This window comes from Heterodontus francisci, chromosome 44, assembly GCF_036365525.1.
Source record: "Heterodontus francisci isolate sHetFra1 chromosome 44, sHetFra1.hap1, whole genome shotgun sequence".
In the NCBI taxonomy this organism is placed as follows: Eukaryota; Metazoa; Chordata; class Chondrichthyes; order Heterodontiformes; family Heterodontidae; genus Heterodontus; species Heterodontus francisci.
The window spans coordinates 13,261,530-13,333,618 of NC_090414.1; the positions used below are offsets into that span (position 1 = coordinate 13,261,530).

A 72,089-nucleotide genomic window follows, 5' to 3' on the forward strand; every position below is an offset into this window, starting at 1 on the left:
CCTCCCCTTCATTCAGGACACCCGACCCAGTAGCAGTGGCAGAATGGGCGGCTTCCCCACCACAAGCAGGGCCCCACTTACTCCTTCAGGAGGGGCCTCATGTACCGGGGCCATCCCCTCCCCTCCATCCTGAGGAATAGGGAGCACCTGCCCGGACTTTGCAGCCTTGGTGGTGGCGGTAGGGGAAACCTGGGGACCCGAAACAGGAGACAGTTCCCCTCCAACAGATGGGCCCTGCGCCTCAGGGCCCCTTGTTACCTCTGTGGAGGGGTGCCTTCTCCTCTTTTTCCCAGTTGTGTGCGGAGGCTCAGAGACCTCCATATCATCAGAGGCCTCCACCTCCACACTCTCCTTTTTTTTATTCACCCTGGGCCTGAGCCCAGCCCTGGGGCAAGTTGACTTCCCGAGATCGGGCCTTGGGCTGAGCTCAGGCTCGGGTAGTGTCACGATATCCAGGGGACGCGCCTCTCGATGTTTATTTCTCCTCCGCGCCTTCCTTCCACTTGGACGGTCACCCCCCTCCCTGCCGGAGGCCGTGAAAACCACAGCCTCCGGTACCGACTGAATGGTATCTGGTGGTGGTGTAGTGGGGGTGGGAGGAGGTGCAGCGTCGCCACCCTGGGCCGCTGAGTTGGAGTTGGCAGCCGGGAGGTTGGGGCAGTTCTTACGAACATGCCCCACCCCCTTACAGACATGGCACCGCACCCCGTCCAAGGTCCAGAAGACGCGGTAGGCCGTCCCCTGGAATTCGACATTGAAGTGGCCCTCTGTCACCTCCTCCCGCGCCAGCTGCATGAATAACTGGCGGCGGAAGGAGTAGACGTGTCGGAGGCTGTTCTCCCGAAGACCGAGCGGGACTGGGGTGAGCCCCGTCTTTACCTCCCCCAGATGGTGCAGGTGGGGAAGGAGGAGCTCACCAGGGATGAAGGGTGGGACATTGGATAAAATGAGCCTTTGCGCAGTGGCCTCCAGGGGGTCCACTGGCAGAAAGGTCCCGCCCACGGTGAGCCCCTTGCTCAGAGCCAGGGACACCGCCCGCTCGGTCTTCAGGAAAAACACTGCCTTCCCGTACATTTTAGAGGCTGCAACAATGGCCGAAGGGCCGACAACCTCGGCCATTGCTTTCACGCATGCCTCTATAGTCATGTTCGGGTGGACGTAGCTCTTGACCCCATGCTTCGTTGTTAATAAAGCAAACGGTGACGGGGCAACAGGTGCAGCTGCAGCAGCCGCAGCAGCATATGAACGGGAAGGCCCCGCCACCGGCGAAGAGGGGCTTGCCATGGGGTCTAAGAGCTATGTCCACCCCCAAGAAACAAAACAAATTTACACAATTTTTAAAAAAAGCAAACTTTAAACAAGGTGGAGTGGGAGTAGAGGAGGATGGCGTAGGATGGTAAAGGAAAAGGGGAGGATAGGTGATTGAGGCGACTGAGTGGAGGAAGGGAGAGAAAGGCTGAAAAGGATGTTTGTTCCAACTGCCAGTTGGAGCACCTTTATCACAATTAGTCCAAACTTGTTTGTTGTCTTCCAGTTGGGGGAGGCTTCTTCGCCCGGGACAGCTGGAGCCGCCCGGTACTCTCCTCTTCTGATTTTAACAAGACAGTCTTCACCCGGGCAACTCCAGCTGTCCCGAACAGGCAGTTGGGGTGGGGAGGGAGCTCCCTGTGTGCAACACCAATACAAACACAGGGGCCCCTACTGGATTTGGCTGCCCCACCCCTGAGTCTTCAGGCCTCTTCTCCCTCCCCCAAACAGTTTAAACTTAATAGTCTTTCAGGTGCCCTGACACCCACCTCTCCAGAAAAATTGCAGCCTTCCTTGATGGTTTCCCTCCACTCTGTATTCACCTTTCTCCAGTCTCTCTCTCCAGTTGCTGCAGTCTCCACTCTGTATTCACCTTTCTCCAGTTGCTGCAGTCTCCACTCTCCACTCTGCAATTGCTGCAACACAGGTGCAGCTGCTCCCCCTGATTGCTGGCAGGAAGTGCTCCAAATTGACCAGCCAATCCCAGTGCTGTACCTGTCCTGGGAGTGTTTGATGGGGCCGGAATAGAGTGAGCTTCACTCTGTATCTAACCCCGTTTTTTTTTTATGTACATATTTACAGTTTTAAAATAACTTTATTAAAACAGATAAATAAACAAAAAAACTCAAATTAAAATGCCATTCTCGGCGTCGACAATGCACTCCAGTCCCTGCGGTGCCCACCGGTCGCGGAAGGCCTCAAGCGTACCGGCGGACACCGCATGCTCCTTTTCCAGGGACACCCGGGCGCGAACGTAACCGCGGAAGAGGGGCAGGCAATCGGGGAGGACGGAACCCCCGACGGCCCGCAACCTGGACCTGTGAATTGCCACCTTGGCCAGGCCCAGGAGCAGACCGACGAGGAGATCCTCCTCCCGGCCCAAGCCCCTCCGCACCGGGTGCCCAAAGATCAGGAGCGTGGGACTGAAGTGCAGCCAGAATTTGAGGAGCAGCCCCTTCAGATACTCAAATAGGGGCTGCAACCTCGCACACTCCGTATAAACGTGGAACACGGACTCGTCCAGGCCGCAGAAAGTACAGCTGGCCTGGGAGTCCGTGAACCTACTTAAAAGCCTATTGCACGGGACTGCTCTGTGCAGCACCCTCCACCCCAGGTCCCCGATGTAAAGGGGGAAGACTCCCGCGTAGAGAGACCTCCATCGGGGTTTCCCCTCGCCGCCAGATGGCAACGCGGACCGCCAGGGCGTGTCCGGCCGGCTGACGAGGGCGAGGAAGTGGAAAGTGTGCAGGAGCAGCCCGTACAGGAAACCCCTCCGCGCCGATTGTAATGGCACGGAGGGCATTCCCGAGAGGCGGCTCGGGTTGTGCGGGACCGGCTCCCGAGGAGGGTTTCGGGGCCTGGGTCCGATGAGCAGTTCCGGCCGAGCGGGGGTCAGCTCGGCCGGGATCGCTCCGCACTCCCGAGCCCCCTCGCCACCCGCAGTGAGGGGCGTCCCGGGGGTTTCGGCTACTCCTCCGCCCGCGGGACCGTCCCCGGAGTCGGCCGCCCGGACAGCCGAGGCGCTCTCCTCCGCCGGCGGGGGAGCGCCCTGACTGGAGGCGACCATGTTCCAGACTCGGAAAAGATCCCGGTAAAAGACAGGCAACTCCCTCAGAGAGGCGCGGCTAACGCTGGGAGCTGCGTGTCGTCTTGAAGGCAGTGACACTGGCGGAAAAAATACGTCGCCAGCGCACACCATCTGGGAGGACGCTCGACGTACAGGTATCTCTGCAGGGTCCGAAGGCGGAGAGTCGCAGCCTGGGTGCGGACGCACACCAGCGACTGACCGCCCTCCTCGATCGGGAGACTCAGGACCGCGGCAGAGACCCAGTGTTTCCTCTTGCCCCAGAAGAAATCGACGAGTTTCTTCTGGATCTTGGTGGCAAATACAGGGGGCGGGGCCAAAGTGACCAACCGGTACCACAGCATGGAGGCCACCAGTTGGTTTATGACCAACGCTCGGCCCCTGTAGGAAAGCACTCGGAGCAGTCCTGTCCAGCGCCCCAGCCGAGCGGTGACTTTCGCCTCCAACTCCTGCCAGTTTGCCGGCCAGGCTTCCTCAGCGGGGCTAAGGTGGACTCCCAGATAGAGGAGGTGCGTGGTGCTCCACGCAAAAGGTGTCATCTCCTCCGGCAGGGAGTCCACCCGCCACTGACCAACCAGGAGTCCGGAACATTTCTCCCAATTGATCCTCGCGGAGGACGCGGCAGAAAAGGTCTGCTGGCAGTCGCGCATCCTCCGCAAGTCAACGGGATCTGTGATAGCGAGGAGCACGTCGTCGGCGTAAGCCGAGAGGACGACCCGCATGGCCGGCTCGCGCAGAGCCAATCCCGTCAACCTCCTGCGAAGCAGGCACAGGAAGGGCTCCACGCAGATGGTATACAATTGGCCGGACATGGGGCACCCCTGACGCACTCCTCTCCCAAATCGAAGGGGCGCCGTCAAGGACCCGTTAACTTTGACTAGACACTCTGCGGCGGCGTATAAAAGTCGGACCCGGGCCACGAAATGCGGCCCGAGTCCGAAAGCGCGCAGAGTCCCGAAAAGGTAATCGTGATCCACCCTGTCGAACGCCTTCTCCTGATCGAGGGAGAGAAAGGCGACCGACTGACCAGTCCTCTGGGAAAGATGGATCAGGTCCCGGACCAGGTGGATGTTGTCCTGGATGGACCGGCCCGGGACCGTGTAGGACTGGTCGGGGTGGATCATGTGGGCCAGCACGGAGCCCAGGCGGATAGACATAGCCCGGGCAAAGATCTTATAATCCGTGCTGAGGAGGGAGACCGGACGCCAGTTTTTAAGCAGGCGGAGATCGCCCCTCTTCGGCAGCAGGACGATGACCGCCCTGCGCCACGAGAGGGGCATCTCCCCGGTCGCCAGGCTTTCCCCCAGGACCCGCGCGTAATCGTCCCCCAGGACGTCCCAGAACGCCCTGAGGAACTCCACGGTCAACCCATCCAGCCCTGGGGATTTGCCCCTCGAGAGCTGGTGGAGGGCGCCAGTCAGCTCCGCCAACGTGAGCGGAGCCTCCAATCCTTCGGCGCCCTCCGGGCTGACCTGCGGCAGGTCCTCCCACAAATCTCTGCGCGCATCCTCGCTGGACGGATCCGGAGAGAACAACGCACTGTAATAAGTCCGGACCAGGAGGCCCATTCCCTCCGGATCCGTGATGGAGGATCCGTCGTCGGCCAGCAGCTCGACGAGCTGCTTACGGACCCCCCGCCATTTTTCCAGCGAGTAGAAGAAGGGAGAGGCGCGGTCCAAATCTTCCAGGATCTGGATCCGCGACCTCACGTACGCGCCTCGGGACCCTATGAGCTGCAGGTTCCTCAGCGCGCCCTTCTTCTCTTTGTACGCCTGCCACAGGGCCAGGTCCGCGACGGCATGACCGAGGCGGGATTCCAAGTCGAGCACCTCCCTCTCAAGGCGCCCGACCTCGGCCTCCCGCCTCTTGGTCGACCCCTTCGCGTACTCCTGACAGAAGACGCGGATGTGAGTCTTGCCCACATCCCACCATAGCCTCAAGGAGGGGAAGCCCCCCTGCTTCCTTCTCCAGTCGGCCCAGAATCGACAGAACGAGTCCCGAAATCGCACGTCCTCTAGCAGCCGGTTGTTAAAGTGCCAGTACGCGGACCCCGCCCGCGTGCGGAGCGGAGTGAACTCCGCCCACACCAGGCGGTGGTCCGAGCACGGCACCAGCCGCATGGAGGCCGCCGAAACGCGGGAGACGTACGCCTGCTAAATGTAGAGGCGGTCGATTCGCGACCCCCCTCCTCCAGACCTCCACGTGAAGGCGCTGGAGTCGGGATGGAGATTCCGCCAGACGTCCACCAAGTTAAGGGAGCTGATCAGTCCCCTCAACTTCTCCACCGACGCTTGGCCGCGCTGGGGACCGGAGCGATCCCCCACCTCGAGGGTGCAGTTAAAATCCCCCCCGAGGATGATGCACTCGCCGCTATCGATGGAGCTCAAGAGAGCGGACACTTCTTCAAAGAAGCGCGCTTGCAAAGCGCCGGGCCTGGGCGCGTACACGTTCACAAAGTGGAGCGGCACGCTACCCAGGCGAACGGCGAGGTGGAGCAAGCGGCCCGGCACTAGCTCCTTGACCCCCAAGATCTCCGGCTGAAAAGTCGGGGCCAACAAGATAGCCACCCCACTAGAAATAGGGGTGAGGTGACTCATGTAGACCCCACCCTGCCACTCCAGGAGCCAGGTGGCTTCGTCTCCCGGAACGGTGTGGGTTTCCTGCAGAAAGCTCACCGCGTATCTCCCTTCCCTAAGGACTGAGAGATTGTGAAATCTGCGGTGAGCCCCTCTGCTGCCGTTGATGTTGAGGCTGGCTATGGTTATCTTCATGTCAAAGGTACTTAAAACCCGTCACCAACACCTCACTGTGAGGAGGGAGTGGAAGTGCACCTGGCCCTCCACTCCCCCAGCAACCCATTGAGGAACACATTAAAACGGCGCCTCTCAACCAGTTTCACGTCCGCGCGCTTGCCCGCTATCTTAAGGGCGGCACGGACGGACTGGATGATCAGCGCCAGATTCGACCAACGGTCGAGGGCCAGCTGAACTTTATTGCGGCAACCTCAGCAAGCCGCGAGGAAATCCCGGAGTTCCGCCGTGGGGATGAGAGGAGATTCGGTGGGAGGCACGAGGGACTCCACCACCTCACTGGCGATGGAATCAAGATCATCCTCCGTGCCCCGCACCGAATCCCCATCCTCCTCCGGGTCGTCACCGCCAGCGGCCGACACATCTACCACACACTGTGGGGCGGACGTCCCGGCCGCGCCAGCTGGTCCCGCCTCCGTCACGATCCCACCCCCAGGATCGATGGCGGAGGAGTCCTCTCTGGGTTCTATTGTGAAACTGGAGCCTGTAGGCACCAGCGGTTCAGGACCCCCCTCCACCTCCATCCCCAGGCCAATGAGTGGTCCAGGGGAGACAGAGGTTCCGGACTCCGGGAAACCAGCCGGAGCCGAGACTGGAGGCGGCGAGAGGAGGCCATCTCCCACTCCGCCAGCACCCACAGGCCCAGCAGATGGGGCAGCATTCTCAGTTATAACTGGGTCGGGTGTCTCCTGGTTGGTGGTGGACTCCGGCTGGGAGGCCCGACCCTCTGGGGCCTCGCCCTCCCCTTCATTCAGGGCACCCGACCCAGTAGCAGTGGCGGAATGGGCGGTTTCCCCAGGCTCCCCCACCACAAGCAGGGCCCCACTTACTCCTTCAGGAGGGGCCTCATGTACCGGGGCCATCCCCTCCCCTCCATCCTGAGGAATAGGGAGCACCTGCCCGGACTTTGCAGCCTTGGTGGTGGCGGTAGGGGGCACCTGAGGACCAGAAACAGGAGGCAGCTCCCCTCCAACAGATGGGCCCTGCACCTCAGGGCCCTGTGTTATTTCTGTGGAGGGGTGCCTTCTCCTCTTTTTCGCACTTGGGCGCGGAGACTCAGAGACCTCCATGTCATCAGAGGCCTCCGCCTCCGCACCCTTTTTTCCTTTTTTAGTCACCCTGGGCCTGAGCCCAGCCCTGGGACAGGTGGATTCCATGGGAATGGGCTTTGGGCTGAGCTCAGGCTCGGGTTGAGTCAAAGTGTCCAGGGGACGCGCCTCACGATGTTTCTTTTTTCCCCGCGTCTTCCTTTCGCTCGGACGGACGCTCCCCTCCCCGCCAGAGGCTGTGAAAACCACAGCCTCCGGAACCGACTGAGCGGTGTCTGTTGGATCTGCGGGGGGAGTGGGAGGAGGTGCTGTGGAACCACTCTGGGCCGCCGAGGTGGAGCTGGCGGCCGGGAGGTTGGGGCAGTTCTTACGAACATGCCCCACCCCCTTGCAGACGTGGCACCGCGCTCCATCCGAGGTCCAGAAGACGCGGTAGGCCGTCCCCTGAAACTCTATACTGAAGTGGCCCTCCAAGACCTCCTCCCGCGCCAGCTGCATGAATAGCTGGCGGCGGAAGGAGTAGACATGTCGGAGGCTGTGCTCCCGAAGACCAAGCGGGACTGGGGTGATCCCTGACCTCACCTCCCCCAGATGGTGTAGATGGGGGAGGAGGAGCTCATCAGGAATGAAGGGTGGGACGTTCGACAAGGTTACCCGATGTGCAGTGGCCCCCAGAGGGTCCACTGGCAGGAAAATCCCACCCACTGTGAGCCCCGTACTTAGGGCGAGGGACACAGCCCGCTCGGTCTTCAGGAAGAACACAGCCTTCCCATACATCTTTGAGGCTGCAACAATGGCCGAGGGGCCGACAACCACGGCCATTGCCTTAACACAAGCCTCAATAGTCATATTAGGATGGGTGTAACTCTTCACCCCATGCTTTGATGTTAAGATTTTAAATGGTGACGGGGCCACAGGAGCAGCTGTCGCAGCTGCTGCAGCATAGGAGGGCCCCGCCACCGGAGAGGACTGAGAAGTCATGGGGTGGAAGAGTTACAGGCACTTTGCTGAGAGAAAAAAAAGAAAAGAGCAAATACAATAAATCAAAAATGTAACACTTAAAGGATGTAGCACAGGGGAAGAGGCTGAGGGAGAGGAAGGCCAAGAGGAATCAGTCTTTGTTGGTATTGCACAAGTCTTGTAGCTGGTCTTCCAGTTGGGAGGGTGGGGTGATGTCTTCACCTGGGTCAGCTGTAAGCTGCCCAGGCACACGCCTCCTTCGATGTTCAGATAATAAGTCTCTTCACCTGGGCAGCTCCAGCTGTCCCAGGCTTAGTAGTTGGGGTGGGGAGGGAGCTCCCTATCCAAAGATGTTAAACACAGGAGCTTCCTATTGAACAATACAGCCCCACCCAAGGTCTTTAGGTCTCTTCTTTCCCCACCCCCAACAATCAATGAAAAAGACTTTCAGTACCAAGCAAACTCACAAAAAGAGCTTCCAGTTCTCTGCCTTCCTTCCTTTGTTGAAATTTGGAAAAAACTTTTGTTTCAGTTTGAGTCTCTCCCTCTTGCAGCAGTCACACAGCCTGCAGCCTGCAGCCTCCAACCTCTGCACACAGCCACAGTCAGCTGCACCTCGTTGATGCACTCAGGCTCCCAAATCAGCGAGCAGCCAATCCCAGTGTTGTACCTGTCCTGGGAGTGTTTGATGGAGACAGTGTAGAGGGAGCTTTACTCTGTATCTAACCCCCGTTTTGTTTTTTTTTTTGCAGTCCAGGTGCAGCTGCTCCCCCTGATTGCTGGCAGGAAGTGCTCCAAATTGACCAGCCAATCCCTGTTTTTTTTTTTTTCTTTTTTTTTTCTAACCCCCGTTTTTTTTTTTTCTTTTTTTTTACCCCATTTTTTTTTTTTTTTCTTTTGATGGGACAGTGCAGAGGGAGCTTTACTCTGTATCTAACCCCGTGCTGTACCTGTCCTGGGAGTGTTTGATGGGGACAGTGTAGACAATTTGATGGAAATTGCATTAAGGTAAAGTTTGTCTGAATGCTGCTTCGATGGGTTGCTCTTTATTTATATTTATTTAGAGATTCAGCACTGAAACAGGCCCTTCGGCCCACCAAGTCTGTGCCGACCATCGACCACCCATTAAACTAATCCTACATTAATCCCATATTCCTACCCCATCCCCACCTTCCCTCAATTCCCCTACCTACACTAGGCGCAATTTACAATGGCCAATTTACCTACTAACCTGCAAGTCTTTGGCTGTGGGAGGAAACCGGAGCACCCGGGGGAAACCCACACGGTCACAGGGAGAACTTGCAAACTCCGCACGGGCAGTACCCAGAACTGAACCTGGGTCGCTGGAGCTGTGGGGCGGCGGTGCTAACCACTGCGCCACTCTGTGTGAAAGATTATTTGCATTGGGACAGGAGGAGGCCATTCAGCCCCTTGTGCTTGTTCTGCTATTCAATGAGATCATGGCAGATCTGTATCTTCACTCCCATCTACCCACCTTGGTTCTATAATCCTCAATGCCCTTTCCTCACAAAAATCAATCTCAGTTTTCACATTTTCAAGTGACCCCCAGCCTCAACAGCTTTGTTGGGGGAGCGAGTTCCAGATCTGCACTACCCTCTGTAAGATCAGAAGATCAAAAGAAATAGGAGCGGGAGTCGGCCATTCGGCCCCTCGAGCCTGTTCCGCCATTCAGTAAGATCATAGGTAATCTGATCATGACCTTAACTCCACTTTCCTGCCTGCCTCCCGCCCATAACCCTTGACTCCCTGGTCGATCATGAATCTGTCTAACTCAGCCTTGAATATATTCAATGACCCAGCCTCCACTGCTCTCTGGGGAAGAGAATTCCGAAGATTAACAACCCTCTGAGAGAAGAAATTCCTCCTCATCTCCGTCTTAAATGGGAGACTCCCTCATTCTGAAACTGTGCCCCCTCAATTCGAGATTCCCCCAAACATTACCTCTAATTATAAGAGTCCCTTTGATCGCGACTCCACCCCCACACTCGAGGAAATCATTTCTCTCTATCAGATCCTTCAATCACCTTAATGCGATCCCTCTTAATCTTCGAAACTTGAGGGAATACAAGCCCAGTCTGTGCGGCCTGGCGTCATAATTTAACCCTTTCAGCCCTGTTACCATTCTGGTGAATCTGCTCTGCACCCTCTCCAATATTATCCTCTCAGAGACACGGGGCCCAGACCTGAAGGCGGTCACGGGAAGAAGGTGTGAACTGAGTTTCCGTAGCGAGGCCAGATTTTAGACCTGGCTCTGAGATGTTGCTCTGAGTGATGCTCTCCTTTTGGGCCCCACAGAGGAGCTGCTGTCGGGTGGTGAAGACCGTTTGGATCCCAATTGTCTACGTGGATGAAGATCTCTCCCTGGTCACGAGCAACATTCCCCTCACTGAAGAATGTGGCTGATAGACGTCGGAAGGAGCAGTCGGATCCAAAGCGGAGAAAGTCTCTCCACTTTACGCTAACAAAAATCTATTTCAAATATCTGCATTCTGACCAACGGGACCACACGTGGACATTGAGAAAAAAAATAAATAAATCGCTTCCGGCATCTTCCAGATTTCCTGCCGGAAGTGTCCAAGTGAACCAGGAATGTGCATATTTCTGGGAAGGAGTGAAAGTTGGTGATGAGGAGGAGGGGTGGGATTGGAGAGTTTGCTTTATTCTAGCTGTGGCGGGGTTGGGTTGTGGTGGTGTCGATAACCATTTATGGAACATATTGAGAGACAAATGTTTCATTCTCTTGACTACAGTTCTTTTGCGAGTTAAAATCTGGAGCCACAATTAAACGCGTCTGCATTTGGGGAAGGATTCCGTAGCACGCAGCCTGAACGTGGAGTCAAGAATGCTTTCGGAGGTCTACGCGTTTCAGTCAGGGTGTTACTCCCACCGGTCTGTCCCCTCCCCCCACAAGGCTCAGTCTGCCCGTCCCCATCCCAGTCCGCTCGGGCTCACGCACCCCGCCTCCGCAAGTCACCACTCCCCCAGCTTGCTCCCCCTCCTCCAACTCACTCTCCCCTCCCCCCCTCAGATCACTCTCCCCTCCCCTCGCTCTCCCCTCTCCCTCTGCTCGCTCTCCCCTCTCCCACTACTCATTCTCCCTTCTCCCTTTTCCAGTGCTTTTGGGCCCCCTTCACCCCAACTCGCCGTCGCTCTCCCCACACCTCCCCGTCGCCGGCTCTCCCCCCACTCAGTTCTCACTCTCTCCCCTCGTCCCGCCGTTCCCCGTCATTCACTCTGTTATACAGTCACTCACCAAGCAATGGATCCTCCACAGCCACTTGCAGAACTTCCTCGCCCGACTCTCCAGTCAAACGTCATTGAAACCCGAGGTTCCGAATTGGTAGATTCTGGTAGCTCAGTCCTCAGTATCCCTGTAATTCAGCAGACACAAGGAATGCTGCGTGCTCCAGCCACTGCTGGCTGTCCACATCACTCCCTTATACACTTAACACCTACAATTCTGGCCCTTTATACAGAAAGTTAACGTGCACACACTGGAGACTCCCTCCAAATACAGGCTCCGCCTTTCTCCACACTGCGAGGTCGACCTTCCAGCATTTGCACCAACACCATGTACTGTTTCAGACTCCAACCGAGCCTATCTGCACAGCCAGGGCTCCCAGGCGTTGGGCCAGCAGGTTGTGAGGACAATGTGCATGCCCATAGCCAAAAATAAACTCCACCTTGTTGGCTGTTATCAGTATCTTGGTTTGGAGATTTTAAATGTAATCAATTGGTTGAAGCTTTGCTTCCCCCTCCCCCTCTCCATTTGGATGATGCGACCCCTGCTCATGGGAGTCCAATCCCACTCCAACATCACAGAGTGAGTCGGGGGGGGGAAGTCACGACACGGAGCAGTCGGAGGACTGCGGACTGGGAACTGGGGCTTTACAAATGGGCCGGTTACCGTTTCGAAGCAACAACTGGGGCACCGCCAATGCAGGAAAGGAGCAGGTGATCCATTCAAACTAAAAGAAGCCAAAATAGGCTGCAGAGTCCCGACGTGAGCACAGGGAACTTTGCCAACGAAATCCCAATGTTGTTATCCCCTGCGGTGCCCGCTGGTCAAAGAAGGTATGCGGACACCACACGTTCCCACTCCAGGGCCACCCAGGGCAGGAGCAGGCAAGAGGGACAGTTGGCAGTTCACATTTGTTGCCCTTTCGCATGGTGAGTGGTCTCTTTGCGATATTGTAAGTGGTGCCAGCATCTGGAAGGTCAAGCACCATGAGCGGGCGATACCAGGGTCAGAGACGCAACGTCTCCCTGACACCGTCCGTGCAACATTTGGGAATCTCACTCCTTATTAATCAATTTCCCCCTTTGAACATGACCAGTGTGGGCAAGTATTTAGGAATGCTGCAGTCTTGCGATTGACGGTGGAGTAGAAGAGTGCTGAGAGAGGAAGTGAACTTGCACTGTTGCAATGTGAGGTCTTTCGTTTTGGGTTCTGTATAACTTGCAAATAATAAAACAATTTTTTTTTTGGGTGTTCCTCCCATTCCCTGAAAGTGCTTTCATTCCCACAGCGTTAGGTAGCTCGGGCTGCGGGAAGAAATTGCAAAAGGTCATTCAAATTGAAGCAATTCTGAATTAGGAGTAGCGGAGGGTGTGAATGATTGGCAGGGAACAAACCAGTGCTGGATTTGCAACCAACCGAAATTGTGTCTTAATATAATATCTATTTTTCCAAAATGATCTGTCATGTTGCTTGTATAAAAAAAATTCTCCTTTTGGGTTCATCCCAAACCTCCCCCACTTGGACAGACCTACATTTGAACTGTGCTCAGACAGGGACTAAACTTCCCCGATGTTGTCTCGATGGTGTCATGTTGGGACGTGCCCATCGCCCTCTGACCTCGCCTTTTGCCCAGTTTTCCTGGGTCAGCGCCCATTACTGATCCATGCCGGGCTCCCGGTAGGAATTCCGCCAGCAAGCAGGATCCCAATGGCGAGCTGTTGCTGCAGTATCCAAACACACGCCAGGGACTGGAAGGATCCCTCTAATCAAAGGTCCTGAGGTCAAGGCTTTCTTCAGGTAAGCGATCGGAAGCAGGTTGGTAACATGACTGAGAATTCAGGCCACTGGAGACAGGGAACCAGTGCAGGGGACCCAGATCACAGGTCCTGAGCTCCTCTCTCCAGCTCTGCTCACACTGCGGACTCTCGCAGATAGCGTCCACTCTGGCCGCCAGGCTAGCAGTGTATTTCCCTGCGGTCGGTACGGTTAACCTGTGTTCCAGATGGGCCCAGAAACACATTCCTGTGTCTGACTCCCTCTGTTCATTCCCTCCCTCAGAAAACGCAGATTCCCTTTTCTTTTACACAGAATTGCACAGATTGCACCTCCTCATCCCAATTCCCTGGCTTTTTTTTTTGGATTTCCCTAATTTCTTTGTCTTCTCCTATTTTCCTTAACATTCTGCACTCAGACCCACTCTTGCTGATTATTCCAAACAACAGACCCTTCAGAAGGTGGGATTGAATTAAAATTAACAGGAAGTGTACAGCACAACGTTAAAGTGAAGCGTTCTGCTTCCTAATGTATCAACGCACTAACAAACCCCCATAACTCAAACTGAGATGTTTAAAATGAATTCTTTCTCCATATCCAATGGCTCCCTTGTTAACTGCTCGTCTATTTCAACTCTCTATTTTATTATTGTATGGACTTTATAAACCGAGGCATGTGGCACAAAAGTCAGGAATTAACGCTAAACATTTATAAGACACTAGTTCGGCCCCTGTTGTAGTATCGTGGCCTAGCCCTGGGCACCACACTTTAGGAAGGACGTGAAGACAATAGAGAGGGTGCAAAGATTTACTAGAATGGTTCCAGGGATGCTTTTGTAGCCACGGTATTTATATGGCTACTCCAGTTCAGTTTCTGGTCAATGGTAACCCCTAGGATGTTGATGGTGGGGGATTCAGGGATGGTAATGCCGTTGAATGTCAAGGGGAGATGGTTAGATTCTCTGTTGTTGGAGATGGTCATTGCCTGGCACTTGTGTTGCACGAATGCTACTTGCCACTTATCAGCCCAAGCCTGGATATTGTCCAAGTCTTGCTGCATTTCTACACGGACTGCTTCAGTATCTGAGGAGTCATGAATGGTGCTGAGCATTGTGCAATCATCAGCGAACATCCCCACTTCTGAACGTATGATTGAAGGAAGGTCATTGATGAAGCAGCTGAAGATGGTTGGTCCTAGGACACTACCCTGAGGAACTCTTGCAGTGATGTCCTGGGACTGAGATGATTGACCTCCAACAACCACAACCATCTTCCTTTGTGCTAGGTATGACTCCAGCCAGCGGGGGGTTTTCCCCCTGATTCCCATTGACCTCAGTTTTGCTAGGGCTCCTTGATGCCATACTCGGTCAAATGCTGCCTTGATGTCAAGGGCAGTCACTCTCCCCTCACCTCTTGAGTTCAACTCTTTTGTCCATGTTTGAACCAAGGCTGTAATGAGGTCAGGAGCTGAGTGGCCCTGACGGAACCCAAACTGAGCGTCACTGAGCAGGTAATTGCTGAGCAAGTGCCCCTTGATTGATATTTATGAAGCTCAAGATCCCATATGCTTTGCTAACTACTCTCTCAATGTGTCCTGCTACCTTCAACAATCTGTGTACATGGACCTCAAGGTCCCTCTAACCCTGCACGCTCTTTAGAACTGTGTCATTAAGTCTATACCGCTTCTCTCTATCCCTTCTGCTAAAATGCATCACCTCACAATTCTCTATATTAAATTCCATCTGCCACTCGTCTGCCCATTCTGCTAGCCAATCTATCTCATTGTATCATCCTCACTGTTTGCCATACCATTGGTCATCAGAAAGTTTTGAAATTTTACTCTGTATTCCAATACCCAAGTCATTTATATCAAACAAAGCAATGGTCCTGGCACTGACCCTTGGGAACACAACTGTCCTACATCCTCCAGTCTGAAAAATAACCATTTACCACGACTCGCTGTTTTCTGTCCTTAAGCCAATTTTTTTTATCCAAGCTGACACTGACTGTCCTATTGCATGAGCCTCAATTTTGTTAACAGAATTGTTCAGAATCACAGAGTTGTTGCAGTGCAGAAGGAGGCCATTCGGCCCATCATGTCTGCACCAGCCCTCTGTCAAACGCTTTCTTAAAATCCATTCGGACAACATCCATTGCTTTCCCTTCATCAACCCTCTCTGTTACTTCATTGAAAAATGTGATTAGATTAGTCAAGCACGATCTGCTTTTTACAAATCTGTGCTGACTCTCCTTAATTGACTCAAACCTCTCCAAGTGCCTGTTTATTTTCTTAAGGCAAATGGCATGTTGGCCTTTATTGCAAGAGGACTGGTGGTATATATGCACAAATTGTTGAAGGCAGCAGGGCAGGTTGAGAAAGTGGTTAATAAGGCATACGGGATCCTGGGCTTTATAAACGGAGGCATAGAGTACAAAAGCAAGGAAGTTATGGCAAATCATTATAAAACACTGGCTCAACCTCAACTGGAGTATTGTGTCCAGTTCTGGGCACCACATTTAATGAAGAATATGAAGGCATTAGAAAGGACGCAGAAAAGATTTACAGGGATGAGGGATTTTAGTTACGTGGATAGATTGGAGAAACTGGGGGTTTTCTTAGAAGAGAAGGTTGAGAGATTTGATAGAGGTGTTCAGAATTTTGAGGAGTGTGGACAAAGTAGATAGGGAGAAACTGTTCCCATTGGCAGAAGGGTTGAGAACCAGAGGACATAGATTTTAAGGTGAATGGCAAAAGAACCAAAGGCTACATGGTTCGGATCTGGAATGCACTGCCTGAGAATGCAGTGGAGGCAGACTCATTCTTGGCTTTCAAAAGGAAATTGGGTAATTATCTAAACAGAAAAAAATTTGCAGGGCTACAGGGAAAAGGGAGTTGGACTAGTTGAGTTGTCTTTGCAGAGAACTGGCACAGACACGATGGGCTGAATGGCCTCTTTCTGTGCTGTAACCATTTTATGATGATATGGTAGGACTGCAGAGCTTTGATCTGATCTGTTGATTGAGGAACTGCTTAGCTCTGTCTATAACATACATGAAGTCCTGTGTGGAACCTTTAATAAGCTAGCACTGCAATTTAAGGTACGCGTGGTGCTGCTCCTGGCATGCTCTCCTCCACTCTTTCTTGAGCCAGGGTTGGTCACCTGGTTTTGAGCTGCTACATCTGTTCCGAATCTACATTTCGTACAACACGATGTAGGGTGTCCTCAGTCTGAAGACAGGACTTTTTCTCCACAAGGACAGTGTGGTGGTCACTCCTATCAATACTGTTATGGACAGCTGTATCCACAATAAGTAGATTGGTTATGATGGTCAAGTAGGCTTCCGCCCCCCCCCCCCCCCTCCCTTGTTGGTTCTCTTACCATCTGCCACATGCCCAGTCTGGAAGATATGTCCTTCAGGACTTGGCCAGCTCAGTCAGTAGTGATGCTATCGAGCCACTCTTGGTGATGGACATTGAAGTCCACACCCAGAGTACATTCTGTGCCCTTGCTACCCTCAGTGCTTCTTCCAAGTGGTGTTCAACATGGAGGAGTACTAACTCATCAGATGAAGGAGGGCGATAGGTGGCAATTAGCAGGTTTCCTTGGTTACAACGAAGGAGAGAGAAAACAAGGGACTACAGGCCAGTTAGCCTGACATCAGTCGTCAAGAAAGTGCTAGAATCTATTATTAAGGAAGTCTTAACAATGCACTTACAAAATTATAGTATCAGGTAAAGTCAACATAGTTTTATGAAAGGAAAAGCATGCTTGACAAATTTATTAGAGTTTTTTGAGGATGAATCTAGGAGGGTAGATAAAGGGGAACCAGTAGATGTAGTATACCTGGATTTCCAAAAGGCGCTTGATAAGGTGCCACATAAAAGGTTAATTGGCAAGATAAGGGCTCATGGAGATGGGGGTAATATATTAGCATGGATAGAGGATTGGTTATCAGGCAGGAAGCAAAGAGTTGGGATAAATGGGGTATTTTCAAGTTGGCAGGCTGTGACGAGTCGGGTGCTGCAAGGATCAGTGCTGGGGCCTCAGCTGTTTACACTATATTAATGACTTGGATGAAGAGACTGAGTAATGTATCTAAGTTTGATGATGATCCAAAAGTAGGTGGAAATGCAAGCTGTGAAGGAAACACAGAGAGGCTTCTAAGAGATATAGGCAGGTTAAGTGAGTGTACAACAAAGTGGCAAATGTGGGGAAGTGTGAGGTTATTCACTTTGGTTGTAGGAATAGAATATCTTTTAAAAAGCCTGAAACTTGGAAATGTTTGTGTCCAGAGAGTCAGGTGCACTTGTACAAGGAACACAAAGTTAGCATGCAGGTATAGCAAGCAATTAGAAAGGCAAATGGAATGTTGGCCTTTATTGCCAGGAGATTGGAGTACAAGGATAAAGATGTCTTGCTACAACTGTACAGGGCTTTGGTGAGACCACACCTGGAATACTGTGTGCATATACTGTGCTCTCCATATTTTAGGAAGGATATACTTACATTGGAGGCAGGACAGAAAAAGTTCACTAGATAGGTCCCTGGGATGAGAGGGTTGTCTTAGATGAGATGCTGAGTAAATTGGGCCTGTATTCTCTGAAGTTCAGAAGAATGAGAGGTGATCTCACTGAAACTTACAAGATTCTGAAGGTGCTTGACAGGGTAGGCAGCAAGATTGTTTCCGCTGACTGGGGAATCTAAAACACGGGGACACAGTCGTAGGATAAGGGGACGATTATTTAGGACTGAGATGAGGAGACATTTCTTCACTCAAAGGGTTGTGAATCTTTGCAATTTTCTCCGATAGAGGGTTGTGGATGCTCCATCACTGAATATATTTAAGCCTGGGATAGATTTTTGGTGTCTCTGGGAATCAAGGGAGGTGGTGGGAAAGTGAAGTTGAAGCCCAAGATCAGCCACGATCCTACTGAATGGCAGAGCAGACTCAGTGGGTGTCGTCTACCCCTGTTCCTATTTCTTTGATTCTGCTGCTATGAGACTTTGTGGAGTCCGGAGTCAATTTGTACCCGAAGGAAGAGTCTGGGACATTGTCTGATACGGTGAGCATGACTACGTCAGGCTGTTGCTCGACTGGTCTGTGGGACAGCTCTCCCAATTTTGGCACAAGTCCCCAGATGTAACTGATGAGAACTTTGCAGGATCGACTGAGCTGGGTGTGCCTTTGTTGTGTCTGAATCAGACGCCTCGATCATTGCCAGCTGGTCCATCGGGTTTATTCTTGATTTTTGTAACTATTTGGGTATAACTGGGTGGCTTGCCTGGCCATTTCAGAGAGCGGTTAAGGGTCGACCACATTGCTGTGGCTCGTGGCTCTGCAATCACATAGAGACCAGACTGGGTATGGACGACAGATTTTCTTCCATAAAGGACATGAATGAACCACATAGTTCATGACAATCCAGTTGTCACATGAGCACAGTTACTGACAGTGGCTTTTCATTCCAAATTTATTGAATTAACGGAATTTAAATTCCCAAGCTACAATGGTGGGATTTGAACTCACGTCCAGATAATTAGGCTGGGTCTCTGGATTACAAGTCCAATAACATAACTACTATGCTAACATTCTAAACTTTTGTAAGCAAGATCTACTTTTGCCTATCTTACCTCACTATCAGTGATGTTTCTGACTGGCACAGTATTGAAGAGCAGTACCGTATTTGTTTAATGACCGTCTGTAACAGTCAATACTCACTAGGCGGTCACCAGCACCTCTGTCCCCACCAGGAATCTTACTGACCCTAGGTCACTCCGGCCTCTCTGGGCGATGCACTGACCCGAAGTGGCAAGTAACAAACGTACCACACAAATGCCAGGCAATGACCATCTCCAACAAGACAGAATCTAACCATCTCCCCTTGATATTACCATCACTGAATTCCCCACTATCAACATCCTGGGGGCTACCATTGACCAGAAACTGAACTGCAGTAGCCATATAAATACCGTGGCTACAAGAGCAAGACAGAGGCTAGGAATCCTGCAGCGAGTAACTCACCTCCTGACTCCCCAAAGCCTGTCCTCCATCTAGGCACAAGTCAGGAGTGTGATGGAATACACTTGCCTGGATGGGTGTAGCTCCAACATTCGAGAAGCTCGGCACCATCCAGGACAAAGCAGCCCACTTGACTGGCACCCCATCCACCACCTTCAACATTCACTCCCTCCACCACCGACGCACAGTGGCAGCAGTGTGTACCATCTACAAGATGCACTGCAGCAACGCACCAAGGCTCCTTCGACAGCACCTTCCAAACCCGCTACCTCTACCACCTAGAAGGACAAGGGATGCATGGGAACGTCACCACCTGCAAGTTCCCCTCCAAGTCACACATCATCCTGACTTGGAACTATATCGCCGTTGCTTCACTGTCGCTGGGTCAAAATTCCTGGAACTCCCTTCCTCACAGCACTGTGGGTATACCTACCCCACATGGACTGCAGCGGGTCAAGAAGGTAGCTCACCACCACCTTCTCAAGGGCAATTAGGGATGGGCAATAAATGCTGGCCTATCCAGCGACATTCACATCCTACGAACGAATAAAAAAAACTCGGTCCCCTCCAAGTAAGTTTCTGACCAGAGCTCACTCCATCCTCTCTGGGCAAGTCACTGCCCTGAAGCGCACATCATGCTGTTGCCGTGGGTGACCACCTCCCACCTTTAGTTCATCTCCGTCGGCTGCGAGGAGACACATGAAAAATATGAAGATCCACCCTACCTAGGTTGGTCCCCTCCCCTCACCCCACAGAACCTGCAAGGCCTGGGTGAGAGGCCCAGGCTGTTACAGGCCCTGAGTGAGAGGCCCAGGCTGTTACAGGCCCTGGGTGAGAGGCCCAGGCTGTTACAGGCCCTGGGTGAGAGGCCCAGGCTGTTACAGGCCCTGTTCTGAGATTAAACAGGCCCAACACCAGCTTTTAATTGAAAATTAATTTTATTCTTAGAACTTGCGCACAACAATTTCCGAAGAATGATTTTTCTATACAACAAGAGTACAGACGCCGGTCACTCCCAGAGCGAGAGGCCGCAGACGCCGGTCACTCCCAGAGCGAGAGGCCGCAGACGCCGGTCACTCCCAGAGCGAGAGGCCGCAGACGCCGGTCACTCCCAGAGCGAGAGGCCGCAGACGCCGGTCACTCCCAGAGCGAGAGGCCGCAGACGCCGGTCACTCCCAGAGCGAGAGGCCGCAGACGCCGGTCACTCCCAGAGCGAGAGGCCGCAGACGCCGGTCACTCCCAGAGCGAGGGGCTGCAGACACCGGTCACTCCCACAGGGAACAGGAGGAGGAAAAGCTGAGGAAACACACAATGAAAGCCGGAAAAGCGAATTACAAAAGGTTCAACCTCCAAACAGTGTGCGTTCAAAATCTTCAAGGGTATAATTGTCCAAGCTCCACACTGCCCTTGGGCCTGCCACTCCCACACTTTGTGTTGAAGGAGGTGGGGTTAACTACACTTGTGCGTCACAGGGAACTTATGAAAAGCAACTAAACTCATCTTCAAGCTGCGCATCGCTCAGTAAATCGAGTTGGCAACCTTCGCAAAGGCAGCACATTGAAATCAGCAGGCTCGAATGTTGTGTAGACTGAACGGCCCCTGATATCACTAAATAACTGACTCAGATTCATCCACCATGCTTCTCACCAAAACAATACAAAATCCTGACATCTACATCCAAGTACACCAAAAGTGGGAGACGCAACCAATTAATTTTGAATGTGCATATTTATATGGGGAAAAATTGACCCCATTTTAACCCTTTATCGAGCAGGGGAATGGGACTAACTGGACTGTTCACATGTAGAATGGAAACTCCTCCAAAGTGCCTCCCTCCCACTACTTGTGGGGCTGCATTCGAAGTGTGGACTCAGGAATATACAGTGAGAAAAACTGATGGGAAGTGAGCGCAGACTCCAGCTTATGTACCTATGACCCCCCCCCCCCCCCACCCCCCCCACCATTGCACAGTTATAGGGTTCGAGAGTTACTGGGGGCAGCCAAAACAACAGGTCATAAGATCACAGTCCTGAAGACAGCATCACCTGTTTCGAGTCTGAACAACACACCCCACCACCGTGCCTCAGTTCTGGCTAACTTTGTCCAAAATTCTGACTTGGAGGGAAAAGAAAACGACGGAATAATTTTTAGGAATAATGCAATTTCCTTCAATCTCTGTCAATGAGTTAAACCATCCCTGTGCTGGGTCTAGACAGCCCATACAGGCCTTTCAGAATAATTGACAAACGTTATTGCAGGCAAGAAATGTTACAAATCTTTCCGGAAACAAAAAAGCCAACACTTCCGTCTCGCTTTCTTGGGAGTGGCCTGAACAGGTGGAAAACCATCGAGAGCTCAGGGCAGTCGAGGGTATAGGTCCCATCTCCTGATCCAGGGCGTGTGTGAGGATACGACTGTTCACAGGAACTCGCGGTGGTCTGAAACTCGAAACTATGGGTCAATGTCTGACTGCAATGCTAGGAATTAAAACGCAACCCTCAGTTCAAATATTTAAAGAAACATGTTTAATACAAAGAAACATTATTGTAAATTAACACCCACCCACTGAGCACCCTCTGGACACAGACGCACACGGGCCAATATTACACATGCACACGTTCCCTCCGGTCGGAATCACTCAATGAGTTTCTTGGCTTTGAAGAAGCGGCGGAGATAGAAGACCTGCCAGGTGGCCAGGCCAACGAGGCAGCACATTGAAAAGATGCTGAAGTACAGGACTCGGGCGCTGGTAGACTCTGCAGAGAGAGAAGAGCAAGTCAAAAGAGTTTGTAGGAGGGGGTTTAATCTGCATGAACAAGCAACCCTCCGCCCTTCTTTAGCCTCGCTGCGTTAAGCACCATTTCCTTGCTCTTAGTTGACCTGATTTTCTCTTGCTAACATCCCAGGTGCAAGCATCGGCATTTGATGGAGATTCAGTCCATCCACCACTTCCTAACTGGGCAATCCCACTAGCTCAGAGAAGAACTCCGCTCTCGACCCCTTCCCCCAAAAGTCTATCGCACAAACAAAAGTTGCAGAGCGATTCCACCCATCCTACATCAACTCGCAGTTAGAGGAGGGGGGAGCCTTGCGCCCATGGAGCTCGTCTCTCCCTGGAAACTCATCATCTACCGGCCCCAGTGAAGGACTCAGTATTCCCCCCCCACCCCCCCCCGCCACGACCTGACTCAGTTTCCTCCAGGTATTGCTTTCCGAGCGTGCAGGCATGTCTCCTTATCCTGCAGTCATAGCTTAACTTGGAATGAAAACATGCAGAGGCTTCCCCTGCCTCAACACGGTCCCTTCTCATTCACCACCTTTCAGGCCCAAACCTTTCTAACATTTCTGCGTCACTGAACTTCACAAAAATACACTAGATTGTAAAGCACTTGAGGGTGGCGTCTTGAGATTGTGAAAGGCGCTAGATAACGGCAACTCTTTTAAAAAAAAAAATACTCAATTGTTTTGAGGCTGGTCAGTCTCTTGGCCCTAACTTTCAACTCACGCCCCTCATATTTAGATCTTCACATTCCTTCCTTGAACCGAAGGCCGAGCAGATGGTAGCTACATCGTTTGCAGGATGATTGGACAAGTATATGAAACATAGGAAGGTGCGATGGGGAGAGTTAAGCCCGTAACATCTAGTCTCAGAGGGAAGGGTGACACTGATTGAGAAACAACGCAGGAACCCCCGGGCACACTCCTACCATTGGTGTCCCTCATCTCCTCCTCTCGCTGCTTCATGTAGGCAAAGTCATTGACGATCGATTCTGACAGATCCTCCAATCGCCGCAGCTCTACCTCCAGAGGCTTCAGCTTCTCCGCCTTTGCGATCTGGGCACAGAGAGATAGACACAGTCTGTAGACTACATCAACAGAGACCCTCGTGGGAACCCTCTCACGCCCCTACACTCGGCCACAGCGACTGTGTACACTCACGCAGCTGCAGCTCACCATCACCTTCTCAAGGGCTATAAATGACAGTCAGGCCCACATCCTGAGAATGATTGAAAAAAAAAAGAGATCGCACGTACAAATCAAAAATAAAAACACACAAGGCCACAGTGACTGCATGCACATATGTACAGGGTCTCAATGAATCTCCTACACACCCCACTTTCTACACACAAGGTCATGTGAATGCATAAGCAGGCAGGGGCGGTGGCGAGCACGCATGCCCCCCATACAGGGTCGTGATCACTGCACGCCCCGACATGGAGCACGCGTGTGCACACACACACAAACAGGGCCACAGCAAGCACATGCGCACAGACTAGAGAGCCGCAAGTGAAACACGTACAGGCAGAACTCACGATTATGGAGGAGTTGAGGGTGGACAGCATCGATGGATTTAAGGGGAAGCTTGGTAAGCACATGAGATTGAAAGGAATAGACGGAGAGAGGGGTAAGACAGGAAAGAAATAATTAAAGTGGGAGGAGGCTTATTTGCAGTTTAAAGACCAGCATAGACCTGTTGGGCCAAATGGCCTGGGTCGGTGCTATAGATTCAGTGTTATTACCGCAGGGAAGGGAAATACAGAATGAGGGAACTCACATCTTCATAGTTCTTGGCTTCAACTCCATGTTTGGTGTTGAGAAAAATCAGCTGGTCAGGAACTCGGAAATGGCCTGAGAAAAAAAATAACAAGCTTAGAATTTATTTCCGGGTGCCGAGCCCAGAATCTCCCCATCCCCCGCCCACCACAGCACCCATCCCGAGCCCAGAGTCTCCCCATCCCCTGCCCCCCACAGCACCCACCCCGAGCCCAGAATCTCCCCATCCCCCGCCCCCCACAGCACCCATCCCGAGCCCAGAGTCTCCCCATCCCCCACCGCACCCATCCCGAGCCCAGAATCTACCCATCCCCTGCCCCCCAGAGCACCCATCCCGAACCCAAAGTCTCCCCATCCCCCGCCCCCCACAGCACCCACCCCGAGCCCAGAATCTCCCCATCCCCCACAGCACCCATCCCGAGCCCAGAATCTACCCATCCCCTGCCCCCCACAGCATCCATCCCGAGCCCAGAATCGCCCCCCCTGCTCCCTAACGCTGAGCCCAGAATCGCACACCTGCCACCCCAACACCGAGCTTGCGTGGGCCAATAGTATGGATACGATCAGAGACACCAGCAGTCGTGGTAAGAGAATGAAAGAGACAGCACGCGCATGGGCTAACAGAGTAGACCTGATCTATGTGTTTCAAAAAAAGGATTGACGCTAGAGGACAGCAGGTAGCTGAGTGTTTGGTGAGTGTTTTTTTTTTAAAACTAGGACTGGGGTGCTATAAAGTACCGTATTAAATTTATTGCTTAACTAGTTCAACTAAGTAATAAAATTTCAATTGGGGTAAGCATAACAGTAAGGGAATTTGGTACTACAGTATTGCTGAGAAAGAGAGACATGCTGTCCAAGTTTTTCATCTTGCACTCATCAGAACAGACGCGAGAATGCCAAATTTCAAAGGGAGCAACAATTTATACTGAATGAGAAAAGGGTGCTGATTGGTCAGTTGGTCAACTTGCCAACCAATCTGCACCCTTTTCTCATGTAGTATAAATGGCGGCTCCCTTTGAAATATAGCATTCTCGCGTCTGTCCTGATGAGTGCAAGACAAAAAGCTGTCTTTTTTCAGTAAGGGAATTAGTATTGAGTATAAGCACACAGCAGATGCAGGTCTAGAGGCATTAATTGAAATTAATAGCTTATACAAGGTATTAACTAGATCCTGAAGAGAGATTTATTCTTAGATCATGGATCGGCAACTGAGACCTGTTTCTTACAATTCCTGCGCCATGTGGGATCATCAGAACACTTTGTGTGTTATTTGTATAGGGGGTGTCTCCACCTGCTTGAGCTTGAGTTCAGGACTTTCGAGATTGAGGGGCAGCTGGAGTCACTGTGGAGCATCAGGGAGGCTGAGAGTTTCCTGGATCGCATGATCCAGGAGGTGGTCACCCTGCAGGCAGTGGGAGTTCAGGATAGTACATGGGTGGCCATCTGGAACAGCAGGAAAAGGCAGGAGGTGTAGGAGTCTCTGGGGTGTGTGCCACTCTCAAAACAGCATTCAGTTTTGGAGATTGCTGGGAGTGACGACATCTTGAAGGAATGCAGTCCAGACTATTGCACCAATGGGCAAGGGACTGCATAGAAGGGAACAGTAAAGTTAGACGTGCAGTTGTTACAGGAGATTCCACAGTTAGGGGGACAGACAGACAGACATTTCTGTAACTGTCATTGAGATTCCCACACGATGTGTTGCCTCTCTGATGCCAAAGGACATTATGGAGAAGGTGCAGAATATTCTGCAGGGGGAAGGGAGTGAGCCAGAAGTTGTGGTCCCAACAATAGAGAGAGAGAGCAGGTATTGAGATCCTACAGTCAGATTTTCAGGAGCTAGGGAGGAAGTTAAAAAGTAGGACCTTGAAGGTAGTAATCTCTGGATTACTTCCAGTGGCCGGCTCAAGCGAAAGTAGAAACAGGAAGATAGGGAGGATCAATGAATCAATTGAGGCATGGTGCAGGAAGGAGGGCTTCAGATTCTTGGGGCATTGGGACCAGTTGTGGGCAGAAGGTGCCTATTCAAAAGGGATGGCCTGCACCTCAATAGGACTGGGACCAACGTCCTCGTGGGGAAATTCACTAGTGTGGTCGGGGAGGGTTTAAACTAAATTGGCAGGAGAACAGACACCAGCATATAGAAGTAGAGAAGAGGAATAAAGTGCATGAAGAATGAGAGTGCTGGAGTACCAGCGAAAGAAGCAGTACCATATTAGATAGGAGCAGACTATGAAGGACTACAAGGAGTACAAGGCCAGGTTTAGAATGCATGTATGTAAATGCACTAAGTGTGGTGAATAAGGTTGGTGAGCTACAAGCGCAAACAGCCGTGTGGGAATATGATGCAATGGCAAAAGCCAAAACGTGGACTGGGTGCTTAATGTTCAAGGATATGAAGCGTTCAGAGAAGATAGGGAAGGAGAAAAGGGAGGCATTATAGTGTTGGAAAGAGAAGATGTCCTTGGGGAGGCAAAGGCAGAATCCATTTGGTTAGGGTTGAGAAGCAAAAAGGGTATGATCCACACTACTGGAGTATTCTATAGGTCTCCAAATATCAACTGGGATAACGTTACAGTAAAGAGGGGGAGGAATTTCTGAAATGTGTTCAGGAGAACTTCCTTGGCCAGTATGTCCTCAGGCCAACTAGGAAGGAGGATTTGATAGATCTGGTGCTGAGATATGAGGTGGGCCAAGTAGACCGAGTGCTGATGGGGGAGCACTTGGGTAAGAGTGATCATCGCATCAGAAGGCTTTGTCAGTAATGGAGATGTGTGAGGATCAATCTAAAGTAGAACTTCCAAATTGGAAGAGGGCCAACTTCAATGGCTTGAGAGGGAATCTAACCAGGGTACAATGGAAACAAAGTCTGATAAACTATAATGGAACAACGGATGATCTTTAAAGAGATGTTTCAAGGAACAGGCTAAGTATGTTCCAACGAGGGTGAAAAGTGAGGGAGCCAAAGCCAGGGCTCCTTGGAAGACGAGGGGGTTAGAGAATATGATGAAACAAAAAAAGAGGGTGTAAGATGCATGTCAGGCGAATTCCAGTGAAAACCAGGCCAAATACACGAAGTCGTGAGGGGAACTGAAGAGGAAAAGACTGGCAAAGAGAGAATATTCAAATAGAATGACAGTCAACATAAAAGAGAATCCAAAAGTCTGCTACTGGCATGTAAATAGTAAAGAGTAGCAAGAAACGGAGTGGGGCCATTAGGGACAAAGAGGGTGATATATGGCTAGAGGCACAGGGCAAGGCTAGGATAGTTAATGAGCACTTTGTATCAGTGTTTACTAAGGAAGAGGATGCTGACAAAATATCAGTAGAATTTAAGATGGTAGAGCTAATGGCCGGGAAGAAAAGCAAGAGGCAGGATAAGTTGCCCTGTCCAGATGGCTTCTTAAAGGAAGTGTGACTGGAGATAGCAGAAGGGCTTGCCATAATCTAAGGAAGATTGGAAGATACGGGGGAGGTGTCAGAGGATTGGAGAGTGGCAAATCTGGCACCCTTTTTCAAAGAAGGGTCTAACCACATTCAAAGTAATTACAGGCCAGTGAGTTTAACATCAGGGGATGGGTAAGCTTTTAGAAACAATAATCAGGGGGAAAAAAATCTACAAGTAGTTGGAGAGATGAATTAATTAAGGAAAGCCAGCATGGATTTGTAAAAGGCAGATCGTGCTCGACTAATCTAAGAATTGTTTTTGATGAAGTAACGGAGAAGGTTGATGAAGGGAAAGCAATGAATGTTGGCTACATGGATTTTACGAAATCATTTGACAAAGTATCACATTAAAAGCTGGTGAACAAAACTGCGTCTCATGGAATAGGAAGGTTCATGTCAGTTTGGATAAAGAAATTGACAAAGACAGAAAACAGCGAGGCATGGTAAATGGTTGTTTTTCAGACTGGAGGATGGTAGACAGTGGTGTTCCCCGAGGGTCAGTGCCAGGACCACTGCTTTTTTTATATTTATATATATATATATTATATATATATATATATATATATATATATAAAACTTGGGTATTGGAATACAGAGTAAAATTTCAAAATTTGTTAATGATACCAAACTTGGAACTGTGGCAGAAAGTGAGGATGATACCAATCAACTGCAACAGGACATAGATCGGGTAGCAGAATGGGCAGACAAGTGGCTGGTGGAAAATAGTGAAAGGGGAGGTCGTGTCTCACAAACTTGATTGAGTTTTTTGAGGAACTGACGAAGATGATTGATGAAGGAAGGGCAGTGGATGTAGTCTATATGGACTTCAGTAAAGCCTTTGACAAGGTCCCTCATGGCAGACTGGTACAAAAGGTGAAGTCACACGGGATCAGAGGTGAGCTGGCAAGATGGATACAGAACTGGCTCGGTCATAGAAGGCAGAGGGTATCAGTGGAAGGGTGCTTTTCTGAATGGAGGGATGTGACTAGTGGTGTTCCACAGGGATCAGTGCTGGGACCTTTGCTGTTTGTAGTATTGATAAATAATTTGGAGGAAAATGTAGCTGGTCTGATTAGTAAGTTTGCGGAGGTTGTTGGAGTTGCGGATAATGATGAGGATTGTCAGAGGATACAGCAGGATATAGATCGGTTGGAGACTTGGGCGGAGAAATGGCAGATGGAGTTTAATCCGGACAAATGTGAGGTAATGCATTTTGGAAGGTCCAATGCAGGTGGGAAGTATACAGTAAATGGCAGAACCCTTAGGAGTATTGACAGGCAGAGAGATCTGGGCATACAGGTCCACAGATTACTGAAAGTGGCAACACATGTGGATAAGGTAGTCAAGAAGGCATACGGCATGCTTGCCTTCATTGGTCAGGGCATAGAGTATAAAAATTGGCAAGTCATGTTGCAGCTGTACAGAACCTCAGTTAAGCCACACTTGGAATATTGCGTGCAATTCTGGTCACCACATGACCAGAAGGATGTGGAGGCTTTGGAGAGGGTACAGAAGAGGTTTACCAGGATGTTGCCTGGTCTGGAGCTATGAGGAGAGGTTGGATAAACTTGGATTGTTTTCACTGGAACGACAGAGGTGGAGGGGCGACCTGATAGAGGTTTACAAAGTTATGAGTGGCATGGACAGAGTGGATAGTTAGAAGCTTTTTCCCAGGGTGGAAGAGTCAGTTACTAGGGGACATAGGTTTAAGGTGAGAGGGGCAAAGTTTAGAGGGGATGTGCGAGGCAGGTTTTTTACACAGAGGGTGGTGAGTGCCTGGAACTTGCTGCCGGGGGAGGTGCTGGAAGCAGGTACGATAGCGACGTTTAAGAGGCATCTTGACAAATACATGAATAGGATGGGAATAGAGGGATACGGACCCCGGAAGTGCAGAAGGTTTTAGTTTAGACAGGCATCATGATCGGCGCAGGCTTGGAGGGCCGAATGGCCTGTTCCTGTGCTGTACTTTGATAGGGAGAGGTAATATAGTCTAAATGGCACAGTTCTGAAGAGTGTGCAGGAACCGAGGGGCATGGGGATTCATGTGCACAGATCCTTGACGGTAGCATTAGATATTGAGAGAGTAGTGAATAAACCATATGAGATCCTCGGCTTCATAAATACAGGTATCGAGCATAAAAGCAGCAAAACTGTGCTGAACATTTATAAGGCACTGGTTAGGCCACAACGAGAGCACTGAGTCCAGTTCTGGTCATCACACCTTCGGAAGGATGTGAGGGTCCTTGAGAGTGTGCAGAGGAGATTTACCAGAATGGTTCCTGGGATGAGGGATATTAGCTAGAAGGTTAGGTTGGAGAAGCTGGGGTTGTTCTCCTTGGAGAAAAGGAGATTGAGGGGAGATTTATTAGGGGTTTAGATAAGATAGACAAAGAAAAGCTGTTCCCATTAGCTGATAGTACAAGGTTTAGGGGATACAGATTGAAGGTTTTGGGAAAGAGATGCGGTGGGGGGATGGGGGTGATGTGAGGCACTTTTTTTTGTAAACGCAGTGAATGGTGATGACCTGGAACTCGCTGCCCACGAGGGTGTTGGAAGCGGAGATGATGAATGATTAAAGGGAAACTGGATGGGCAGTTAAGGTAAATAAACTTGCAAGGCTATGGGGATACAGTGGGGGAATGGGACTGATTGAGATCATGCTAGCTCTTGAGCAATCCAATGGGCCGAATGGCCTCCCTCGGTGAGGTAGTGACCATCACTCAGTAGACAAGTACAGTGCTTGCTTTTTAAGGCTGTGTGCAGGTCTTGCTATTCTGCTAAATACTTTTCAACCACCACCTACTACTCACCAGTGTCACTGGGTTAAAATCCTGCAATTCCCTTCCTAACAGCACTGTGTGGGTGAACCGACACCAGATGGACTGCAGTGGTTCAAGGCGCCTCACCACCACCTTCTCAAGGGCAATTAGGGATGGGAAACATACACTGGCCTTACCAGCGACACCCACATCCCACGAAAGAATAAAACAAAAGTTTTGCCCAAGCGATTGCAGGCAATTGCTGCCTCATCCTGCCAAGACCAGCCCCACCTAAAATTAACACCTAGTTTGACAGATCCCTTCTCCCTCTCTAACCCAATATCTAATTCAATTATATTATGCTCACTATTAACTGGATGCTCCCTTACTCTTCGATCGTTGATTAATTCAGGCTCATTGTAACCACTCTGCTTTTGCAACCAGCTTTCCTGATTCTCTGTGTTTATGTATCCGACTACTTTATCTCGGCTATCAGTCGGTCTAGAAACAGCTCGTGCCGAATTCTTGCACCCTCTTCTATTCCTCAGTTCTACCCGGCGAGTTTCTACTGCCTGCTCACCCTCACTGATACCCGCTCTTTGTAATGGGCTCCATCGCGAATATTACTGACCCTCCTTTTCCAATTTCCCTGTCCTTTCTGAAGACCCTAAGCTGGAAAATTGCTTTCCCCGGTCATGCCGCTTGTAGCCATGTCTCAGTGAAATCAGCACATCAGTATGTGCATATTTACCCCACCAAAGTTTTTCCTACTTTTTAAACTTATCACGTGTTTTTTTAAAAATCACTGCTGTGGTACATTTTTGGTTAAATTATTATTGCCTATATTTTTTCCTGAACCCAAATTATTTATATTTGCTTTTATTATTTATAATCTGGACTTTGCTCTCATTCCTTTCTCCGATTGTTAGGTTTTTCCATTGCTTATCTCTGCTCCCACCCAGCCCCCACACCCCCTTGACACTCTCCCCCGCCCCCTCCCCCACTGTACACACTCTGCCCTGCTCCCCTCGCCCACAACCGCCACCACTCCCGCGCTCTCTCACCTGCAGGCAGGCGGCTCTCGAAGCAGATCTCAAACATGTCGTAGTCGTCGGTGGTGAAGGCGAACTTGCCCTTGCTCGCCTCCTCCTTCGAGTACAGGATGTGGCCGGAGGAGTCCGTCACCTGGTGGGAGGGGAAACAGAGAGGTGACGCCCCGAGCCCAGGCTGACGCCCCCGTCCACCCTCAACTCACCAACCGCATTCCTGTCCCTTCCTGAAGTCCCAGGTACCGTCACCACCCACACACTGGCCCAGAACACCCGCCCGTGTCCTATTCTACCCAAGGGTTCGAGATCAACATTTCGGTCCAGCCTCAGCAATCGCCTGGGTAATTTCTAACTGGTGAGAAGCTAAGAACTCTGGAGGAGGAGACAGATTTAGAGGTCTAAGTAAAAGCCTAAATGAACGCTGGCCTTTATCTCGAGAGCTGGAATACAGAAGGGGTAGGAAGTTATCCAAAAGCTGTACGCAGGGCACTTGCTATAGCCTAACACACAGAGACAGCCTGTACAACCTACTCCTTGACCTCTGTCACTCCCTCTCTGTCAATGTGCAGCAGCAAGTTCCCCAAGAGCAGTAACTGGCACCTCACTGTCTCGCGTTCCGCTGCCTTGAATATGCAGAAGTTTCTGGTCGCGAAAGGTCACCTTCCCAGTGACAAACTACGATCCGACTACCTGGAACTTAACTGCGCCCAAGTGTTGAAGTGCTTTGTGCAATGAAAGCACTATGGCGAGCCGGCATCGACTGGACAGGCCGAATGGCCTCCGCCTGTGCTGTGTATGACTCTGTACACAGCTCTGGTCAGGCCCGACATGGAGAAACTGTGTTCAGTTCTGGGCATCGCACCTCATACCAGCTTAGACCGGGCGCAGTGCAGATTCACCAGAATGATTTTGGGGCTAAAAGGGTTAAATTGTGATGTCAGGTCACGTGGACTATGTTTATGGGGGATATCTGGCTCAGCCATTCGTTGCCAGATCTGGCTGGATCGCATAAAGGACGAGCAGGTCCTACTCTCCTCTGCCAAAGTCGACCAGATCATCCCAGAATGCAAAGATAACCCATGGCTTCTCTTCTGCACAACCAACTGCTTTCTGAAACCCTCCTCTGCTGCCTCCTCCACCCTCAGCTCCAGCCAACGTGAGGAGCTCACAGACAACCACAATTGAGACCATCCATTCAGCTGTATCTGTCGCTTCCCTCTATTCCCGTGACCCACCGGGATAAACTTCCTCGAAGGTTCACCCCACACCTCCCCCCAACTTTAGCTTTGAACACAGCTTCTCTATCTCCCCTCATGCCTCCTCTAAGCTCACCTTATCCATGAGACCCACCTCCTCCTCCCTCACTCCCATTCCCACTAAACTGACCATCCAACTTTCCTTCTTGGTCCCCATGTTAGTTGATACTAACAGTTCTCTCCCCTGAGGTACTGCCACCCCCCACCACCCCCCCCCCCGACAACACCAAATCTGCTGTCATCACCTCCACTCCTCAAAACTCCCATCCACCATCCTTGCTGCCTCATCGCCAACCTCCCTTTCCTCTCCAAAGTCCTCGAATGGGTCGTCACCCCCACGACTCTATGCTTGAAATCATCCCATCATGTTTCGGGCCCTACCACAGTACCAAAACAGCTCTTTATCAAAGTCACAAATGGCATTCCATGTGACTGTGTCAAAGGTAAACCATCACCCCTCATCCTCCTCGACCGCTCAGCCACTGACACAGCTAGACACAGCTAAACACACCATCCCCCCCACCCACCCCCTGCCTCTCCATCAACACGGTCTGTAACCAAAACATCTGGTTCCACATGTCTGAACAAAGAAGAACAGTACAGCACAGGAACAGGCCATTCGGCCCTCCAAGCCTGCGCCGATTTTGATGCCTGTCTAAACCAAATCCTTCTGCACTTCCGGGGACCGTATCCCTCTATTCCCATCCTATTCATGTATTTGTCAAGATGTCTCTTAAACGTCGCTATCATACCTGCTTCCACCACCTCCCCCGGCAGCAAGTTCCAGGCACTCACCACCCTGTGTAAAGAACCTGCCTCGCACATCCCCTCTAAACTTTGCCCCTCGCACCTTAAACCTATGTTCCCTGGTAACTGACTCTTCCACCCTGGGAAAAAGCTTCTGACTATCCACTCTGTCCATGCCACTCATAACTTTGTAAACCTCTATCATGTCGCCCCTCCACCTCCGTCTTTCCAGTGAAAACAATCTGAGTTTATCCAGCCTCTCCTCATAGCTAATGCCCTCCAGACCAGGCAACATCCTGGTAAACCTCTTCTGTACCCTCTCCAAAGCCTCCACATCCTTCTGGTAGTGTGGTGACCAGAATTGCACTCAATATTCCAAGTGTGGCCGAACTAAGGTTCTGTACAGCTGCAGCAATAATTCCCAATTTTTATACTCTATGCCCTGACCGATGAAGGCAAGCATGCCGTATGACTTTTTGACTACCTTATCCACCTGCGTTGCCACTTTCAGTGATCTGTGGACCTGTACGCCCAGATCTCTGCCTGTCAATACTCCTAAGGGTTCTGCCATTTACTGTATACTTCCCACCTGCATTAGACCTTCCAAAATGCATTACCTCACATTTGTCCGGATTAAACTCCATCTGCCATTTCTCCGCCCAAGTCTCCAACCGATCTATATCCTGCTGTATCCTCTGACAATCATCACTATCCGCAACTCCACCAACCTTTGTGTCGTCCGCAAACTTACTAATCAGTCCAGCTACATTTTCCTCCAAATTATTTATATATACTACAAACAGCAAAGGTCCCAGCACTGATCACCGCGGAACACCACTAGTCACAGCCCTCCATTCAGAAAAGCACCCTTCCACTGTTACCCTCTGTCTTCTATGACCGAGCCAGTTCTGGATCCGTCTTGCCAGCTCACCTCTGATCCCGTGTGACTTCACCTTTTGTACCAGTCTGCCATGAGGGACCTTGACTTTACTGAAGTCCATATAGACAACATCCACCGCCCTTCCTTCATCAATCATCTTTGTCACTTCCTCTACCACCAACCACCTCTATTCACCCCCTCGCTCTCGGTGTTCTCAGAATGCTTGTCTGATGTCTGGTATCGGAGGAATCACAATTTCCTTGAAATAAACATTGGGAAGACCAAAGCCATATCTTCAGTCCTCGCCCCTGCCATTTGTAAAATTCTCATCCTGGTTTCCAACTCCCTCCGTGGCCTCACCTCGTCCTTTCCTAGCCACTGACGCCATCCTTCTCCCTGGCAACTGTCCGAGGCTAGCCAGACTGTCTGCAAACTTGGTGTCCTATTTGAGATGGGTTTCCAACCCAATATGTCCATCAAGACTGTCTGATTCCATCTATTTTCATCCATGCCTTAATTACCTCCAGACTTTACTATTCCAGTGCACTCCAGGCTGCTCTCCCACATTCAATCCTCTGGAAACTTGAGTTCCTCCTAAACTAAGCTGCCCATATCCTAACTCTCACTAAGTCATGCATCCCTTCTGCGCTCACTGACCTACGTTGGCTTCTTGCCCAACAACAACCCAATTTAAAAATTCTTATCCTGGTTTCCAACTCCCTCCGTGGTCTCACCCCTCTCCCGATCTCTGTGGCCTCCTCCAGCCTCCACAACCCTTTGAGATCTCCGCCTTCCTCCAACTCCGGCCTCGAGCATCCCCCGAATCCCATCTCTCCACCATTGGCGGCCGTGCCTTCAGCTGCCTGGGGCCCTAAGCTCTGGAATTGCCTCCCTAAACCTCTCCGCCTCCCTCTCTCCTCCTTTAAGACACCCCTTGAAACCCACCTCTTTGACTGAGCATTTGGGCACCTGCCCTAATATCTCCTTACGTGGCTCGGTGTTAAATTTTCTCCTGTGAAGCCCCCTGTTAAAGTCGCTGCTGCACAGACTGGGCTCATATCCCCTGGCATTTGGAAGATGGAGGGTTGATGGAAGTGCAGGGACCCACCCGGCCTCCCACCCCCCCCCCCCCGGTTCTCTCCCCTCCCGGGCACCCACCTTGAGGTCGGTGCGGCCCCCCGGCTGCTCACTCAGTTCATACTCCCCAGTCACCAGCACATCCTTGTGGATCTCCTCCCGCAGACACTTCCTGGCGTTGGACGGCAGCTGGAAGGAGATGGAGCGGCTCCCGGGCACCAGGCTGAGGCCGGCCAAGAGTAACAGCAGCGGCGGCGCGGCGACAGGCAGCTGCATGGCGGGGCGGAGGGGGGGGGTTCGATGAGTACGCCTGGGCTGAGGCTCCGGCTGGGGGTCGGTGCGGCCTTGCTTTCAGGTTCCGGCTCCGTTTCCGCTTCCGGTCAAGGACGTGTCGCCGGCCGTCTGGATCCCCCAACAACTACTTCCGGGTGAGTGCCCACCTCCCCCAAAGCCTCGAGCAGGCGCAGTAACAGCCCGATGACGTGGCTTACTCGAGGAGGGATTGTGGGATGCAGGAGGACCGAGGATGCGGATCACAGGAGGTCCTCAAGGGCTTCACAGCCAATGATGTCTTGGTGTAGTGTAGTCACTGTTGTAATGCGGCAGCCAATCTGTACACAGCAAGATCCCACAAACAGCGCTGTGACAATGACCAGATAATCTGTTTTAGTGATGTTGGTTGAGGGATAAATATTGGCCCCAGGACATCAGGGAGAGCTCCCCCCCACCCCCCAAAGAAAATCTTCAAGTATTGGCCATGGGATCTTTTACTTCCATCTGAGAGGGCAGACTGGGCCTCAGTTTAGCATCTCATCCAAAAGATGGCACCTCTGACAGTACAGCACCCCAACAGTACCGTACTCGAGCATCAGCCCTAATTTTCATGCTCAAGTCCTGGAGTGGGACTTGACCGTGGTATGTTGTGACTTAGAGACCAAACTGGCAACAAACTGAGTCACATCTGACACTTGAGGAAAGAGGAAAAATATTGAGAGTGGGAGGAAGAAGGGCAATTGAGGGGGAGGGGGCAGAAGGATTGAGGGGGAGAAAAAGAGGAGGATTGAGGGTGAAATAAAGGAGGATATGGGAATGGAGGCAGATTGAGGATTGCAAGTATATTGTGGGATGGAGGAGGAATAAAAAACAGAGGATAGGAAAATAAAAAGTAGGAACAGGAGTAGACCATTCAGCTCCTTGAGCCTGTTCTCCCATTCAGTAAGGTCATAGCTGAGTTTCTACCTCAACTCCATTGTTCCACCCTATCCCTATATCCTTTAATTCCCTCAGTGCCCAAATATCTGTTGATCGCTGTCTTGAAGATACTCAATGCCTGAGCATCCACAGCCCTCTGGGGTAGAGAATTGCAAAGGTTCACATTTCTCCTCATCTCAATGAGGGGGCGGCACAGTGGCGCAGTGGTTAGCACCGCAGCCTCACAGCTCCAGCGTCCCGGGTTCAATTCTGGGTACTGCCTGTGTGGAGTTTGCAAGTTCTCCCTGTGTCTGCGTGGGTTTAAAATTTACTTCTTTTAAGGCGTTTGATCAGGTTCCCCACGGTAGGCTATTGCAGAAAATACGGAAGTATGGGGTTGAAGGTGATTTAGAGCTTTGGATCAGAAATTGGCTAGCTGAAAGAAGACAGAGGGTGGTGGTTGATGGCAAATGTTCATCCTGGAGTTTAGTTACTAGTGGTGTACCGCAAGGATCTGTTTTGGGGCCATTGCTGTTTGTCATTTTTATAAATGACCTGGAAGAGGGTGTAGAAGGGTGGGTTAGTAAATTTGCAGATGACACTAAGGTCGGTGGAGTTGTGGATAGTGCCGATGGATGTTGTAGGGTACAGAGGGACATAGATAGGCTGCAGAGCTGGGCTGAGAGATGGCAAATGGAGTTTAATGTGGAAAAGTGTGAGGTGATTCACTTTGGAAGGAGTAACAGGAATGCAGAGTACTGGGCTAATGGGAAGATTCTTGGTAGTGTAGATGAACAGAGAGATCTTGGTGTCCAGGTGCATAAATCCCTGAAAGTTGCTACCCAGGTTAATAGGGCTGTTAAGAAGGCATATGGTGTGTTAGCTTTTATTAGTAGGGGGATCGAGTTTTGGAGCCACGAGGTCATGCTGCAGCTGTACAAAACTCTGGTGAGACCGCACCTGGAGTATTGCGTGCAGTTCTGGTCACCGCATTATAGGAAGGATGTAGAAGCTATGGAAAGGGTGCAGAGGAGATTTACTAGGATGTTGCCTGGTATGGAGGGAAGGTCTTACGAGGAAAGGCTGAGGGACTTGAGGTTGTTTTCGTTGGTGAGAAGGAGGAGGAGAGGTAACTTAATAGAGACATATAAGATAATCAGAGGGTTAGATAGGGTGGATAGTGAGAGTCTTTTTCCACAGATGGTGATGGCAAACACGGGGGGACATAGCTTTAAGTTGAGGGGTGATAGATATAGGACAGATGTCAGAGGTAGTTTCTTTACTCAGAGAGTAGTAGGGGCGTGGAACGCCCTGCCTGCAACAGTAGTAGATTCGCCAACTTTAAGGGCATTTAAGTGGTCATTGGATAGACATATGGATGAAAATGGAATAGTGTAGGTCAGATGGTTTCACAGGTCGGCGCAACATCGAGGACCAAAGGGCCTGTACTGCGCTGTAATGTTCTAAAAAAAAATGGCCGACCCCTTATCCTGAGACTGTGTCCCCCAGTTCTAGACTTTCCATCAGGGGAAACAGCCTCTCGGCATTTACCCTGCCAATGAGATGACCTCTCATTCTTCTAAACTCCAGGGAATATAGACTGGTCTACTCAATGTTTCCTCATAGGACAACCCCTTCATCCCAAGAACCAGCGTTGCAAACCTTTGTTGCATTTTACCATTGCTCAGGTAAAGAGACCAAAACTGAACGCACGACTCCAGGTTTGGTTTCACAAAAGCCCTATATAATTGCAGGGCAACTTCCTTATTCTTATACTCCAACTTGCTTGTAATAAGGACCATCAAACCATTTGCCTTCCCAATAGCTTGCACCTGGAGAAGAATGAGGGCTGGAGTACAATTGAAGGATGGAGCAGGAATGAGGGATAGAGGATTGTCGGATGGTGCTAGAAATGAGGGACAGAGGAGGAATCATAAAATGATAAGGCACAGAAGGAGTCCATTTGGCCCATCATGCCTATGTTGGCTCCTTGGTAGAGCTATTTATCCAATTTCCCGGCTCTTTCTCCATCGCCCCTGCTTTTCTCTTCGAGTATTTATCCAATTCTCTTTTGAGTGTTACTATTGAATCTGCTTCCACCACCCTTTCAGGCAGCGCGTTGCAGATCATAACTGTGTAAAAAATTGTTTCCTCATGTCACCCTTGGTTCTTTTTCCAATCACCTTAAATCTGTGTCCTCTGATTTTCGACCCTTCTGCCACTGAAAACAGTTTCTCCTTATTTAATCTATCAAAACATTTCATGAATTTCAACACCCTGATTACATCCCCTGTTAACCTGCTCTGCTCTCAGGAGACAACCCCAGCTTCTCTTAACTGAATTCCCTCATCCCCGGTACCTTTCTATAACCCTCTTCTGCAGCCTCTCCAAAGCCTTGACATCCTTCCTAAAGTACAGTGCCCAGAATTGGACAAAATACTCCAGCTGAGGCCTAAGCAGTGATTTATAAAGGTTGAGCATAACTTCCTTGTTTTTGTACTCTGTGCCTCTATATATCCAAGTCCAGGTCATTAAATATATCAACAAGAGCAGTGGTCCTAACACCGACCCCTGGGGAACACCTTTGCAAATGGTGTCCTCCTGCTGACAAAGTGTGCTCAGCGTGGCCTCATTATAACAAACACCCTCTTCCGCCAGAAGGACAAATATAAAACCACATGGAGGCATCCCAGATCAAAGCACTGGCACTTCCTGTATTATGTCATTGTTGGAGTCAAATATCTAAGTGATGTCTGTATCACTCGATCCATGCGGGGAACCGATGCCTGCTGGACAGATCATCGATTTGTTCGATCGGTGAAGAACATCCGCCTAGCACCAAGGCATCGCAGGACCCAAAAGTCCAAGAGGAAGAAAATCAATGTCTCAGCCCAAAAGCAGCCCGACCGAAGAGAGGAATTCGAAGTGCAACTCACAACCAATCTGGAAAATCTTCACGCATCCAACTCAATTTCAGAACAGTGGGAACAAATCAAATCAGCTCTACTGGACTCCTGTGTCCAGGCCATTGGGTTCGAGCATCGTCATCACCAGGACTGGTTCGATGAAAACGATGCTGAAATATGTGACCTCCTGGAACAAATGCCTGGCAGAACAACCCAAGGTCGCAGGTCAAGAAGGCAGCATTCCAACAGCTCAGGGCTGACACCCAAAGACAAATGCTGAAGATAAAGGACAAGTGGTGGGAAGAGAAAGCGCGAGAGATCCAACAATATGCTGACCATCAGGCATGCAAAGCTTCTTTGAAGCCACCAGAGCCATCTATAGACCTCGCCAAAAATCCCCTTCGCTCACAGGATGGTGTCTCTCTTCAGGATGACAATGCCATCCGTCAATACTGGAAAGAACGTCCTCAACCAGGAATCCATAGTGGCAGCTGATACTCTTCAGGCTATCCCCCACTGTCCTGTGGTAGAATCCATGGATGGACCACCATTGACGGGAGAGCTGCAACAAGCAATCAAACGGATGAAAAACAACAAAGCCTGCAGCCCCGATGATATTCCAGTTGCGGTCTTCAAAGCTGGTGGGCCTTTGCCCCCTTCCAGACTCCATGCACTCATCCTCTGGATTTGGGAGGAAAAAGAACTCCCCCGAACTTCAGGAATGCGACAGTTGTGATATCATCAGGAAGGGAGATAAATCATGCTGTGGGAACTATCGAGGTATTTCCCTATTGTCCATAGCAGGGAAAATCCTGACACGCATTTTCCTGACTTCCTACTTCCTGTGGCTGAGGAAATCATCCCAACACACAGTGTGGCTTTAGACCTTCCAGAGGAACCTCCAACATGGTCTTTGTTGCCCAACAAATCCAGGAAAAATGTCCAGAACAACACTTGGAATTCTTCATTGCATTCATCAATCTGACCAAAGCATTTGACTCAGTAAATCACGAGGCTCTGCGGATTGTGCTCTAAAGATTTGGATGTCCAAGAAACTTCCTCACAATCCTGCAATTGCTCCATGATGATGTGACTGCAATCGTCTCGAGTGGGAGATCTGAAACAGACACCTTCAAAATCCAGACTGGAGTCAGGAAAAGCTGTGTGGTAGCCCCCATACTATTTACAATCTACCTGACAATGGCTATCACCTCATCAAAGATCAGCTGCCCTCTGGTATGAGTATTAAATACCGCCTAGATGGAAAACTCTTTAACCTCAGTCGCCTCCGTGCCAAAACTAAACTGACCACCAGAGACATACATGATCTACAGTTTGTAGATGACTGCAGTCTTGCTACCCACTCTACACCAGATTTGCAAGCCATTCTCAATCTCTTCAATTCTGCATACAAGAGACTAGGCCTGTCCTTGAATGTTGCCAGAACAAAACTCATATATAAACCCACACCTGGTCGGCCAACACCTCCCATGTGTGTTGAAGGAGAGCCTTTGGAATACGTTGAGCACTTCCCATACCTTGGCAGCTACCTCTCTCAAAAGGCCACCATTGACGACTAGATCCAACACTATATGAGCAGCGCCAGCTCACCCTTCTACAAACTACGGCAGCACGATTTTGACGACAAAGACCTCTGCAAGTCAACAAAAGTCCTAGTGTACAGAGCAATTGTCACCACACTCCTGCACTGCAGTGAGTCCTGGACTGTGTATCAGCGACACATAAGAGTGCTCGAGAAAATCCATCAGTAATCCCCCGCAACCTCCGAATTCAATGGGAGGGCCATCAAACAAACACTTAGTGTCCTTCTTGAAGCTAGTTCCACAAGCATTCGGGCAAAACTCCTGCAAAATCAACTTTGATGGACTGAACACTGTGTCCAGATGGCCATAAACCATCTCCCCCGACAGGTCCTGATTTTTCAGCTCTCAAATGGCCAGCATTCCAGGGGAGGACAAAGAAAAAGCTTCAAAGGCACTTGGAAGCTCTCTTTGAAGCGTGGCAGCATTGCCATTCATGACTGGGAGGAGCTTACTACCAGTTGTTCAAAATGGCGACAACTTGTCCAAACGCCTTAGTGATGAGGCAGAGCAGCGACAGAGAAGGAAAGAAAAGGAAGCAAATCCTGCACTCCGGATCCCGCTACCTCGCGGGACGTCCTGCTTCATGGCAGAAGCTCGCGACCTCGAGTAGATGTCATCCTCGAATCGAGGGACAGCCAATGGCGACGGGGAACACCTCCTTCCTTCCCGTATGGACTTTTTTGATGAGGGAACAAAGAGGGTTGGTGTGGGTGATGTGGTGTACATGATCTTCCAAAAGGCACTTGATAAAATGCAGTCAAAGTTGAAGCCCCGTGGAATAGAAGGGACAAAGGCAGCATGAATATGAATTTAAATGAGTGACAGGAAACAGAGTAGCGGTGAAGGTTTGTTTTTCGAACTGGAGGAAATATAATGGGGTTCCCCAGGATTGATACGAGGACCACTGCTTTTCTTGATCTGTATTAATGATCTAGAGTTGGGAATGCAGAGCACAGTTTCAAAACTTGCGGATGACACAAACTTGGAAGTATTATAAGATATTAATAGACATCAAGAGAACATAGAGAAGCTGGAGGGATGGGCAGACCCGTGGCAGATGAGATTTAATTCTGAGAAGTGTGAAGTGATACATTTTGTAGGAAGAATGAGGAGAGACAATATAAAATAAAGAATACAATGCTGGGGGGGGTGGGGGGGTGCAGGAGCAGAGGGACCTGTGGGTATATGTGCACAAATCGTTGAAGATGGCAGGGCAGGTTGAGAAAGCAGTTAATAAGGTATACGGGATCCTGGGCTTTATAATTAGAGGCATCGAGTACAAAAGCTAGGAAGTTACGGTGAACCTTTATAAAACACTAGCTTGGCCTCAACTGGAGCACTGTGTCCAATTCTGGGCACCACACTTTAGGAAGGATGTGAAAATGAGGGTATTTTGGAGAAGCTGCAGCCGTTCTCCTTAGAGAGGATAGGGTTGAGAGGGGATTTGATGGAGGTGTTAAAAAATCATGAGGGGTCTGGACAGAGTAGATTGGGAGAAACTGTTCCCATTGGCGGAAAGGTCAAGAACCAGAGGACACTGATTTAAGGTGAATGGTCACCTATCACCCCTGTGCTCGCTGGCCTACATCGGCTCCCAGTCAAGCAACGCCTCGATTTTAAAATTCTCCTCCTTGTTTTCAAATTCCTCCATGGCCCTCACCTGTCCTCAATCTCCTCCAGCCCCACAACCCTCCAGGATACCTACACTGCTCCAATTCTGGCCTCCTGAGCATCCCTGATTTTAATCGCTCCACCATTGGTGGCCATGCCTTCAGCTGGCTGGGCTCCAATTTCTGGAATCCCCTCCTTAAAGTGCTGGAATTCCCTCCCTCATGCTGTCGGCCTCTCTATCCTCCTTTAAGATGCTCCTTAAAACCTATGTCTTTTGGTCACCTGTCCTAATATCGCCTTATGTGGCTCAGTGTCAAATTTTGCTTGAAAATGCTCCTGTGAAGCCTCTTAACATGTTTTATTACGTTAAAGGTGCTATATCAATGCCAAGTTGTTGTTCATCAAATAACTTGATGAGCATAGTCAAACACAATTTGCCTTTAACAAATCTATTCCACCTTTCTTTTTCTCGTGCGCACATTTTCCAAATGTCAGTTAATATTTCCTGGATTATTCGCTCAAAGGTTGTACAAAAGGGGAGGAGTGAGGGGCAGAGGAGGAATGGAAGATGGCGTGCAGGATGGTGCGCGGGATTGCGGGACGGTGAGCAGGACCACCATGTGCGGGACGGTCCGTGGGATGATGTGCGGAACGGCGTGTGCGGGATGGTGAGTGAGACAGTTATTGACACGTCTCGCCCTTTGTCACTGCGACATCGCAGAGATCGTTAACATGAAATAAATGAGATATGACCCCCCCACCAGACTAACTTAACGAATTGCACGATAAACTTTCACATTTCAAGTCTTTTATTATAACAAGTAAACTAAATGCCCAGTTAACTAAATAATACTTTGTAAGTAATAAAAACAGAAAGTGCTGGAATTACTCAGCAGGTCAGGCAGCATCTGTGGAGAGAGAAACAGAATTAACGTTTCAGGTCTGTGATCTTTCATCGCGGGTTTGGAAGGTGCTGCCCGAGAAGCCTTGGTGCGTTGCTGCAGTGCATCTTGTAGATGGTACACACTGCTGCCACTGTGCTTCGGTGGTGGAGGGAGTGAATGTTTGTGGATGGAGTGCCAATCAAGTGGGCTGCTTTGTCCTGGATGGTTTCGCACTTCATGGGTGTTGTTGGAGCTGCACCAATTCCAGGCAAGTGGTACCTTTATTCAAGAAGGGTAGCAGGGATAAACCAGGTAATTACAGGCCGGTGAGTCTAACATCAGTGGTAGGGAAACTATTGGAAAAGATTCTGAGGGACAGGCTTTTGATAAGGTCGTGCATGGGAGATTGGTTAAGAAGGTAACAGCCTATGGATCCAGGGCAATTTGGCAAATTGGATCCAAAATTGGCTTAGTGGCAGGAGGCAGAGGGTGATGGTCGAAGGTTATTTTTGCGATTGGAAGCCTGTGACCAGTGGTGTACCACAGGGATCGGTGCTGGGACCCTTGCTGTTTGTAGTGTATATTAGTGATTTTGACTTGAATATAGGAGGTATGATCAGTAAGTTCGCAGATGACACGAAAATTGGTGGTGTTGTAAATAGTGAGGAGGAAAGCCTTAGATTACAGGATGATATAGATGGGCTGGTAAAATGGGCAGAGCAGTGGCAAATGGAATTTAATCCTGAGAAGTGTGAGGTGATGCATTTTGAGAGGACTAACAAGGCAAGGGAATATACAATGGATGGTAGGACCCTAGGAAGTAGAGAGTGTCAGAGGGACCTTGGTGTACTTGTCCATAGATCACTGAAGGCAGCAGTACAGGTAGATAAGGTGGTTAGGAAGGCATATGGGGTACTTGCCTTTATTAGACAAGGCATAGAATATAAGAGCAGGGAGGTTATGATGGAGCTGTATAAAATGCTAGTTAGGCCACAGCTGGAGTACTGTGTACAGTTCTGGTCACCACACTACAGGAAGGATGTGATTGCACTGGAGAGGGTGCAGAGGAGATTCACCAGGATGTTGTCTGGGCTGGAGCATTTCAGCTATGAAGAGAGACTGGATAGGCTAGAGTTGTTTTCCTTAGAGCAGAGAAGGCTGAGGGGGACATAATTGAGGTATACGAAATTATGAGGGGCATAGATAGGTTAGATAGGAAGAAACTTTTTCTCTTAGTGTAGGGGTCAAAAACCAGGGGGCATAGATTTAAGGTAAGGGGCAGGAGGTTTAGAGGGGATTTGAGGAAAAATATTTTCACCCAGAGGGTGGTTGGAATCTGGAACGCACTGCCTGAAGAGGTGGTAGAGGCAGGAACCCTCACAACATTTCAGAAGTATTTAGATGAGCACTTGAAACGCCATAGCATACAAGGCTACGGGCCAAGTGCTGGAAAATGAGATTAGAATAGATAGGTGCTTGATGGCTGACACAGACACAAAGAATAGTACAGCACAGGAACAGGCCATTCGGCCCTCCAAGCCTGCGCCGATCTTGATGCCTGCCTAAACTAAAACCTTCTGCACTTCCGGGGCCCATATCCCTCTATTTCCTTCCTATTCATATATTTATCAAGATGTCTCTTAAACGTCGCTATCGTATCTGCTTCCACCACCTCCCCTGGCAGCAAGTTCCAGGCACTCACCACCCTCTGTGTAAAAAACTTGCCTCGCACATCCCCTCTAAACTTTGCCCCTCGCACCTTAAACCTATGTCCCCAAGTAACTGACTCTTCCACCCTGGGAAAAAGCTTCTGACTATCCACTCTGTCCATGCCGCTCATAACTTTGTAAACCTCTATCATGTCGCCCTTCCACCTCCGTCATTCCAGTGAAAACAATCCGTGTTTTTCCAACCTCTCCTCATAGCTAATGCCCTCCAGACCAGGCAACATCCTGGTAAACCTCCTCTGTACCCTCTCCAAAGCCTCCACGTCCTTCTGGTAGTGTGGCGACCAGAATTGCACGCAATATTCTAAGTGTGGCCGAACTAAAGTTCTGTACAGCTGCAACATGACTTGCCAATTTTTATACTCTATGCCCCGACCGATGAAGGCAAGAATGCCGTATGCCTTCTTGACTACCTTATCCACCTGTGTTGCCACTTTCAGTGACCTGTGGACCTGTACGCCCAGATCTCTCTGCCTGTCAATACTCCTAAGGGTTCTGCCATTTACTGTATACCTCCCACCTGCATTAGACCTTTCAAAATACATTACCTCACATTTGTCTGGATTAAACTCCATCTGCCATTTCTCCGCCCAAGTCTCCAACCGATCTATATCCTGCTGTATCCTCTGACAATCCTCATCATTATCCGCAACTCCACCAACTTTTTGTGTCCTCCGCAAACTTACCAATCAGACCAGCTATATTTTCCTCCAAATCATTTATATATACTACAAAGAGCAAAGGTCCCAGCACTGATCCCTGCGGAACACCACTAGTCACATCCCTCCATTCAGAAAAACACCCATCCATTGATACCCTCTGCCTTCTATGACCGAGCCAGTTCTGTATCCATCTCGCCAGCTCCCCTCTGATCCCGTGTGACTTCACCTTTTGTACTCGTCTGCCATGCGGGACCTTGGGCCGAAGGGCCTGTTTCAGTGCTGTATAACTCTATGTCTCTATGAAGCGTTCTGATGGAGTAAATAATATTTACACTGGCAGGAGGATGAGTATCTGGGGGACACAGATTTAAGGTAATACCCAAAAATAAAAGGCGACATGAAGGGAATTCTGTTTACATGAGTAGCTGTGATCTGGAACGCGCTGCCTGAAAGGGCAGTGGAAGCAGATTCAATAATAACACTCAAAAAGGAAATAGGATAAAAACTTAAAAAGAAAACATTTGCAGGGCTATGCGGAAAGAGAAGGGGTGGGGGGGACTAAATGGGACTAAATGGATAACTCTTTCAGAGAGCTCCAACAGAAACGATGGGCCGACTGGCCTTCTTCTGTGCTGTATCAGTCTGACACTCTCCTCGTGCTCCCCTCTGCGACTGCGGCCCTGAAGTAATGGCGGGTGCAGAATCCTGACGTAACTGGTGCCATGTCCACCCACACAGTGACTACCCACTGTCCGGAATCTCATCAGTCCTTTGGATGGAGTGGGGGCAGTGTACACGCCCTGAGATACCACAGTCTCTGTCAGATGGATAGACTTCGGACCATCTCAGTCTTTGTCAGAAGATTACAGACACAGCACTAAGTTACTCCTGTATTGTTCTCCTCTGAGCAGAGAAGGTTAAGGGGAGATTTAACAGAGCAGTTGAAAATCATTGTGGGTTTTGCTAGAGTAAGGAAGGAGGTCGCACCCATTTCAGTCAATCATCAAAAGAAGATGAGGAATAATTATATAAATGAGCTGATCTGAAATGCCTGAAAGGGCACTGGAGGTAGCTTCTATAGTAATTTTCAAAAGGGAGTTGAATACATACTGGAAGGGGTGAAAATTGCAGAGCTGTGGGGAAAGTGCAGGGGGGGGGGTGCTGGCTCAGCCACGATGGGCTGAATGGCCTCCTGCCCCACTGTATAGTTCTACATTTGGATCAGGAGATAGAGTGACTGCAAACAGAAAGCTGCCAGGAGTATTGTTTCCCGACCTTGTCTCGGGCTAAACAGCTCCAATTGCCATGCTCTGGGATATTATTTTGTTTGGATTGCAGCCGTGGAAATCGCTCCCTGGCAGCTGTGGTCTATATTTAACATTGTGCATCTGTCATCTTTAGAGAATTCGCCGTGTACCTTCACTCCCTCACACTGCTCAGGGAGTAAACTCTGATCCATGCCCAGCTTCGGCAGCTGTGCCACTAGGTTCAACCCTTTGAATTTTCTGCACCTGTTTAATGAGTAACAAGCCAGCTCCAAGTCAGTCAGAACAAGCACGGACTGGGATAACACAGCAGCACAGCTCACTTGGAGCGGGCCTGATTAAAAGCCTGATCCAGGCTGAAAGCAGTTGTGGGTCAATCCCCGTCCATGTCCTAATAAATATGGGCATGTCCCATGCTAGATGCAGGGAGGATGTTCCCAATGGCTGGGGAGTCCAGAACCAGGGGTCACAGTCTCAGGGTACAGGGTATGCCATTTAGAACCGAGATGAGGAGAAATTTCTTCACTCAGAGGGTGGTGAACCTGTGGAATTCTCTACCGCAGAAGGCAGTGGAGACCAAGTCATTAAATATATTCAAGAAGGAGAGAGATATATTTCTTAATGCCAAAGGGATCAAGGGGTATGGGGAGAAAGCAGGAACAGGGTACTGAATTAGACGAGCAGCCGTGCTTTTTTTTGAACGGCAGAGCAGTCCCAAAGGGCCGAACGGCCTACTCCTGCTCCTATTTTCAATGTTTCTATGAATTTATGAAAAACAGCAAATTTATTAGTAGAGTGGGAGGGTGGTGGGACTAAGAACGTAAGGAACAGTAGCAGGACGGCCATTCGGCCCATTGAGCACACTCCGTCATTCAGTATGATCATAGCTGATCTTGTGTCTCAACTCCACTTTCCCGCCCGAATTCCAAAGATTCACAGCCCTCCAAGTGAAGAGATTTCTTCTCATCTCAGTCCTAAATGATCGACCCCTTATCCTGAGACTGTTTCCCCATGTTCTAGATTCTCCACCCGGGCAAACAACCTCTGTGTCTACCTTGTCAGATCCCTTCAGAATCTTGCATGTGTCAATGAGATCACCTCTCATTCTTCTAAACTCCAGAGAATATACACCCAATTTACTCAGCCTCTCATCATAGGACAACCCACTCATCCCAGGAACCAATCTAATGAACCTTCGCTATGCCAACTCCAATACAAGTACACCCTTCCTTAAATATGGAGACTGTAATTGTGCCCAGTATTCCAGGTGTGGTCTCACCAAAGCCCTGTACAATTGCACCAAGACTTCTTTATTCCTGTACTCCAGTCCCCCTGAAATAAAGGTCAACATGCCATTTGCCTCCCTAATTGCTTCCTGTACCCATATGCTAAATTTCTGTACATGTACACCCAAATCCTTCTGAACGTCAACATATAGAAGTTTCCTGCCTTTTAAAATATATTCTGCGTTTTTATTCTTATGACCAAAATGAATAATTTTACACTTCCCCACATTATACTCCCATCTCTCACCTTTTTGTCCACTACCTAACCTGCCCATATCTCTTAGCGGCCTCTTTGTGTCCTCCTCACAGTTTACATTCCCACCGAGCTTTATATCTTCAGCAAACTTGGACACATTACTGTTGGTCTCTTCTAAGTTATTGACATAGATTGTAAAAAGCTGAGGCTCCAGCAATGATCCCTTTGGCACTCCACTAGTTACAGCCTGCCACCTTGAAAATGCCCCATTTATCTGTACTGTCTGCTTCCCGTCCATTAACCAATCTTCCATTAATGCTAATATATTTACCCCCACCTCCATGAGCCTGTATCTTGCATATTAACCTTTTGTATGGCACAGTTTGGAAATCCAAGTTACTGCATCTACTGGCTCCCCTTTATCTACCCTACAAGTTACATCCTCAAATCTCTAATAAATTTGTCAAACACAATTTCCCCTTCATAAAACTATATTGACTTTGTCTGATCATGCTATGATTTTCTAGGTGCCTTGTTAAGGCTTTCTTAATAATAGATTAAAGCATTTTCCTGATACCTGATGTCACGATTGAGCTAGGATGAGATTGAGTTGAGTATGTTTTGGGATTGAGCTGGGAGGATGATGGGATTGAAATGGGAGGGTAGTAGGATTGAGCTGGGAGAGTGGTGGGATTGAGCTGGGAGGGTGGTGGGATGGAGCTGGAAGAGTGGGGTGGGATTGAGCTGGGAGGATGATGGTCTTGAGCTGGGAGAGTAGTGGGATTGAGCTGGGAGGGTAGTGGGATTGAGCTGGGAGGGTAGTGGGATTGTGCTGGGAGGGTGGGAATGAGCTGGGATGCTGGAGCGATTGAGCTCGGGATGTGCTGGGATTCACACTGATTGAAGCTGAGAAGCTGTTGGAAAACCTACCCTTGATGTTTGGTGGCATTACCATTGATACCTGTTCACTGGTGATGGTCAGAGGCTACTCTGTGGCAAGTGGCTGGTCCAGTTGAGATTCTGGTTAATGGTTGAGGATTCAGCAGTGGTAATGCTGTTGAATGTCAAGGGGAGCTGGTCATTGTCTGGCATTTGTGTGGCTCAAATCTTACTGACACTTATCAGACCAAACCTGGACTGTTTCATTATCTGAGGAGACGTGATCACTGTGCAGTCATCATCATTCCCAATTCTGATCTGATAATGGAGGGAACTTGGCTTAAAGATGGACAAGAATGGCAGCTCAACATCCCTGGATATAGAGTTTTCAGGCGTGATAGAGGAGGAGGTAAAAAAAAAGGAGGGGGTGTAGCATTATTAGTTAAGGAATCAATAACAGCTTTGAGGAGGGATGATATGCTAAATGAATCATTCCTGGGAGTGTACTATAGACCCCCAAATAATGAGAGGAAGATTGAAGAATAAATATGTAGGCAAATTTCTGATTGAAAAACTTTAGGGCAATAATAGTTGGGGATTTCAACTACCCCAATATCAACTGGGATACAAACAGTGTGAAGGGCACAGAGGGGACAAAATTCTTGAACTACTTTCAAGAGAACCTTTTTAGCCAGCATGTAACAAGCCCAATAAGAGGGGGCGCAATTCCAGATTTAGGCTTCGGTAATGAAGCTGGGCAAGTGGATGAAGTGTCGTAACTGTACTGGAATAGCTTGGCTGGGAGGGGGGGAGTTGCGGCTGATTCTGCAGCACAATTCTTCAGCACCACTGCTGGGATGTTGTCGGGGCACACAGCCTTTGCTGTATCCAGTTTGCTCAGCCACTTGTAGATTTCACATTGAGTGAATTAAATCGGCTGAAGACCGACATCTATGACAGTGGATTCCTCAGGAAGAGGCCACTATGAATCCTGCACTCGGCACTTCTGGCTGAAGTTCTGGGCTCCATATTACAATGGATAAGATGCCAAAAAAAAAAAAGATTTACAAGGATAATAACAGACTGAGAGTTTATAGCTACCAGGAGAGATTGAACCAGGATGGGGCTCTTATCTCTAGAAAAGACAAAACCTAGAGATGACCTGATAGAGGTCTTTATAATTATGAAGGGGCTCAACAGAGTAAGTATGGAAAAGATGTTTACACTTGTGGAGGAGACCAGAACTCGGGGCCATCAATATAAGATAGTCACTAATAAATCCAATTGGGAATTCAGGAGAAACCAGAGAGTGGTGAGAATGTGGAACCCACTAACACTGGAGGTAGTTGACGTGACTAGCCTAGTACTTAAGGGGAAGCTGGATAAACAGACGAGGGAAAAAGGAACGGAAGGATGTGTTGATAGCGGGAGATGAAGTGAGATTGGAGAAGGTTTGTGTGGAGCATAAACACTGGCATAGAACTGTCGAGCCGAATGGTCTGCTTCTATGCTGTAAATTCGATGTAATCCGATGTAACGTGCTGAGCCGCGTTGTAGTTGAGGACGTGGATGTTCGTGGAATCTGCTGCTGTTAGTTGCTTAATTGTCTACCACTGTTTATAGCTGGATGTGGCAGGGTGGCAGAACTTTGACCCAATGTGTTGGTTATGGGGTTGCTTAACTCAATCTATAGCATGCCGCTTCCAACTTTTAGCACGTCTGTAGTCCTGCGCTGTAGCTTCACCAAGTTGGGACCTCCATTTTCAGGGTACCCCTAGTGCTATTCCTGGCATGCCGCACACTTTTCATTGAACTAGGGTTGATCATCTAGCTTGAATGTGATGGAGAAGGAAGAGAAAAGCTGGACCATGAGGTTACAGATTGTGGTCAAATAATGGGGCAGTGATTCCTCACCCCCTTGCCCTTGGGCCGGGACCCCTTGCCCTGGGGACAAGCTCCTCGCCGTGGGGACCTACCCCTCGCCCTGGGGCAGCCATCTCTCACCCTGTGCCTGTTGCTGGCTTATAGTCACCAATCAACATGATACCAACATGTCACATTTTTAAAAGGATTTTATTTTTATGCAAAACAAAACACAGCAGATTTCTTTATTTGTCCAGTGCCAGGCACGTAAACATGCAAACCTTATAATATCATCTCGATCTATCAATTGCTTGTTAAACATCTCACAGCTGTGCACACATCCCATCAGCGTTTTCTCCATTATAAATTCCTGGGTCCCCATCTATAATGGGAACTACCTATGTAAACTTGTCACTCTGTAATTGCACAGTGGTGCCCAGCAGGGGCAGTGCAGCACCACCAGTGGCAGCAGACAAGCGTGACAAGTTTACCAAGGGAGCTTCCATTATAACTGTGGATTTAGGAAATTACAATAGCAGTATCATAAATAATGACAGAAAAAAGACTGTAAAATAGGGATTGGCTTATCTCCAACTAGCCACACTCCACATAAAGACTACACTTGGACTCCCTGTATGTTGGAAGCTGGGCTATAGGTTGCTTTCATTCTCTCCTTGTCAAACATTGAATGATGAATCAACACTCCTGCAACTCATCTTTGGGGCCCCAGCACAAATTCCTCTCGCTTGCCATTGACTCTACCCCTTGCCTCCTGTACTCTCCCTGGCTGAACCTGGCTGCTCGCAGTCTTGGCATCCTCTTTGATCCTGAATTTGGCTTCCAATCTCATCACCGATCTATCACCAAACCACTTACTTCCACCTCACCAATACTGTCTTCCTCCATCCCTACTCTGTCGCTGAAACCTTTGTCACCATCCCTAGACTCAATGACGAACATACAAAACGATGGGCAGGTCAAGGCCATCAAGCTGGCCCCACGTGGTTAGACTTCTCCAATGTTCTGAGGCCTCTCATCCTCTTCCCTTGGCAATCCACAATTTGTTCCAACATTTGCCGAACACATACTGTCCCACTCGCCCCATCACCATCTCCTCACTGGCCTAAACTGCCTCCCCATACCCTGGTGCATTCAATCTAAGATCTTTATCTTCATGTATTAATCCTCCCGTGGCTTTTATAGAAACATACAGCATAGAAGGAGGCCATTCGGCCCATCCTGTCTGTGCCGGCTCTTTCAAAGAGCTAGCCAATTAGTCCCACTCCCCTACTCTTTCTCCATGGCCCTGCAGATCTGCCTTGCCTTAACTCGGTAATCTGCAGTCCTGTGCCCCTCGCAAACAATCCATTTCCCCCGACTCTGGCTCTCTGTGCAACCCCTTGCCTTTCTTCCTCAGTCACCTTGGCCTCACTTCCTGGAGTTCCCTTGACCCAACCTTGCTCTCTGTCCACCCTTAAATGCCATCTCAATGCCCATCTCTTTCACCAACCTCTCAGTCACCCCTCCTGATAACTCTCTTCCTTGTTGGTGTCTGCTGTCTTTCTGCTTACTTGCTAAGCACCATGGAACATACTGCAGATTCAAGGTGCTACGAATATTAATTAGAATTTCCAGCACAGAAGCAGACCATTCGGCCCAGCTGGTCTGTGTTGGTGTTTATGCTCCACATGAGTCTCCGTCCATCATATTTCATCACACCTTATCTATCGTTCTATTCCTTTTCCCTCCTGTACTTCCCCTTAAATGTATCTCTTGCAACTCCTTGTGGTGGTGAGTTCTGCCTTCCCATCACTCTCCAGATAAAGAAGTTTCTCCTGAATTCCTTATTGGATTTATTAGTGACCATCTAATATTTATAGCCCCCATTTTTGGTCTCCCCCACAAGTGGAAACATCTCTACGTCTATCCTATCAAATCCTTTAAGACCTCTATCAGGTCACCTCTCATTCTTCTCTTTTCTAGGGAAAAGATCCCCACCTTTTCAGTCTTCCCTGACCTCTCAGTTCTGGTATCATCCTTGTAAATCATTTTAACACCCTGTCCAGTGCCTCTGCATCCTTTTCATAATTTGGAGACCAGAATTGTGCACAGTGCTCCAAGTGTGGCCTAACCAAGGTTCTATAATATCTCCGCTTTCCATGTCTATTCCTCCAGAAATGAACCCCAGTGCTTGGTTTACACTTTCGACGGCCTTGTTAAACCTCTGCCACTACTTTTGTTGATCTGTGTATCTGTACCCCGCGACCCCTCTGCTCCATTTAGACTCATTTCCCAAGCAGTGTGTGGCTTCCTTATCCGTCCAAACAAAGAGCACCACCTCACACCTTCCATATCGAAATTCACGTAAATGCATGTTGTTGTAACAAACATTCTCTCGAATCCCAACATGGGGACAATGTGGGGCGAAAAATGCCAAATTTTAAGCTGCTCATTGAGACGAAGGTTTCAGTGTTAAGGAAATGACACTTTTCTATTCCCAATACCGGCGTCAACATTAAATGCTCTTTCGGAAGGCAGAGCAAAGTGCCGTTTACACTGCCCTCTTAGGTTCGATAATGCACGGCTTAGACGTACAGTAAAGCTATCAACTCTGCCGCAGCGATGTGCCAGAACCCAAACCGACTTTGCGTCCATTTTACACCTTTTACACCCATTTTACGCAGGATTCATGCTGGCTGAGGTCTTTCATCAGAGACGAACAAACAGCGATCTATCCGACTGCATCCCCTGATCGCTTCAGTGAGCCTTCCTTATATTTTAATCAGAATTCTATCTTTTCTCCCAGACCGAGGTTCAATGATTTTAATCGTACGACTAGAGCAAACAAAGCAAGAACATTTCCAGCTGCTTGCGAGAGGTTTTCAGCTGCAGGTCTGTCTTCTCAGTGTTGCCAACTCTGATTGGATGCATTCCTGGAGGTTTCATCACATGACCACCTGTCGCCAATCACTTCATCCAGTAAAACAATGCCTGTTTCCCTTGTCATGCAGGCCCCCATTTGCCAAGAATGAGGCACATTAATTTCACCACATGAACATTGATTTTTAAACTGTTACTGGAGTAAAGAAAGAACTTGTTTTTTTTTTTAAAAAACACCTTTTCCTTGACTAGAAAAACATTTGCATAGTAACAGACCGTATTTAGAAAGGACAAAGGAGCCACTCCCTGTTCCAATTTAATCCACAATGGACTTTTGATTACCAGATGTTGAAGGTGGAGAAGCTAGCATTCCAGGTTAACAGCTAAGATGGCCGAATACACAAACAGACGTGGTCAGACCAGTTTAGTCACATGACTAACTGGCTGTTGGGAGTTTTTTGAATTTGGACTTACCACAAAGTTTTAAAACTCAGAAAGCTGTTTGCTCCTGGACTGGAAAAGACCTCTCGTGCCTGGCTTGCCGCCGCTTCTCTCCTGTCTGCCCATCTTTTTCTCACCAGGTTTGGAATCCATTGAAGACCCCAAGAGAGCAAAGTCTCCTCCAGTGAACAATGTTTAAGAAGAATACTGGGCCCCAAGGAAAAGCAAGAATTACCTTCAAGTAAGAACTACCTACAAAAGGACTACAGTGAGCTCGAAGCACAGTAACAAGAAACTATTCTGATATTGCCTCAAATCCCTCCACTTTATTTTTCTTCTGCTCTTTTCTGTCTCTATTTGCAAGTGCGTATCGCGTATGCATGCTAGCTTGGGGCGCGGTGTGTATATTAGGCGTTAACCAAATTAGAGTTTAAGTTTTAATAAATTTCACTTTTCTTCTTTAAACCTAAGGCCAGTTTGTGCTCATTTCTTTGCCTTATAATTGGAAAATGGTCAACAAGGATTCACCAAGGGGGTGCTCAAAACACAGTGTGTTTAAAAGCATAAACCATGTTAAAGTAAGACTAGGTGAAGGCTAAAAGGGACACCTACGCACCTTTCCTACCTGGTCGTAACACCTTATTTCCAATAATTTCTGTAACTAATAAATAAAGTGTTCAAAGTAAATTTTAAAAAACATAGGCCGGAATTTTATGTTGGGCGGGGGGCCCCGCCCACGGGCTGCAAAATCGGTACCAGGCCTGGGGAGCCAGGCTGGGATTTTACACTCCCCAGGCCCTTAATTGGTCTTAGGCGGGACTTCCACCTCCTTGAGGCAGGAAGTCCCGCCTAATGCAGCTGCCAACCAATCAGCGGGTGGCAGATCTTCGTCCCAGCAGCGCCACTGGGAGTGATGGCCACTGCTGGGATTACACCCAGCCACCACAGCGAGAGGAATGTCGTTCCCGGAACTACGGTAAGTTTTTGGGGCCTCGCTGGGGGAAATCATCCGGGCTCCAGCGAGGCAAGGCGGGGTGGGGGGAGGTTTGTTGTGGGAGGGGGAGCCACGGTGGTGGAGGGGGTGGGGGAGAGTGTTGTACATTGGAGGCCGTTAAGGCTTCGGGGGCAGGGGGGGGGGCGACCCTCCGTGGGGCACAAGGTGCCCGATCAAGAGGGCCCCACCCCAGCCTGCAAGGGTTCGTGAAGCCTTTGCCATCCGGCCACTCAGGGTGAAATACCAGCGGCAGCAGGAGGAGGCCCAGTTAATTGGTCACTTAAGGACCTTGATTGGCCTGAAGCGGGGGGGGGGGGGTCGTTTCCCGGCACCGCCCCGCGTCAAATTGCAACGGGGGGCGGGAGGGGGGGCGTGGGAATGGCCCCCCCCCACTCAATTTCATTCCCCTCCCCCGCCACCAGCCCACTCATTCGGAGGCTGTAAAATTCCGGCCATGATTGTTGTTGAACGCCCTTGCGAATCCTCTCCCTGGGTGTTGCCCGCAGCGGTGTCCAGGAGTTCAATCTTCAACTCCTGGCGACTCCAGGGAGGTCCAGGAGGGTTGGCGACTATGGGCCAGATTTCCAAACGCCTGCTGAGAGCGGGAAAGGCAGTGAGAGCGATCTGAAGACCGTGTCCTTGGAGGTCGGGACTCGGACCGGCCGCCTCCGGAACGCCATGCTATTTTTAAACTGCAGCCGGCAGGGAGGGAATGGGTCGGGCGCCCGTGTCCAATTATTTTCCTGTTGAGCTCATTAATAGCTCATTAACAGGCTTGGCAGCAGCAGGGAGCTATTTTTAAAGGCTGGCAACGGGGAAAGTCACATGGGTTGTGCAGACGTGAGCATTTCGGAGGGAAACGAGGACGGTGGGAAGGGCTGACTAAATTGAAGCAGAAGCGGCAAATAAATCTCAGCTGCCTCCGATGTGTCTCAGTGTGGAAGAATTAAATGTTACACTGGGGAGTGCCAAGAAACCGGAAAGGGAAGTGAGCCTGCTGGCATCACAGTGGCAGCTAGGGTTGGCACGTGAAGGACTGGTGAATGTTTTCCCTCAGCTGGGAGCAGAGCACTGTGACACTGGTCAGAGCAACCAGGATAAGCTGCGGCAGAGGCAACCCCCCGGACATCTGGAGGCCAGAGGAGCAAAGTGGAGGGGCTGCAAGGGAAGGAAGGCGCTACCGAAGACAGCAGATGCACAGCCCCAAGAGTCAGCTGCCTATGAATGACAGTGCCATAGGAGGCTGTGCCTTTCCAGGCAGATGGTCTCAGTCCCGTGTGCTCTGATCCACAATGACCTGAGGCCTCACGACCCCCTATCTACAGCCACCAAGATCTCCAGCACCCTGAACTTCTTTGCAACTGGGTCTCTCTCCAGGGATCAGCTGTGGACCCAGGTGGGATCTCACAGCCGGCATCTCATTCGGCCATCAGGAAGGTCACGGATGCCCTTTTCAGGAAGGCAAGGACTTTGACACAGACGGGCCTGCGCTGGCACAGAGGGCAGTGGGGTTCGATGCCATCGATGGATTGCTTCATGTGCAGGGCATCATCGATTGTACCCATGTGGCCATCACGGCACCCAGTGACCGGCCAGTGAGGTCCATCAACAGGAAAGGCTTCCACTGCCTTAACGTCCAACTGGTCCACAAGCACAACAGGAGATTTCCCTAAGTGTGTGGTTGCTTTCCTGCCAGCTGCCATGACCCCTTCATCCTCTGCCAGCCCAGGCCGCCTCAGTCCTTCACTCCATCCACCAAAGTGATTGGATGGCTGCAAGGGGAAATCCCTCGAAGAGCTGGCTACTGACCCCTTCTCTGGGTGCCCCAGACAGAGGCACAGAGGCGAAAGAACCAATGCCAGCTGCTCAGCAGGCCAACCATTGAGCAGGCCATCGGGTTTGTGAAGATGCGATTCTAGTGTCTGGATCGGTCGGGTGGCACCCTCCAATACCCTCCTGTAAGGGTCTCGGTCATTGTGGGGGTCTGCTGCATTCTCCAAAACATGGCCCTCCAGAGAGATGTGGACCTCGAGGACAGTGAGGCCCTGGAAGGGGACAGCTCACAGTGGGAGGAGCAGGAGGTAAGAGAGGAGGAGGAAGAGGGGGGCGGAGGGGGTTAATCCTGAACAGAGAGGTGCTCCTGCTGCACGGTGAGATGCCCTCCTCCTGCCAATCTCCAGGGAGAGGACCGACCTCCAGCTTAAGTGAGGAAACTTGCTGCGTCAAGTACTGGAGTGTTCCCCCAGAGCGGTTGAGGAAACAGAACCGAAACCCCAGCTCCCGAATCATCTGCTCAACCGTGTTTCTTCTGGCAGCGTAGCCCCCGCTGTATGCATCCTGGATTATGCAGGCGGAGTGGAGAGCCAGATAGCCCTTGTCGCCCAGCAGTCACCCTCTGCTTTGACATGGTGGCTGAAAGATTGAAGGAACAATGCACTGGTGCAGAAGAAAAGCATCATTGTCAGGATAGCAGGCATTCACCAGCATGCTGTGCTGAGTGTGGTCGCACACCAACTGCACATTGTTACGGTCAAGTGAGGAGGAGGCGAAGGGGCTTCCCTTTTTTGCCCTCTCCTTGTTTGACTACAACAGGTTTCATTCTTTCTTAAAGTGTATGTACTGGCCAATTCAGTAGGCGTTTTACTTACTTGCTATGATCATAACCAAGAACCAATCAAAGAAAGAGGTGAGCTTTATTGCAGATGACACAAAACTGAGTGGGAGGGTGAGTTGTGAGGAGGATGCAGAGAGGCTTCAGGGTGATTTGGGCAAGTTGAGTGAGTGGGCTAATGCATGGCAGATGCAGTGTAATGTGGATAAATGTGAGGTTATCCACTTTGGTAGCAAAAACAGGAAGGCAGATTATTATCTGAACGGCTATAAACTGAGAGAGGGGAATATGCAACGAGACCTGGGTGTTCTCGTACACCAGTCGCTGAAGGTAAGCCTGCAGGTGCAACAGGCGGTAAAAAAGACAAATGGTATGTTGGCCTTCATAGCGAGAGGATTCGAGTACAGGAGCAGGGATGTCTTGCTGCAATTATACAGGGCCTTGGTGAGGCCACACCTGGAACATTGTGTGCAGTTTTGGTCTCCTTATCTGAGGAAGGATGTTCTTGCTATAGAGGGAGTGCAGCGAAGGTTTACCAGACTGATTCCTGGGATGGTGAGACTGACATATGGGGAGAGATTGAGTCGGTTAGGTTTATATTTGCTGGAGTTCAGAAGAGTGAGGCGGGGATCTCATAGAAACCTATAAAATTCTAACAGGACTTGACAGGGTAGATGCAGGAAGGATGTTCCTGATGGTGGGGGAGTCCAGAACCAGGGGTCATAGTCTAAGGATACGGGATAAACCTTTCAGGACTCAGATGAGGAGACATTTCTTCACCCAGAGAGTGGTGAGCCTGTGGAATTCGCCACCACAGAAAGCAGTTGAGGCCAAAACATTGTATGTTTGCAAGAAGGAGTTAGATATAGCTCTTGAGTCTAAAGGGATCAAAGGGTATGGGGAGAAAGCGGGAACAGGTTACTGAGTTGGATGATCAGCCATGATCATAATGAATGGCGGAGCAGGCTCGAAGGGCCGAATGGCCTAATCCTGCTTCTATTTTCTATGTTTCTATTGTACCTAGATGGAACTATTAAAATAATAAACAATGTGCCAACTTTCAATCTCACACACACTAGAGGTTTACGCACACACAAGTAGATTACAGAGTGGGGAAACATAGATTGGTTTAGTTAGAGTCTATAAAAATAAAAAGGAATATAGTCTGTGAAGTTTGGTGATGCAGCTGGGTTCTAGCTGAATTCAATGGTCTTGAGGCTTTTAGTTTGAAGAGGTAGATGACTGGTTCGATCAGCCCCTTGGAGATAGCCAGGCAGGTGATTTCCTCCAAAGAGGGTTTCTGGTTGTAACCGGAGTATGCAAAGGTGGTCAGTCAGTAAGCAGGATTTGAAAGCTTTCAAGCTGAAATGGAGAGAGAGGGGGACCCCCACTTAGGGTCTGCTCATGTCAGAGTCCAGTTGCTTCTCCTCTGCTGCAGAGAAAAACACCAGCTTAAACCTGCAGATGGGGAGGGGCTTGTCAGATGACTGTCACTCAGCCATTCAAACATAGCAGTGAGCCATATTTCTCTGCTTGCTGAAAAGAACTTTAGACTGCCTGCGTCTTGGTTCTTGCTGGGAAATGCGCAGACATTTGGGCTCCCTCCTCACAGTCCCCCGCAATATAGGTTACAACATGTTCATCTTAAACTGCCAGCCGTTATCCCTTTTTAAAACGTCTTTGTAAAATTTCTTCAGAAAAATACAACTCCATTGACGTAACAACATTCAGCAAGTGGCAACCTTTACTGTCGCAGTGCATCGTAGCATTGAGATGTGGCTCCTGTAAAGTCCAATGTTCACAATCGATGACGCCTTGCGCAATTGGGAAGCCCACTATCCTGGCAAAGCCACGTGTGCACTCTGCCTGCTTCTCTCTATTCAGAATGAACACAGTGACACCCCCTCTCCGGCATAGAGAGCCATTGTCACCTCTCCGATGCAGCAACCGGGAGATGTTAGATATGTTCCGGCCCGGAAGGATCCCAGCGGGAAGCAATTCAAGGGCCACGGTCACCTTCGCAGCCACTGGCGGCACTGCCCTCACTGTGCCCCGAGGCTGCAGGTCTGGATCCAGGAGGTGACAGAATTCTGTGACCTCCCCCCTCCCCACCGCCCTTTTGGTGAATCGCAGCCGCCAAACGCGCTGCTTCTAGTTTCGGCAGAGGTCGGAGAAGTTCTCCTGGAAGACCCTAAGGCCTCCTCCCTCTGCGAGCAGCTTGTCCTTTTCGTTGCTGCCGCCTCTGCTCCCATCTCCCTCTCATGCTGCAGCCCAAGGGGAATTGCAACTCTCGAGCTCATGACTGGGAGCAAATGGTTCAGCCCAGAGCCCTTGCAGTCAGGGCCCACGCCTCCCCACCGTGCGCAGCACCGCATCCCTGCAAATGTTCATTACCTGTAACCAACTCCTCCAGACACCCAGCACTCCCAACAAACTCAAACACAGCCAGTAGAAAGTTATCAGCAACTAACCTGCAAGTTATTGGTGATGCCTTTAAATAGCACTGATTGGGGGTGGGGGAGGGTGGGGAATGGTGGCCCTTCCTGCTGTTTGGCTACTTGTGTTTAATAAAGGGCGTTAACTAGAGCGGTAAGGTTCAAAATGGCAACGCTGGTGTCAAATCACTGACTGATGTCACAAAATGCCTGGCACCGCAAATTTCTAGCATGCACTCCTAGTGCCGGTGCTACTGATCAACCCAAATTGGTGTCTGGTGCGGCACACAACAGAAGATGCAAAATAGCACCCGTTTTGGTGAAAATATAGGCGGCGCGGAGCCGACTTTTGGGAGCTCGGTGTTAACATGTGGAACTCCAGCTTGTCTGAAGCCTACAGTATTGTTGCCACCTGGTGGACCTGCTCGGAACTGCATGCGGGTAATCCCTTTCCTTTGACGCCAACTGGACAGCAGGCCCACGGAGGGCCAGGCAGCCGATCCCGCCCGCAAGCGGGAAATGCTGGAGGAGACATTGCCCAGGGCCTCTTTACGTCTCATCCTCTTTCTTCCCTTCTGACTTCCAACCCACGCTGAACCGAATTTTCATCAGCCACTTTCCCCTTTGCTTTTACTTCGCACCCTGCAAGCTAACCCTTGTCCCTCTCTTGCATCCCAGTTGCAGAGGGTGCAGCTACCTCTGCCAGCGGAGGAATAGGAGGCGGGACCACTGACGATGCAGTGTCGCTCGACCCTGGCAAGCACCAGCTCAGGGACTGGGACCGTGCATATTTTAGAGGCGGGGCTAGAGGAAGGGTCTCCACCTGGTGAATCACTGGGCACAAGTGTGCCAGAGGGTGAGATCACACACTAGCCCTTCTGCAGAGGGATCAGACGCTGACTACAATGGGCCAGGCTGCCGATGAAGGCTGATGAGCCTAGGTGCATTGAGCAACCTACCAGCGCCCAGAATGTCAAAGAGCGTGGCTTTGGGAACCCGAGGCTTCTAGCATGTCACCTTCTAGCATTCTCCTGCGGAGCCCCAGGAGTGCTGAGGCCCAGTCCTAGGAGACTGGGGAGAGGCACCTGCTTGTCCTCTCTCAGGGTGCCAGCATTGCCATTCCCCGCCCCCCCCCCTCACCCTGACTGAAGGAAGGCATTTGATGGTGGTAGTTTAATGGGGTGTCGTGGTAATGTCACTGAAATAGTAATCCAGAGGCCTGGGCTAATGCCCCAAGGACACGGGTTCAGATCCCACCATGGCAGCTGTCGGAATTTAAATATAATTAATAAATTCAATTAATTAATATCTGGAATTGAAAGCCAGTTTCAGTAATGGTGACCATGAAACTATCATCAATTTGTTAAAACCCATCTGGTTCACTAATGTCCTTTGGGGAAGGAAATCAGCCATCCTTACCTGGTCTGGCCTACATGTGACTCCAACATGCTATGAAAATAGTAACGACAGTGGAGAGGATTGTGGGTCTGTTAGTGCACTGGGGCTGGGAGGGGTGGTGACGATCCCTTGCCTGAGCTGCTGTCTGAGAGCTCCAGCAGCGAGAGGCACATCTGAGACTGCAGAGCTCCTCCCAAACTGCCCAGGCAGTGAAGTGTTGCTACACTACACCGACTGTCTGATGATGCTCCGAGGTAAGTTCTATGAAAGTGTACGCCAGGGACAGTGCACCTACTGGGACAGTGAAGTCCCTGGGACACTGCACTCCCTAGGGCAGTGCACCCTCTGGGAGAGTGCACCAGATAGAACAATGCATCCCCAGGGCCCGAATACCCCGGGACTCTATACTGGGAGAGTGCAACTATCTGGGACAGAGCAGCCCCAGGGTGGTCTTTCCTGCAGACAATGCACCCTATTGGTTATTTAATCTCTTGGAACAGGGCACCTCAAGCACACTATGGAATTTTTCACCTCCTGGGACAGTGTATCTCTGGGACACTGCACCCTCTGGGTCATTGCACCCATTGGGACAGTGCAATGCTTAGGACAGTGCACCCTTTGGGAGAGTACACCCCGCAAACGACAACGCACCCTACCTGGAATAGTGTACCTCTTTGGTCTGTGCAATGCACCCCTTGGGGTGTTAAGAATTGGTCACAATTAAAAGCACAGTCAGTTGAGCAATTATGGGCCAAGGTCTGGGTTTTGCAATGGAGGAAACACTTTCTTATTCAGACAATAAAGCACCAATTTGACCAGGGCTAATATCTGTTTGTAAATCTTAAGTCCATGAGAACCAAGATATCTCCTTGGTTGTTCATCGCACCATCTTGCACTCTGGTGAAAGGGTCAAAACTGACAGTTTGTATCGGTGAATGTGACTGATGCCACACATGCCAAATAGGAAATAATAATTTCATCATATGGAATGTTGCTTGAGAACATTTTTACTGAACATTACAAATAACTTTTAAAAAGCAGAACAGAACAGCTCAAGATAGCCACGCACATTTGCATATGAAAAGGCTAAGGCGGGCTGGGAGACAGAGGTAAATTATCCAGTCTAGCGAGAACAATGGGGGTGCTCCCTGATTCAATCAACAAGAATGGTTTTGTCAATAGTGGTAATCAAAAGCCTTCGACACCCTTTGACTTTGAAAGAACCAACCCTGCACCCCCCCCCCCCCCAAATATGTCTGAAGAACTCTGAAGTTCAAACAACCTTCCAGAAACTTCTGCTTTCAGACATGGTCACATGACATACCTGCCTGTGTAACACTGGATTTGTGAATTGTACCAGAAAGGAAAGACTGTAACTGAACTCCAAGAAGAAAAAAGCCTCTCGCTCTCTGTGTGTGTGTCTCTCTCTCCAGCAAAGTCCCAGGGAGAACATGGGAGAATCTTACAGGCAACCGCCTAGAAGATTGACAAAACTTTTCGACAAAACTTTTCTAGAACCGGAAAAGCAAGCCTGAATTGTGCACGTGGCTCCAGCAAAGACTCCAAGACCTTAATTTCAATGAAGGACATTGAAACCCAGTATTTGAATTCCATTTATTACAGACTCTACTTCAACCTCCCAATTCTTTCTTCCGTTCTGTATCTATTTGTGAGTGTGTGTATGCACGCGCACACCTCTCGTATGAATGTGAGCATTGCGTATTTTAGTAATTTTAACCGGTTTAGAGTGATAAGGTTAATAAACTTAAATCTTTCTTGTTTAAACTCAAGAAAACCTGTCGGACTGGTTCATTTGCAATTGTCGTTAGAGTAACAGGAGCAAGTGCTCCAATGAGTTGGTAAGTTTGACTGCTGTGTTTAAAAAGATAAACCTTGTTATAGTCAAACCAGAGAAGGGGCGAAAGGGGAGCCTGAGACCCCCTTCCTCACCTGGTGGTAACAGACATTTGGGGGCTGTAGTCTGACATTGTAACCCACAGACGAGAAATTGGAAGTGGGAAATCAAATTGATCCCAGTCAAAAAGAAAAAAAAACATTTATACAGGTCTTTTTGCCATTGGTGTTGGGATAAGCTAAAGGCCCTATCTATGGAAGAGTTGAGGAATATGGGTGAGCAGTGTGGGATCATTTTCCATGCCAAAGCCAGGAAATCTGAACTGCTAAGAATAGTGGCCAACCATTTTTCCCTCAAACCTGAAGCGTCAGAGACAGGGCTAGAATTAGACTCCAACAGGGTAATGTTAGCAAAGATACAATTGGAACAGAGGAAACTTGGAAGATAGACAGAGAGAGAGAAAGAACTTTCCAGAAGGAGCAAGAGGAAAGGGAGTTACGGCGGCTTGAATTAGCTAGGGGGGGGCGACAGAGTAACCCCAGTGAAAGCACGGCCAAACTGGAGGCTACACTTAACTCAGGGCTCTTAATATTTTCCCAATTGATCCCAAAGTTCAATGAGGGAGATGTGGAAGCATTTTTTGTAGCTTTTGAAAAGCTTGCAAGGCAGTTAAAATGGCCGACTATTGCTACAAAGCAAGCTAACAGGAAAAGCCCATCAGGTTTATTCCCTATTCCCAGACAAAAATTCATTAAATTATGAACTGACCAAAAATGCTATCCTCGGGTCATATGAGCTCGTACCAGAAGCCTACCACCAGAAATTTCAAACCCTCTGGAGCCCAACCCAGCTGATCAAACTTACTTGGAGTTTGAGAGAAGTAAGCAGCTGGCTTTTGACCAGTGGTTGAGGGCCTAAAGTACAGCCCACATATGAGAACCTCAGAGAGGTGATTCTTCTCAAGGAATTTAAAAACTCTCTCCCACACTCTATAAAGACCCATGTGGAGGAACAAGAAGTGCACAGAGTGAGGCAAGCCACAGTTCTGGCTGATGAGTTCACTCTCATTTAGGAGTCCGTACCCCAAGGAAAAACCTTTCCTATTCACCCCCACAACCCCAAAAAGGAATGCGGTGGGAGGGTGATAGGAGTCCAAACAGTCCTGGGAGAGAAAGAAAAGCGGGACAAACAGGGGGCCCTCCTCAAGCCAAAATGGATACTGCTGAAAGCAGGAGTGAGACCTGGAGACCTGTGTATTTCCATTGTACTAAGGCAGGTCACCTAAGAGCTGACTGCTGGGAACTACAGGGAAAGCCTGTAGGGCTAATCAGGGCACACCCGCCCAGTGCAGGAGAAAGGACCCTGATGGAAAGCACAGCACAACAGGCTGTGGCTTTAACTGCAATAGCAGTAAGACCCAGAAACAAGTACTGCTGTGGGTGCAGAAAAATGTATTGAGATCCGTGAAGGTTATCAGAATTTTGTATCTCAGGAGGGAGTAAGCCCGTAGCCCTCGAGCGCGGCAAACAAGCCCAATGTCATACTCAGATGTACAGGGGCCACTAGATCCCTTTTGCTGGGAGGCATGACCTATCCCCCAGAGAATGCAGTAAATGTGAGGATGATAGTTAATGGTATTGGAGGGCAGTGTACGCCTGTACCTCTACATCTGGTGAGTTGGTCCATGAAAACCAAAGCCCGCATAAGACAGCGGTTTGACAGGCCAGAACCCCACAAAGATGTGGTGGAGTTCCTGTACCGGCTTTTGGGAAACACTCCAGCAGAGAACTGGTGAATTGTGAGGGACCCCTGCCAAGAACAAAAGGGAACAGACAGGAACAGGTCTGGCAGAGAGTTGGAGAGGAAGGGGACGAAAAGGACCGTGACAGCAGGTTAAAAGAGGTCCGGGAGGATTCCCAAACGAAACCCACACCGCCTCCCCCACATCCCCGCTACTGTCCGGTCAGCCGACCCTGAAATCTTGGGAAAGTTAGACCCCACATCCTCCTACATAAATGCAGACAAAAGCTGCTACAAGGGCTGCAAATGGCATTTGCAGAAACCTGCAGGGACAAAGAAAGTCCCCAAGATGGCAGAGAAGCAGGGCGATGCCTCATCCAGCCGAAGTGCCACAGGGGAATGCAGTGGAATCTGGACAAATACCTGTGAGCAGGAATGCCCATGAGGACATGGGGGAGATTAACAAAGGGACCCTCCCCACAGTCAAGAAAAAAGGGAAACAAAAATGCCCGAAAGTGAGCAACACTCGGTTGACTCACCAGAGCACTATGAGTGAGGTCAGAGTAGATCCACCCACAGCAGACTCCCATGATCAGAGCTCAAGCCCAGAGCTAATTAAAACTCACAATCTCCCTGCAGACTCTCCCAACCAGAACAAAGGCCCAGAGGAAATCTCAGACACCTCACAGGGGCTTAAAACTAACACATCACCCAATACTACCATGGAGAGAGAAATTAACAAGGTGCTGAAACCCAAAGGGTTAGAACCACATGTTGCAGAAACAACAGCTGAGGGGGTAAAGCTTGTACACAAAGAAGAACTCATCCGAGACAATTGCAGGAAGTTTGCAGGCACCAAGCTTCCCCCGAAACCACATGTTTATTGGGATGTCCATTCCCAGCTTATTCAAACTGCTACAAAAGAAACTTTAAACCCATTGGGCAACACCTAACTATCTCATACCCACCTCATGGGAAAAGGGCAGTTTAAAGCAGAAATGCTGCAGAAAATGACAAGCTGCAACAATCTTAAGATTTCTGAATGGATGAGAGTGAATGAGGGAAATGCATGTGTGCGTTCCTGTATTTTCTCTTTTTACCTTGTAATAAAATACTCCCCATTGTCGCATTTCGTTCGGCATGGTACAGTGATAGAGTTAAACAGCACAGAAACAGGCCCTTCAGCCCATCGTGTCCTTGTCGGCCCCCCTCAGCCTTCTCTGCTCTAAGGAAAACAATCCGAGCCTTTCCAGTCTCTCTTCATAGCTGAAATGCTCCAGCCTGGTGAATCTCCTCTGCACCCTCTCCAGTGCAATCACATCCTTCCTATAGTGTGGTGCCGATAACTGTACACAGTACTCCAGCTGTGGCCTAACTAGCGTTTTATACAGCTCCATCATAACCTCCCTACTCTTATATTCTATGCCTAGACTAATAAAGGCAAGTATCCCATATGCCTTCTGAACCACCTTATCTATCTGTGCTGCTGCCTTCAGCGATCTATGGACAAGTACACCAAGGTCCCTCTGACACTCTCTACTTCCTAGGGTCCTACCATCCATTGTATATTCCCTTGGCGTGTTAGTCCTCCCAAAATGCATCACCTCACACTTCTCAGGATTAAATTCTATTTGCCACTGCTCTGCCCACCTTACCAGCCCATCTATATCGTCCTGTAATCTAAGGCTTTCCTCCTCACTATTTACGACACCACCAATTTTTGTGTCATCTGCAAACTTACTTATCATGCCTCCTATATTCACGTCTAAATCATTAATATACACTACAAACAGCAAGGGTCCCAGCACCGATCCCTGCGGTACACCACTGGTCACAGGCTTCCAATCGCAAAAACAACCCTCGACCATCACCCTCTGCCTCCTGCTACTAAGCCAATTTTGGATCCAATTTGCTAAATTGCCCTGGATCACATGGGCTCTTACCTTCTTAACCAAGCTCCCATGCGGGACCTTATCAAAAGCCTTACTGAAGTCCATGTAGACTACATCAACTGCTTTACCCTCATCTACACATCTAGTCACCTCCTCGAAAAATTCAATCAAGTTTGTTAGACACGATCTCCCCCTGACAAAGCCATGTTGACTATTCCTGATTAATCCCTGCCTCTCCAAGTGGAGATTAATCCTGTTCCTCAGAATTTTTTCCAATAGTTTCCCTACCACTGATGTTAGACTCACTGGCCTGTAATTACCTGGTTTATCCCTGCTACCCTTCTTGAAAAATGGTACCACATTCACTGTCCTACAGTCCTCTGACACCTCTCCTGTGGCCAGAGAGGATCTGAAAATTTGTGTCAGAGCCCCTGCTATCTCCTCCCTTTCCTCACATAACAGGCTGGGATACATCTCATTTGGGCCTGGGGGTTTATCCACTTTTAAGCCCGCTAAAACTGCCAATACCTCCTCCCTTTCAACGCTAATTTGTTCAAGTATATCACATACCCCCTCCCTGATCTCTACACCTACATTGTCCTTCTCCATAGTGAACACAGATGAAAATTAATCATTTAAAACCTCTCCTACATCCTCCGGCTCCACACTCAGATTGTCACGTTGGTCCCTAATGGGCCCTACTCTTTCCCTGGTTATCCTCTTGCCCTGAATATACTTATAAAATGCCTTGGGATTTTCCTTTATCTTGCCCGCCAGTGTTTTGTCATGCCCACTCTTTGGTCTCCTAATTACGTTTTTAAGTACCCCCTACACTTTCTATATTGGTCTAGGGCCTCCGCTGTTTTCAGCCCCCTGAATCTGCCATAAGCCTCCTTTTTTTCCCCTTATCCAATCCTCTATATCTCTTGACATCCAGGGTTCCCTGGACTTGTTGGTCCTGCCCTTCACCTTAATGGGTACATGTTGGCTCTGAACCCTCACTATTTCCTCTTTGAATGACTCTCACTGGTCTAATGTAGACTTTCCTACAAGTAGCTGCTCCCAGTCCACTTTAGCCAGATCCTGTTTTATCATATTGAAATCGGCTTTCCCCCAATTCAGTACTTTTATTTCTGGTCCATCTTTGTCCTTTTCCATAACTACCTTAAATCTTACAGAGTTATGGTCACTATCCCCGAAATGCTCCCCCACTGACACGTCAACCACTTGTCCGCTTCATTCCCTCGGATTAGGTCCAGTACCACCTCTTCTCGTGTAGGACTTTTTATGTGCTGGCTCAAAAAGCTCTCCAGTATGCACTTTAAGAATTCCGCCCCCTTTAAGCCTTTTGCACTAAGACTATCCCAGTTAATATTGGGGAAGTTGAAATCCCCTACTATTATTACCCTATTATTTTTACACCTCTCTGAGATTTGCCTACATATCTGCTCCTCTATCTCTCCCTGACTGTTTGGAGGCCTGTAGTACACTCCCAGAAAGTGATTACCCCCTTTTTGTTTTTAAGTTCTACCCGCATGGTCTAATTTGAGGAACCTTCTAAGATATCAGCCCTCCTTACTGCAGTATTTGGCTCCTTGATCAACATGCCACCTCCTCTTTTACACCCCACTCGTCACGCCTGAAGATTCTATACCCTGGAATATTGAGCTGCCAGTCCTGCCCTTCCCTCAACCACGTCAATAATATATTCCCATGTGTTAATCAACGCCTTAAATTCATCTGCCTTACTTGTAAGACTCCTTGCGTTAAAATAGATGCAATCCAGCCTTGCATTATTTGCTTGTGCCTTCACAGGTCTATATTTGCTCTGCCTTCCAGACTGACTTAGTTTCTCTTCTATATTTGGCTGTGCATCACCCCCTACTGAACTTCCACTCTGTACCCCGTAACCCTGCCAAATTAGTTTAACCCCCCCACCCCCCCCGCCCCCAAACAGCACTAGCAAACCTCCCTGCAAGGATGTTCCGATTCAGGTGCAACCCGTCCGACTTGGAAAGATCCCACCTTTGCCAGAAACAGACCCAGTGATCCAGGAAACTAAAGCCCTCCCACCGGCATCATCTCTTCAGCCAGGCATTCATCTGCTCTATCCTCCTATTCCTATACTCACTAGCACATGGGGCCCTTGAGAAGGTGGTGGCGAGATGCCTTCTTGAACCGCTGCAGTCCATGTGGGATAGATAGACCCACAGTGCTGTTAAGAAGTGAGTTCCAGGATTTTGACACAACGACAGTGAAGGAACAGTGATATAGTTCCAAGTCAGGATGGTGTGTGGCTTGGAGGGAACTTGCAGGTGGTGGTGTTCCCATGCATCTGCTGCCCTTGTCCTTCTAGGTGGTAGAGGTCGCTGGTTTGGAAGGTGCTGTCGAAGGAGCCTTGCTGAGTTGCTGCAGTGCATCTTGTAGATGGTACACACTGCTGCCACTGTGCGTCGGTGGTGGAGGGAGTGAATGTTTGTGGATGGTGTGCCAATCAGGCGGGCTGCTTTGTCCTGGACGGTGTCGAGCTTCTTGAGTGTTGTTGGAGCTGCACCCATCCAGGCAAGTGGAGAGTATTCCATCACACTCCTGACTTGTGCCTTGTAGATGGTGGACAGGCTTTGGGGAGTCAGGAGGTGAATTACTCGCCTCAGGATTCCTAGCCTCTGACCTGCTCTTGTAGCCAAGGTATTTATATGGCTACTCCAGTTCAGTTTCTGGTCAATGGTGACCCCCAGGATGTTGATAGTGGGGGATTCAGTGATGGTAATGCCACTGAATGTCAAGGGGAGATGGTTAGATTCTCTCTTGTTGGAGATGGTCATTGCCTGGCACTTGTGTGGTGCGAATGTTACTTGCCACTTATCAGCCCAAGCCTGGATATTGTCCAGGTCTTGCTGCATTTCTACACGGACTGCTTCAGCATCTGAGGAGTCACAAATGGTGAACATTGTGCAATCATCAGCAAACATCCCCACTTCTGACATTATGATTGAAGGAAGGTCATTGATGAAGATGGTTGGGCCTAGGACAGTACCCCGAGGAACTCCTGCAGTGATGTCCTGGAGCTGAGATGATTGACCTCCAACAACCACTCCAACAAAGCTCCTTTGCGCTAGATATGACTCCAACCATTGAAGAGATTTCACCTTGATTCCCACTGACTTCAGTTTTGCCAGATCTCTTTTATGCCATACTCGGTCAAATGCTGCCTTGATGTCAAGGGTAGTCACTCTCACCTCACCTCTTAAGTTGTGTTCTTTTATCTATGTTTGAACCAAGGCTGTAATGATGTCAGGAGCCAAATGACCCTGGCGGAATCCAAACTGAACGTCACTGAGTATGTTATTGCTAAGCAAATGCCGCTTTATAGCCCTGTTGACGACATCTTCCATCACTTTACTGATGATTGAGAGTAGATTGGAAGGTGGTTTGAACTTCAGAGTTCTTCAGACGTACTTGGTTAGAGGGTGGGGTTGGTTCTTTCAAAGTCAAAGGGTGTCGAAGGCTTTTGATCACCACTATTGACAAAACCATTCTCGTTGATTGAATCAGGGAGCAGCCCTATAGTTCTAGCTAGACTGGGTAATTTACTTCTGTCTCCCAGCTGGCCTTTGCCTTTTCATGTGCAAATGTGCATGGCCGTCTTTAGCTGTTCAGTGCTGCTTTTTAAAAGTTATTTGTAATGTCCAGTAAAAAGTTCTCAAGCAACATTCCATATGATTAAATTAATATTTCCCATTTGGCATGTGGGTTTACAGTCACAGCTCTGTACCTGGTAGGGAAACTACTGGAAAAAATTCTGAGGGACAGGATTAATCTCCACTTGGAGAGGCAGGGATTAATCAAGGATAGTCAGCATGGCTTTGTTGGGGGAGATCATGTCTAACAAATTTGACTGAATTTTTCGAGGAGGTGACTAGATGTGTAGATGAGGGTAAAGCAGTTGATGTAGTCTATATGGACTTCAGTAAGGCTTTTGATAAGGTCCCGCATGGGAGATTGGTTAAGAAGGTAACAGCCTATGGGATCCAGGGCTATTTGGCAAATTGGATCCAAAATTGGCTTTGTGGCAGGAGGCAGAGGGTGATGGTCGAGGGTTGTTTTTGCGATTGGAAGCCTGTGACCAGTGGTGTACCACAGGGATCAGTGCTGGCACCCTTGCTGTTTGTAGTGTACATTAATGATTTAGACGTGCATATAGGAGGTAGATCAGTACGTTTGCAGATGACACAAAAATTGGTGGTGTCATAAATAGTGAGGAGGAAAGTCTTAGATTACAGGACGATATAGATTGGCTGGTAAGATGGGCAGAGCAGTTGCGAATGGAATTTAATCCTGAGAGGTGTGAGGTGATGCATTTTGGGAGGACTAACTAGGCAAGGGAATATACAAGGGTGGTAGGACCCTAGGAAGTACAGAGGGTCAGAGGGACCTTGGTGTACTTGTCCATAGATCACTGAAGGCAGCAGCACAGGTAGATAAGGTGGTTAGGTAAGGGGCAGGAGGTTTAGAGGTGATTGAGGAAAAGATTTTTCACCCAGAGGGTGGTTGGAATCTGGAACGCACTGCCTGAAGTGGTGGCAGAGGCAGGAACCCTCACAACATTTAAGAAGTATTTAGATGAGCACTTTAAACGCCATAGCATACAAGGCTACGGGCCAAGTGCTAGAAAATGGGATTAGAATGGATAAGTGGACTGAAGGGCCTGTTTCTGTGCTTTATAACTCTATGATTCTAATTAGGGATGGGCAATAAATGCTGGCCTAGCCAGTGATTTCCACATCCCACGAACAAATAAAAATCCTTCTGCTTTCAAGCAAAGAAATTGTCACATGACATACCTGCCTGTATAACACTGGATTTGTGAATTGTATCAGAAATGAAAGAGACTGTAACTGAACTCCAAGAAGAAGAAAGCCTCCCTCTCTCTCCAGCAAAGTCCCAGGGAAGACATATTGGCAGCTACTAAGCCTCAAGACTATAGAATCATACAGCCAACCATCAAGAAGAC

General features: G+C 49.4%; 1 protein-coding gene across 1 annotated transcript; it reads right to left on the reverse strand.

The window, feature by feature from the left end:
• Positions 1-21,488: 21,488 nt before the first annotated feature.
• Positions 21,489-35,165, reverse strand: tmed10 (transmembrane p24 trafficking protein 10). The gene is made up of 5 exons (XM_068021826.1): positions 34,837-35,165; positions 30,811-30,931; positions 23,542-23,615; positions 22,694-22,820; positions 21,489-21,742 (listed from the first exon to the last, which is right to left on the reverse strand). The coding sequence occupies exons 1-5, from the start codon at positions 35,029-35,031 to the stop codon at positions 21,621-21,623; spliced, it is 639 nt and encodes a 212-aa protein (XP_067877927.1). The 5' UTR covers positions 35,032-35,165; the 3' UTR covers positions 21,489-21,620.
• Positions 35,166-72,089: the final 36,924 nt, after the last annotated feature.

Bases quoted from the DNA above. Each gene is read 5' to 3' on its own strand.
- tmed10 (XM_068021826.1), bottom strand. From the start codon at position 35,031: ATGCAGCTGCCTGTCGCCGCGCCGCCGCTGCTGTTACTCTTGGCCGGC. The intron at 23,616-30,810 runs GTGAGAGAGCGC...TTTTTTTCTCAG, and splicing joins CGAGAGCCGCCTGCCTGCAG to GCCATTTCCGAGTTCCTGAC. The intron at 21,743-22,693 runs GTAGGAGTGTGC...CTCTCTCTGCAG, and splicing joins GGAGATGAGGGACACCAATG to AGTCTACCAGCGCCCGAGTC.